This window comes from Hippoglossus stenolepis, chromosome 9 (assembly GCF_022539355.2).
Source record: "Hippoglossus stenolepis isolate QCI-W04-F060 chromosome 9, HSTE1.2, whole genome shotgun sequence".
Lineage (NCBI taxonomy): Eukaryota > Metazoa > Chordata > Actinopteri > Pleuronectiformes > Pleuronectidae > Hippoglossus > Hippoglossus stenolepis.
This window is the reverse complement of record NC_061491.1, coordinates 10,881,242-10,948,966: the sequence shown is the minus strand read 5'-3', so window position 1 is coordinate 10,948,966 and position 67,725 is coordinate 10,881,242. Positions and strand designations below refer to the sequence as shown.

Genomic DNA, 67,725 nt, shown 5'->3' with positions numbered 1-67,725 from the left:
TGTGCTGCACACTCTCATTGTATAACCAGAGACAGAAAAAAAAACTAAAAAGGGAACTAATAATAAGTAATCCATGTGAAAATCAAAAGCCCTCGTGGACTGGGAATAAGTTTATCTTCTCCTGTGGATACACGCTGACAAAACCAGCAAGGACGCTAAAAATATGCAAAAGACTTGTGGTGCAGTTTCCCAAGGCCAGAGAAGGGAAATAGACTGACAGTTTCTCCCTGACCCCTTAACTGCCCCCCTGTAACCTCCTAACAACCCCCACGGGGGATCCTGTCTCTATGTGTAAAACAGACAGTCAGAAAGCATCCTGGAAACTCTAGAGCCACAAAAACAAGAGGGCGTGAGGAAGTCCAATAAGCTTGTATGTAGAGGGCTCAGTCGGGAGATAATCTCGAGGCCACACAGACCAGGCGCCAAGCCTATAGAGCCTAAAAGCTCTGTGGCGCAGCCGAGCAGCGTGATCATTGTTGTCTTTGGAAAGTAAGCAGATTCAGTGAGGCCAGTGGTGAGAAAGCCACCTCTCTTCTTGAGTGTCTGCTCCAGACCCTGTTGTTGACATACTGGGCAGGTGCAGCTGCTCTCTACAACTGCATCAAGTAGAAGCCCCTTGACACACAAACACACACACAAACACACACATGCACTTGGAGCAAGAGCTTGGATGTCACAAGACAGGGTTATATGGACAAAGACAAATCTACCATTTTCTTTAATATCTCAGCAACAATCAGCGAGGCACTGCTGAGTTAACACAGGGCCCACAGAGATGAAAACAATGGCTGGATTCTTCTGGCTTGAAGATGGCTATGGGAAATGGCAGGGATGCCAGGGCTGATAAGTGACTGAGGGGCTCAAGTTACTTCCAGCTGTCTGCAGCCGTGCATGCCTCAGCGGAACGTACGGTTCACGCATAATGCAAACCATTTCATTTGCGTAATGCTCATAAAACAAAACCCCCCAAAAAAACTGCGGACATATTAAATAAGTCTACAGCCTCTCACTTGGGCAGGGTTTACATCACAGAAAAGAATCTCCAGTCCTCCGAGGAGCGGCGCAATGCGTCCTCAGCTGAGAAAACACAGACGGTTGAAGACTGTGACCTTGTGAGCATTAATGTTAACTGGATCAATAAAACCAGGCAACAGCAGAACGCCTGGATGCAGCATCTGGAAAGAGTCTGACTGATGCTTTGGGGACAGGAGTCAGCCACAGAGCCGTACACAGTAAACGGTGTCCATGAGGACCTGTTGGCATTGTTAGCTGTGCTTCTTTTTTCCCTTCCACCATAAAACACAGACTTCCATATAGACAGAGAAATAAAAAGTATATTAGTCTTCTTGTAATTAAAATAACGAGACATTAAAGTTAATATAAAATCAAGCCAGTAAAAGATTAACAGTGTTTAATACAGACTGTGTTTTTTTGTGCTGGACTACACTGAACACTAGTGCCACATTGCATTAGCATCACCTCAATACCAGTGAGGGCCCCTTCTTGTCCATTTGGAAAATATAAGTACATTTTCAAGCTGCACTCCAAAGGGAGAGTGCTTTTGGCAGGCTTTGAAGTTCACAGAAATAATGCTCCTTAAAAGCATCCTCTGCGATACAAAAAAACATGGACATGTATTTCAGTCAAGAGGCCTGAGTGAGTACTTCTTAACAAGGATGTAAATCCGCAGTGGAAGACTCAGACGTGTTTGATGTCTTTTAAGTCTCATAATGTTTTATCCTTTGCACAAGCAGCATTGATTGGCTTTATGGAGTAATATTCAGTCATTCCACGGAAACGTGTTAAGGCAGACCATATATCATTGAATTCATTTTTGTCACAATTTTAATTTGATCATTTAATTAAAAAAATGTAAAGATTTTTTTCTCCCCCTGCAGATGAACTCCTTCTTGTCACAAAACCTGCAGGACCCTTCTGGAAAAAGGATACGACAAACGCAAGAGAACACCAGAGAGAAGGAGAAAGGCAGGAATAAAACTTTGTAACCGTCTTTTATTTTCCCTTCTCTGCACAGTTTAGTGTTTCAGTTACACCCTTTAGGCAGTAAAAACTGTCATCTAATCATATCCTCACACAGTCTTAAATGCCACATACGCCCATACCAGCCTGGAAAGGGGACCTTTCTGCGGATTAAAACGGATATGAGGTTATTTTTGTGAGATCCACGATTGCGTGCGGCACTCCCATCCATACTTAGTGTGATGACTGAGGAGTTGAGGTAATATAGCAGAGTGGTGATGCAAACGAGTCGCGTGGGCTCGTCATCTGCATTGCATCCTGCTGTACGCTGCAAGAGACAAATGTTTTGTTTTTGATCTTTTGAATCTGTTGATCCTTCTGTGATGTCAGGGAGAAAGTTGACGCACGGGGAAATGCATCTTGGGATGTTTTAGAAAAATGTAGATGATGGATAGATGAAAGTAGAGGTGGGACCATATATTTTTCTATTTAAAAAGTGGATTGCTGTTTGTTTAATGGCTAAACCTTCGCCAAGGTCCAAAAGTCCACTTAAAATCAATGAAGCTGCATCAAATTTCACACACAAATCAGTTCCCTAAATATGCCAGATGTTTAGAAATAATAATAATACACTTTATTTGCATAGCACCTTTCATGAAACGCAGCTCAAAGTTATTTACATACATTATAGATCAAAATAAAAAATGTTAATAAAAATGTTTATAAATATAACAACGTGCAAATTTAATTATATAAGAAAAAAGATTTCTACGTAACAAGTAATTAACATGACATTCAAAAGAAAAGGAAATTCAAAAGAAAAAAAATTGAATTAAAAAATGCATAAAAACAGAAAAGAAAAAGAACAATAATTATAAAAGCGCAGGAGTGCTGGCAAGTTTAAAGTTGTTTACTGAACTAGCTTCTTTGAAATCTAGCAGCAGTCTGTTCCACAACTTTGGAGCGATTAAAGCTGCATTAAGATTTTCATCAAGATCCTGACTTATTCCTTGGGAAACTTAAAGAAGGTGAAAAAACATTCCTAGATCCGGATCCACACCAAAATTGTATAGGTTCTTCTCTGACCCATACCAAATCCTCCCAGCCTATTTTCGTGGAAATCAATTCTGTCGTTTTTTTGTAATTTTGTTCACAAACAAACAACACAAACCAATAAACAAATGGAAATAGGAGACAACATAACCTCCTTGGTGAAGCTAATGAAGCGTTTTATGTGAATAGGAGCATTGCAGATTTTGAGAAAGAGACACATCTGTTATAAATCATCCAGATATGTTTTGCCCAATTTCTTTTTGCTCCATCTTCCAAAATGTGAGAGGTGCAAAAACCAAATGGAGACGTTGTGGAGGGCTCTCTGGATTAATGAAGGAGCATGATCAGGGTACACTTCAAAGACAATCAAGTGATACCTAAATCTCCTGAAGTGAGATGGATGGAAGCAGCAGTAGCACATTGTGTGATCTGACATGTCCTCCACACACTTTAACAAGTATTATTAGAGAGCTTGACAGGGAGGGTTTGGCCTGGCAAGACATGTTGGAAGCACTGCAGCAGATCAGAGGGAAGACGAGGGAACTGCTTTAACACCTCGGAAACAGTGGGGCGAGGAACGTGATGAGGAGATGGGAATTACTGCTGAATTAAGCACCACTTTGATTGGAAACTGATTGACCGATGGTTGGCAAAACATGAAAGGATGACCTTGAATTCTCCAAAGCGAGTATGGATTGGCACGCAGCATCGCTCCCTCTCTCTCTCTCCTCCCTCGCCTGCTTTCTTTCCTCAACTCTCGCTTCCCGTCAGACACACACATATACACATACACACATGCACACACACGCGTGCACCCTGACAGGAACACACATCACATGCAGAGGCACACACATGTATATTGACACACAGTAGTGCTCCATCTCTGCTGGTTTTTTCCCCCCCTCTTATAGCGAGAGGGGAAAAATGAACACACAGGCACGTACGACAAGCCAGAGTTGAGAGAGCAACTTCAAAGTAAGGCAGATGCAGGGACAGCATCCTCTGAATAAATTTTCTGGCCACCAGTCGATCTGCCCCCGGGCTAAGATTGTGGCTGTTCGCATCTCTCCTGACCCCTCATCAACTCCCAGTTACAACCAATCCTGCTCTAACAAGGCAGTCATGGGGAGTATAGGGAGGGATACCAGCGGTACTGTAAATAAAAAAGGAGATACGTTTCTGTCGCAGGTGTTCAGAAATACATTTTCAACTTACATTTGATTGGGACATTTTCCACACACAAAAAAAACCCAGTGTGCTGCTGGCTTGATGAATAAATCAGTGTAAATAATACTAATAACAACATCTTTATTGAAAGAGCACCTTTCAAACACAGTTACAAGGTGCTTGACAAGTTAAAAATGTAGAATGAATGGCAAATAATAGAAAATAGTTAACAAACAATAAGAAATAATTAAAAGCAATTAGAAGCAAATAAAAATGAAACATTATAAAATAATTAGAATAGATTTGTACCAACATAAAAAATCTTACATATTAAATTTAGCAGTCAGAAAATGTATTTGTCAACGAAATAATTAGACTTTCCAATCAGAACTAAGAGTGACCATTTAATGTGGGGTTTTTTTAAAACTCTTTATTTATTTATTTTTTGCTCTTCTGTCTCATTTTACAATAAAACTCCTCAGGGACAGTTTCATTTTATTATTATTTATCACACAGGTGTTATATGTTACAGGTTACTGCGAACAAGACTCCGTCTGAATGCCAGTGGCGCTTCATGGCACACTGCAGAAAGTTAGGCATGTGTGAGAAACGTCAGTGTTTCCGTTCAGAAACTGCTTATGCATGTCATTATTATTTTTCCCTTGTTGACTTGTTTTAATATTTGATTTCTGTATTAATCTTTTATAAGGCTGTGCTGCATGAGCACAGAATGATTGTAATTGCACCTGCTGGGACATGCAGAGTCTATTACATGTGTGACATGTGATATATTATGGTGAAAATCTGTTGTATTTTCAAGGGTTTTGTGTTATTTAATTTAGGGTATGGAAAAATATGTTGGAGTTTGGAACCAAAGCAAAGGTTTGCATCATAAATGTGGATGAACCAAACAAACAAACTAGTCCGTGCATCTTTTGGGGGATGCACTGTTACATTCTCCGTATAGAGTAGCCCAGAAAAACAATGATGTGCAGCCCTGAGGGCAAATATTCACCTGTGTGTGTGTGTGTGTGTGTGTGTGTGTGTGTGTGTGTGTGTGTGTGTGTGTGTGTGTGTGTGTGTGTGTGTGTGTGTGTGCCTGTGTGTGTGTGTGCCTGTGTGTGTGTGTGTACGTGAGTGTGTGTGTGTATGCAAGTGCAAACAAGTATATTTATGTGTATAACAAAACCACCATTTTAACTACCCTGCATGCAGTTCATAGAAAATGGAATATGCAACTACAGTATATGTTGCTTTTAACAGAATACAAATACACACAATGTTGCGCACACACACACAAACACCTTGGAGGAGTGGGGATCTAATGAGGCCCGTGGAGACACTGCCGAATTGTCAGTCAACCCTCTGCTTGCTGACATGCAGTCGACAGCATCAGTGACTTCTTTTCTCGAGCCTGTCGACTTGCATCAGAAGTTAAGAGAAGTCTGAGGTCCGGTGGATTTGGACTGAGAGACGAAGACAGGATGAGGAAAGTAACTTTTCCAAAAGAATAAAAACTTCAGCAAACTTCTGTGTGGTACAACTTGGAAAACATTGCGAGACTCAATGTTAAAAATTTCTTTCAATGCATTTGAAAACATGCAGTGATTCAGATGTATGCGCAGGTTATTCCACAGAGAGAAAGAGAGAGAGAGAGAGAGAGAAAAAAGCTGCAACCACTTCCCTTGTTCTTCCAAGGCTGCTTGCAAAATCAGGCCTCCAATCCTGTTCCTCAAATCAACAATGGGGCCAGAGGCAGAGAGTGAGAGAGGGAGAGAGAGAGAGAGAGAGAGAGAGAGAGAGAGAGAGAGAGAGAGAGAGAAAAAGTGCAACGGGCTTGTCCTGGGTGTTCAGGGGCGTGTTGCCTCACTCTCTGTCATGCCTATAGTTGTGCCATAATAGGCCATGCTTATCCCAGGTGTTATTGAGCTTTATCTTTCCCAGCGTATTGTTTCACGACATGCAGACATGCAATTTACATGGCAGTGTATAATTAGGACTTTCTCACTGGCCTGTCATTTTCACACAGACAGAGGCAGTGTGGTCTCTGTGGCGCTCGACTTGACAGCACAAGAGATATTGGGCTGCTCTCACCACACGATCCATTTTTATCTCAATTTTAAATGTACTTAAAACATAATAAGGGACACACATAATTCGTGCATATTGTCATATGTTGATTTCAACATTTCAACATTGTGGCGTAGGCCATAAAGGGGCCACACTTTACACAGAAGGGGCAATCAAGCCCCTTTTCCTCTGGTCAAAAAACCCACAAACACCCATTTACATCTGGCTTTTGTCTGCAATGGGAATTGATTCAATCGGGATTCACTCCAGGTTCAAATGACTCTGCATTAGACAAATGTTTTTTACCGGCTCTGCCTCCGATCGGCAGTGAGGGAAACAAGACAAATGGGTGAATGCACTGATTTGGCAAGACAGCGACAAGAGAGTGTCTCTGTTGATGCTTCTGTGACGTCGAACAGACGCACCAGGGGAAAGTCAGAGGCAAACTCTACTGGCAATGAGGAAGGAGTTCATCGTCTTATTTTACCGGGTTGAAAAAATTGCATGTACACACAAATGTTGGTGTAAAAGCTGTAAGGTTCGCTTAGCTTTATAAATGCCACACATCTTTGAATACATTTAGAAAATGATTCCCTGTTGAAGCACATTTTGTACTTTTTTTGTAAAGATTTAAAATAAAAAATTCTGAAATAAATCTCACAGTAATTCTTGGAATTAGTAGATTATTCTAAGTAACAAGACTACTGACAAGACAGGGGGATGTAAGAGGGCCAATCAGAGTTCAACTGGGGCCAGTGCCCCCCTGGTCCTACCCATGGAACCGCCCCTGGATTCAATTATTTTTGATGAACATAACATGTAAATGAATAAAATATGTATTAATATTATTATTATCATTCTTATTATTACTTTTATAATTGTTTTTGTTGTTGTTGTTGTTGTAATGAATACTTAATAATAACTCTAGTGAAACGATAATAATAAAAAGATGTGGTGCGGGGGTTTGAGGGTTAAGACTGTGGCTGATCTCCACGCTGGTGAATGAAGTGTCGGTTTTCAGCTCTAACTCCTCCTCCTGTTCGGACGGGCTGCGCTTTTTCTTCCACTTGAACAACCAAGTAGTTTTTCAGGGCGCATTCCCCGGCAGCGATGTGGAGGGAGAGGGCGACCACGTTCAGCTGAAACATTTCACACTTACATATCGCATCGGCTTTTTGTTTATTAGTTGGTTTCTTCTTTTATCCACTTCACGAGCTTGTTGCAGGAAAAACAAACTTGTGGGAAGAAAACAAGCGCGAGAGAAGTGAAGACGACTGAGCTGCAGCCTGGCCGTTGGTTTTTTTTTTTTGTCCTCTTTCTGTTTTCTACTCGAGCCATTGTTTGGATATGAGGAGATGAAATCGGACGTGTTTCTTCTTCCTTGAGCAGGCGCTTGGACTTGAGTTGTATTTCTTGTGGTCTCTTGGATCCGTAAGGGGAGAGAGAAAGCCCCCCGCCCCTTCCCTCCATTCCTGAGCAGCAGCAGCAGCAGCAGCAGCAACAAACACGGGGGCCACAAGTTGTCCACAAGCTGCGGAGGAGGCGAAACTTTGCCAAGTTTGCGCTGCGCATCCGGCCACCGACGCCATAATTATCCATCGATATTTTTTCCCATCAGCGGCCGTGTCGCAACTTTAAACTGTGGATTACTGTTGTCGCGAGGCTCGCCATGGACCACGGAGCCGCGTTCAGGGGATGAAAAGGGAGTTTTGAAACATGAACAGCTCCTTGTAGTTTTGGTGCGACTCGCTCCGGTGGCACGTTTTGGACTACGCTCGCCTGAGAAGCTGTATACATATAATAGAAGTGAATAGCTGCTGAGCCGTTGCTGTTTCCCCCCTGTGCGATCCTTCACCCACTGCTGTGCCAACATGCCACAGCTGAACGGAGGCGGCGGGGACGACCTGGGGGCCAACGATGAGATGATATCGTTTAAAGACGAAGGGGAGCAGGAGGAGAAGATCTCCGAGAATGTGTCCGCGGAGAGGGACTTGGATGATGTGAAGTCCTCCCTGGTGAACGAGTCGGAAAACAACAGCAGCTCGTCAGACTCGGAGGTAAGAAGACCCCCCCCCCGTGCAACAGCATGCACAATGTTCTCCAAGCCTCCATCGCAAGGGGTGTGATTTTTTTGAATGCTGCTGCAAAGTTTCAATATAGTTTTTCTTCCCCTGCGCGTGTGTGTGTGTTTTCTCCTTGTCAGCAAGCAGAGAGGCGCCCCCAAACCAGAGTGGACTCAGACAGTTATGAGAAAACAAGAGACTACTTCAGTGAAGGTAAAAACAAATAAAAACACCTTCATATTTTCTGTGCTGGAGCTGGTGATTGTGCCACTTTTAGTGCCTGCATTAACCATGACTCTCCTTATTTTGTGTATACCCCTGCAGCACTGAGGAGGCAGCAAGATGGAGGCTTTTTTAAGAGTCCTCACTATCCTGGCTACCCGTTCCTCATGATCCCAGACCTCTCCAACCCCTACCTATCCAACGGCTCGCTGTCCCCCAGTGCCAGAACAGTAAGTGTGGCTGTGGATGTTTCTTTATCCTCTTTATATTGCACTCAGCGCGACGGGAGGAGAAAAAAAAGTTTGGCCGTGCGTAAAAGTTCCTTGCACACTGACACACCGCCATATTCCCTCCGAGTGGCCTCTCAAGGAGTACTAACTACTTCTTTGTTCTTTTTTTTTGGAGGGGGGATATAAATTTCTCTGTGCCACCCAGCCCTCCACCAGGGCCTGCATTTGACAACTTCTCATTCGGCTCAAAGTTCACACACATCAGTCATTCTAAAAGGATTAATGGCAATTTCTCAGTGAAAACACCCTGCGCTGCTCTCACTGGATCTCATAATTACAGTCGTTATTGTGACCTCGCCTTGCTAAAGCTCATTTTATCTCATGTGCTGACAGATATTTTGCTGGTGTTTTTGTGAAATGTCCATTAGAGGTGCAAGGTATTATTTTCAAGTTTCCCACTGTGATCCCTTTCCTAAAGTAGGTGTATTTCTTTACTTTGCAGCTTGGTGTATTTTTAGACTTTGTGCACACATTTTCTGCCAGAAATTTAAAAAACAAGACATTCATATCCTGCAGTAACATCAGTGTAATACCTCGCTTTGACTCATATGGGACGCATTTCACCACAGTATTAATGACAATGTATTGATGAGGCTGACAGTCCTATGTTAGTGTTGTTGATGCACAACTTGCTGCATGACCCCAGTTGTTCCTTTGGTTGTGAAAGAGCTCAAATACTGATCACATGCATGCTTTTTTTTTTGCTGCTGCCGCTGTGCAGTATGTTTTTTCCAGAGAAAGTGTTTTCTAGTTATAAATATCACGTTTAACATGGCTTACAGCTAGTGAAGAGCTGGGAGTGACCATAATTTCACACCAGTTAGCAATGATGCAAACATCCACAATGAAGTCGCACAAAAACGTTCATTGTGATAAAATCCCATACTATGGTCAAAGAACATGACAGAGGAAATGACGACGGATTCGGAGAAGAAGAAAAAAAACACAACACATTTTTAAACAATTCAACCCAACACTGCTTGGAAGCGTAGCCCATTCAGTACAGTTTAAATGGGACTGTGCAAACTTCCTTATAATAATCCCTGCTGGAGAGCAGAGTTCCTCCGAGCTCGTCCATCCCCCAATGCATGCCCCCAAAAAAAAAAACAAACAAAAAAAGTACTTTCGTTAAGGCCTGGGAGGCATCTGACTGAAAAGACCACCCCCTCCTATTTTTTCTGTCTCCTTTTCAGTGTTCCAGGCCCACTCCCCTCTCCTCCCTGTATCTTCCATTCAATTAGAAAGGCGTTAGTTGACCATTGTTATTCTGAGCAGCCTTGATGGCTTCATTGGAGGTCTCCATTGGAGCTCATTAACTAAATGGCCACTCTCCTCACACTAGGGGATAAATACCACCATGTGCATGCTTTCGAGTACTATTTTTTAGGAATAATATATTTTCCCCTCATTATATTTACTATATTTTTATTTCTGAAAATTTTGGTTGACATAATAAGGAAAAAAACCTAATAGTTAAACTATAAATTGCTGAACTATAAAGTTACTAACAAACCAATAGTATTATATTAGGTTTGTCTGGTAATTGAGTGGATTTTTATCAGTCTATTACCATGTCTCTGCTTTCTTTAGACTTGTATCAGTCCTATGGAACCCTCTTGTTACCTTGTGTTTCTTGTCCAGCAAAACAAAAGCTGCAAATCAAAACGGCTGTTCTGGTTCTTCGTGACAAAGTAGCAAATAATTGGAGAGGATTTAAAATTTGAAGGTATAATCCTCCATGTTATGGAAGAAGAAATGAGGTCAATGGGACAGAGTGAGCTGGCTGTGTCAATCATCGCCGTGGCAGAAAACAAGCAGGCAGACAATGGCTGGCATACTTAGCAGATGTCTGAAGGTCCCTACATTGCTCTGTGCTCGCGGCTTAGTGTGAATGCAGTGCATTTGATTGATGAGAGGATTGTTTCAGTGCCTGTTAAGGCGCAAAGTCAGGGGTTGGTTTGTTTACACCTGTGGATAAAGTTGAATACAGTCGGATATACTGGATGATATTTACAAGTGGCTTGCCCCCACGTCAGGCCAATGACTTAGTGTCACTAATGAGCTCGGCAGTTGATCATGCAGTATTGTTCTGTGGGATATATATGCTGATGGGCTTGTGAGATAAAACTTGCCCACAGGGTGAACTAATTAGTGTTGCCACCTCTCTCGGTCTTAAAATAAGATTTATTTGTCTTTGAAAGCCTTGCTGTTACTGACAGATTTGCTTTATAACTGGTGTGGATTGAGTTTGTACGCATGCTGTATAAGACAGTATATTCCAAATGACACATTTTTTTGATGATTAAATAGAATTTTAAATTTAGGATACTAAAAATAAGATAATACTGAAAGTTATGAAAGCTGAAATCAGGATCACAGCATGTCTGCAGGGACATATTAGTTGTGGCTAACCTTAGCAGTGCTAGCAGCAGTAGCCCTCTCAAATTTCAGGCGAACGTCAAGATGCAAATTAATTTGCATCTTTTTTGGCTCCTAAATGGTGGAATGAGCTCCCCATTGACATCCGGACATCAGAAAGTTTACACATATTCCATATTAAAAACACACCTCTTCCGACTATACCTTGAATAACATTTTTAAACTAACAATTTAGTAGCACTTAAATGGCACTTACTTATAGCACTTTGTAGTTTTGCTTTTTTTGAAGAAATTGTACTTTCTCTATTCTTGTTGTTCTGGGTTTGTACCCTCATGGTTGAATGCACTTATTGTAAGTCGCTTTGGATAAAAGCGTCAGCTAAATGAAATGTAATGTAATGTAATTTGACACAGCCTACACCCCACCTTATTTTCTTTTTCTAGATAAAAATACTTACTTACTGATGTAACGAGATGCCATCTTTCTTCAGTTTCTAACATGCTAGTTTTTATTATTCTAAATTGCGTGGGGAGAGAAGGGATTTTTGCAACTCCATCTAGTGGCAGGTGACTGCATAACATCTCAGACGCAACCGTGAGCTAGTTTTCTACGTTAATGAAATTTCAATTATAATTTAAACTGGCCAGTATTAGTACCGATCAGACAAATTAGTGAGCGTAGGAACAGTCAATCATTTAGCCAACAAAAAGTGTGCATCCCTACATGATGCACATTAAAATAACATCTCTCAATCACATTATGCGATGCTAGTCAACAGAGATAGATGTATAGATACTTTATTGATCCCGTGGGAAGTTTAGGAATCCATGGCTTTTATTTCCACATGTAGAACCTCAGTTTCATACTGTAGCTGTGAGGCCATGTTAGACCTAAATATTATTTGGTAATTGTAGATAGAACAGTGTGTGCTTTGTGTGTATTTTTACATTTCCTGCATGTATCTATTTACAACTCCCCCTTCTGGCCTGACAACGTAGTACTGTTGCGTAATGATAAAGCTATGAGGAGCAGTATAATGCTTACATACATAGCAGTATTTAAAAGAACACCCTGTTAAATAACAGATACAAGATGTTGCACAAGAGTCATCGTGCAGCAAATTTCACTCCGCAATGTGCTACATGAAGGATTTGAGGCCTGAACTTTTAAATTTGGATGTGGCAACCCTATCATGAGCAATGAGAGACAGGCCTACATGGGATCAGCTCAGAGTTCCCCTGGGGGCCAAGCATAACTGATTTAAAGCCTGCTCGGAGCTGACATTCCGCTGTAATCCACCGAGAGCTGAGGAGGAGGTTTTATGTTTGCAGAGATGTTCCACCAGACTTCTGCCTGCCATGGTCTGCGGAGCCAAAAGAGTTTTTTCCCCCTGCGAAGTCAACTCGACAAATCCAGCTCATTGTTTGTCGATTCATTGATGTGATTATCGCCACATTGTCCCCGCAGCAACCGACCAGTGCCAGATTTAACTACGCTTGACGCCATCTCTTGTCAGCTTCACCCGCACTCTGAGATAATTCTGCTAGTACATCATCATCGTCACTAAAGAGGGAAATGCCTCTTGTGTGTGAGAGGTGGCGAGTGAGTGAGAGCGAGGTTAGCCACTCAAATATATCTTCATCAAATCCTGCAGTGGGACACTCCATCTACCGGGCATGATTGTTGAATAGAAAATAGTTGGAGATTGAAATATGAATGGAGAGCTTGTATTAGTCTGAACATGTCAGGGGCTACGTTTGCATGCCTCTCTGACTTCTTTTTTTTTCTTCCCTTCCCATTCTTTCTGCTGCTTTTGGTGCTTAAAAATGTGCAGACAAAGAAAAGTCAACACAGACATTGTCCCGCTGAATAAAAGGGCCTCTCCCTGCATAAGCAAAGCCTGTTTGTGTTGAGGTGTCTTTTCATCAGGTGGCTCACTTGGAATTTTGCTCACCTTGCTGCGTGTGTGTGAATGTGCACACATGCATCCATGCGTGCTGCACGTTTGTGTGTGTGTAAAGTCTGTGGGGGAAGGGGGAGGGGGGCATTCAGGTGAGGCTATGTGGATACTCTTGCAACAGAGGGAACAGTGTGCCGGACTGGGCTCACTTTCAGACAACCCTCAGTGTTGTAGCCCTGAATGTTAGCGGACAAATATTTTTGCAACCAAGCGCTGTGTCAACAGAGCGAACATTTTTGACAGGGTTTATAGTTTTTGAAAGATTTTTTTCTTCAAAGTTAAACACATCGACATCATTTCAGCGGCCCTGTTCAATTAGGAACAGATCGCCAGTGACCGCAGAAATGCCATCGCTGGCTAAGAGCTCTTGCCGGGAGTGAATTATTTTGATAATGAACTCTTTGCTTGTGCCTGAAAACATTGAATTGAAAATGGCAAAAAAAACGTTTGGAAATATTAAATGGATGCAGTTTTGTTTGCGGGAGATGAGAAGATGCTTCGGATATAATTTGACATTTAAAAAATGGGGTATTTTGATTGATTACCCTTACATTTTTTTACGCATTTAAACAACTGTATATCTCAGCAACATTTATAGCACACAGGGGTTATCAAGGTCACGTGTAATTAGTGTAACACAAACCAAAGTAGAGGGTTGAGGTAATTTTATTGCCATAACATGTTTCTAATGTTCCACTTTACACATAAATCACTGGTGACGCAACCAACGAGCCACTTAAACTCTGCAGCTTGAGCAGCTTCTTGCAGAATCTTTCCTGTGGAGTTTTACAAGCAGTTTGCATTTTGTGCTCATGCTCACTTCATAACAGCACTCTTGTAGAACTATGTGAAATGGTGTCAGTCCTGGTCTGTATCCTTCCCTGTTTGGTCTCGGCGGAAAGTGTGAGCTGGCGTCAATTCCTCCTGCTACCCCATAGCCCGCTCGCTACCTAAACCCACCCGCCCACCCTTCCGCCTGACATTAGAAATTCTGTTTATAGCGCTCTCTGGCTCTCGAGCGTGGGGCCCGTCAGGAGCATCTCAGCACCCTTTGAGGAATGGATAACCAACATCTCCCCTCTCCAGCCGCAGACTCCCCATGTTCAGTGACATCAATGAATCCCTTTGATGTGCCAAGATGAATATGTGTGCAAATGTGTTTTTATCAATTTATGTGTTTTTCTCATTTGCTATGTTTGGCCAGAGCTGCTGCATAGTTTGGTGCGTTGCTTCTCCTCGCGAAAAATGTTGGGGCAAACTTGTGTTTGAGTTGAGAGACAGTTGGCCAGAGGTGAACACGTCTAACACACCTGAGCTCACACCAAGATTTCCACTTTTCTTACAGCGGTTTAAGTGTTTAAAGATGTCGACTGTGTCTGTTCAATATATGAACAAACAAACTCCTGTTGCAGACTTGGATATAAAAGCAAAGCGTCTACCTATTTGCGGAGGAAACTGCAGGTCATGTCCTAACACATTCAGTGGTGCAGGGTTAAGCTGGTACGAGACTCAGTGGCAGAGGAGTTGAGGTTGAAGGGAATTCAAACCTCACCGTCTCCATGCGGATAAAAATGATCAGAAAAAGTGACACAAAAGCTTTGACACATGTTGCATGATGGACGTAGAAACGTGTTTTATGTGAATCCCAGGTTATCGATGTCTGTTTAATGTCATTAACATGGAGTCTCTGTGTGGGGGAAGGGATCCTAGATTTGTCAAGAGCGGAGTCCGCCTTTCTCCCAGGTGACCGCAGTCCTGAATTTATCCCGTAAAAACAAACATGAGATCTTAGTCATTTCTATTCTCATATCTGTGTCATGTAATAAGCTGAATATATATTGATTTATTCTATGATAGTCAAACAAAATTACTGAGTTTAATTAGTTGATTATTTTCTCAGTGGTAGGAAGATAACTAGAAATTTGGAATCAAGTAGAAGTACTCTTTATTACTATATTTTACTCAAGTAGAATCTAAATTAATTTTAACTCAGATAACATTTTTAAAGTAAGTCAGTTTAATATCTACTCCATGCGTCACTTTTTATGGGGAAAAAAAATTGAGGTGTGAAATGTTATATGCTGATAATAATGATAAAAATAATGAAAATATTTGAAATCTAAGATTTTTTTTAATTCTCCCTGGTATGTCAACACCACGGCATGTCCATATATTTTCCATAGCAATATTAAACTACATAAATCAAATAGCTGCCGCATATTAATAAACTAGCGTCAGAATAAATGTAGAGATGTATAAAAACATAAACTCTGGTGTCTTCAGCCGACAAACACAAACAAAGCCCGAGCAGTTGTCAATGTAGAGGTACAGTTACATCTGTTTCACTCACCTGTCTGAACGTCACTCTGAGACCAATGCACTGCAAAGACATCCACAACATACTCAATGCAAACTATAATAAGAGATTATAGATATAGATAATATAAATATTCTCCACTGAGACGCTCTGTCTCCCTGCAGACTCCTACATTTTCAAACCCTGAACTGGATGAGCTCTGCAGGATTATAAAGGTAGCGCACACCTCAGTGATGGATCCACCTTCAGTGTTTTACCAGAGATCAGCGGCATCTTTTCTGCTGCAGCTGCTTATTTACCTTTTTTTTTATTTGCCGTGGTCTCACAAGTTACATCATAACTTCATCATGTGACTTTTATTTGTACTAGTATAGCAAAGTAAAATATACTAAAGTACAGATTTTAAAAATACACTATCAAGTTAAAGTACACAAAACCCCTTTGCCACTGTAATTAGAGTAAACGTTATTCGTTAAGCTGCGGGAAGAATTTTTGCTTAAAACATACTGAACCAATTGTTAATCAAAGAAGTACCAGATACATTTTCTGTTGATCAACACATCAGTTAATTGATTTCAGATCTAGAAGACAGAATTTAGACATTCTGGATGAACCGATAATGAACATAGTTCTTACTTGCAGCCGCACACTGTATAATAAATGTAAGTGATGAAACTGCAGGGGGAATGACAGTAAACTGTGCTGTGTGGACTGTCCCATAAACGTGCATGTGGGCCTTTTTCATACCTATAACCACTACTGTTTAGCTCACATAAAGAAATGTTTTCCCTCCATAATTGTGCCTTAAATGCTTCGCTCCATGCTAATAAAACGTGATTATACAGCAGGAAGAAAAAGAAAAATCTCCAAACAGGGTTTCATCAGTCTGGTATTCCAAGCAGCTGTTTTCAGTTTAAGCTCTGCAGGCAGCAGGAGAGGGAGAGCGAGCAGGCAGGAGGAGAGATTGTTGATGAGATGTGGTGGTGGGAGCATAAACTGGGGCAGATACGGGTCCTGCGATTCCTCTGCCTGTTATCCCGAGGTGGGCCGGCTTCCAGACCTTGAGGCAGTCGCAGCCCAATCAGCAAACAGCAGGAGTCTATCAGATCATGCACGTAGCATCAGTACTATAAGATTTGTATCAGGATTCGCTTCAGTTCACGTACAGGGCATAAAACTCTCCCTCCCTGCAGACGGTCTGTTAAAGGCCATGTCATACAGTATGTGTGTAGTATCAGTGAGGTTGTAGTGGTCATACTAAATTAAGAAGTGGATGGATATCCGTCGAGGATGAGGTTAGTTGACAGCGAGAAGTGCAGCTGTTTCTTCTTGTTGAAGTTATAAATCAGTCTGGCTGCTTCGCTCTGAGTCTGTAACCGAGCAGCAGGTTGGGTCTGCTGGTGTGGCTCAAGTCCACCGGCGGATAAATGTCACTTCAACATGTTGCACTTGCAATCACGTGTGGCCCACTGCACAGAGGCATTCACCAGTTCATTTGACTGGGTTAGTTTTTACTTCCCTAGATGATTATGACAATATAGCATTGTGCTTAAGTTGTAGCATGGACCTGTCTGACTCCATGACTGAAACGTACACATTCTATAAACTTACAGCTGTAACTGCTGAGAGGGACGTGCCATCTGTAATCCGATTTTACCTCTAAAAACACATGTAGTGGATCGTATGATTGGCTACAAAAATCTTAAAGAGAACCACAGGAAAGTTTCCATGTTGAAAACAGTACACGTGTCACACCGGGGAGATACATTTACTAAGATTCTCTTACATACAATGATGTATTTTAGGGGTTGAAGTTGAATTTTGCATATATAGTACATAATCATTAGTTTTACCAGTAGTTTTGAAGGTGGAACCAGTCAAAACTGATTTTATCGTAGTTATTTTAGCTGCTATTGTCAGCGTAAATGTATTCTCTAAACATAAATGTGTTTATTTGTACAGGATTTCCATGACCTATTTCATTTAATTTATATTGTTTTGGCTGGGCCGGCCACAGATGTCCATGAGTGATAGTTTCTGATCATGTTACACGATTTGTGGGCCAGCTGAGTTTTCCCATTGGCCTTTGCTCTTTAAAAATGACTTGGCCATACAGTTTCTATTATTGGACACCTTAATAAACCAAATCTAGAGACGTTTCGGACAAACCTGAGCCACTTTCCATAGAAGGCAGTCTCCAGGCACACCTCTCTCTATGTCTACTCTCCTCACAGAGGGGCAGAGAGGCGGAGCAGCAGTTTTTTACCCAGACGGAGGACGTGCACGCTGTGTGTGAGACAAAAGATGCCTTAACACATGCACTGCAACCCTGAACTTTTCTACATATTACCCTTAGGAGCTGTGTTTGTGTGAACGCAAAATGTCCGAATCAGCCAGAACGGACATTCAATGAAATTTATCCTGCCAGCTCCCAAGTAAAAAGTCCTTGCAGTGTGTCCAATAGAATGTGCACACAGATGAAGGTCTGATATTACGCAATGATGTCATGCATATGTTAATGTGGAATACTGCGGTTCCACAGGAACTCAGCTATGTCCACAATTTTTCACATAAATCATACACAGCCCAGACCTTGTATTGTTGAGTTATAGTGTGATACAGCTATTTTGCTATAGGAAGAGGTTAATACATATATAAGAACAATTTCCCCATGAGATGAGGCCACATATTGATAATAAGTTAACCACTGGGTGCCCCTTGCTTCCCCAGTTACACTCTTAAACCAATTGTACTTGTTAAGAAGTCACAATGTTCTGCAGAGCATCAAATTCGATTAAAGCTCAGCGAAGGCACAAGTCATCTAAAATGTGTAGCCTCCTTATCTCCGGCCAGACTTGTGGATCCTGTTAGAATAAACAGCAGAAGCAGCAGAAGCTTCTGATGGGCTGATATTTTTTACATCGGGCTTGGCCTCAGGATGCATCACTCTTTCCTGACCTTATCTACTCAATTTAAAATTATGAGCTAATGTTCTTGATTAGTTATGAGTAATGGCTGTGGTTAGGGGCCTTGTGCTCCTCAGACATAAGACACTCTTTAGCGATAGCACCATTTCCCCCTTGTGACTGCCTCAGATGATCAGCATGATTGGGTTTCTTTGTTCTGAGATTTGGGGATTCGATCATGTACTCAGGTTGATCTTTTGCGTCCTATCTTTTTGAGAATTGTTGATGATGGAGAGCGAGGCGGGTCTCGGAGTAGGCGACGGCGATGGATGGAGCAGGGTTGGATGGCAGCTCCGAGCCTCCTCTGACATAATCCCTACAAATGTGACTGACTTATTTGCTTCAAATTTAGAGTAGCTACATTAGAAAAAAAGATCTAATCAGCCCTATATGACATGGAGTAGGCCAAGGAGCCCTTTTGTTTGATTTGTACATGGGATGGAGGGGCTGGCTATTGGAAATCCCTGAAGCAGGCTTTAGGGGCAGGTCTGATTCTCGTGTGAATTGGGGAGGCTCTATAGCTCTCGGCTGACTTGACTGGGGCTGTATGGGTGTGTTGGCAGGGGGAGCGCCGGTCATGAATAGGGTCTTTGACTACCTCAGACTTGCCCTGAAAGGCAGGACAAAGACCCTAGGGCAACGGCTTAGAGCCTCACAGCTGAGCTACAGAATGCTTGGCCCAGTCTTCCTCCCTCCTTGCCTGATTTAAATACTACAGTGGCTTTCAGCATTCTGGCGACGGAGGCCCACATTCACCGAAGCACATTTACCATCAACTTTTCTGTCTGTTTGTGTTTACAGTGTGCTAATGCCGGGGCCTGTTTACGTAACCCATTGTATAGACTCCATCAGCGGCGCTGCTGAAAATGCATCAGTGACTCCTAAAACTGCCTGAAGATTACCTTCATGTTGCTCGTATTAAGGAGAATTTATTTTGCTCCACACTAACTGCTTGCATATGTGTTTGTCGCTGCTAAACACAACTCCTCTCTCATTATGGAGCATTCTTGTTTATCTCTGTTCAAGATGGCGATATTGCACAATAAACAAGATGTAACTCGGTGCACAAGTCTAACTGCTCGATTGTTTTTGACAGATTGGTGCGACTCTTCGGCTTTCGCGATTTGCAGGGGCAGAATAAAAAGCCATAAATCTTTTCTGCAGAGTTAATGGGGTTATTTGAGTCCTGTCCAGACACTCTCTCCCCACAGAGTGTCTAGTTTCAGATGTCACTCAGAGCTTTGTTTGCCTCCCAGGGTGAAGGGTTAGAGGTTAAGGTTCAGGGCCAGTTGGCTGAGTGGCCACAAAAGCCCAGGCTTCCCCTCAGCACATCCGATCTCTTCTTCCACACCAACGTGCGGTCTCAATGAAGGGATCAGTTTGCAACATTTGTCTCCTCTTATTATAACCTCAAATTAATTTTCACTAACACGTGTGTGATGGTTAAGGAATAGTTCACAGTTTCACAAGGAGCTTAGGTTCTGGGCTTTTAAACTGTAATTGTGTCTCAGTGGTAACTTGTGTAATTACTCAGTTACGGTTTTCGATTTGTTTAATTGCTTTTGTTGTGCAGCTACTGTGTCGTATTATTACATAAGAAAACACCTTTTAATTCATATTATTTGTAGAATTCAAGATTTTTTCCCCAAAAACATTTATCTTATCGTCCTCTGTCGACGTCAGTCACATTTCTAACAAAAAAACAAAAAACTTCTCCGTTTCTTTGTTCAAAACTTTGTGAGCCCATAGCCTCACCCTTGTCAGCCCCCACCCACAATCTCAACTTTTCTCCCTGCCCACCCCCTCCCACCCCCCACCCAAACATATCCTGAAGCCAGGTTTATTATGCCGTTTCACGCAGACCAAAATTGCAGCTGCATGGAGAACAATCTGGAGCACATTAGCTCAGGCGCTGTGATTTATAAATTGTTTCTCAGGCCATAAATCCCTGCTGTAATTGTGCACAAGCACCCCTCTCTCTCTCTTTCCCTCTTCGTTCTCTCTCTCCGTGCGTTTCTCCCTCTCTCTTGAGTAGCTTACAGTTCTTGGGTTAACACTTAATTGTTTGCAGAAGTGTGCAGTTTGCGTTGAGGAGACGTTTGTTGCATTGTGGCTCACTTTTTTGGGGGGCTCACCGAAAACAGAACTTCATGAAAGATCAACTTTCCTACTCGTTTTTTTTTTGTTGCTTATCCCTAAACCTTCTGTGTCAGGTGGTGCGAGCTGAACGTCCAAAACGGGGACGTGAGCATTCGTCTTCAGCTGCATGTTGCTTTGGTTCGTGCTCTGCATTCCTGAATCCTGTGTAATTGTAAGGGGCCTCTCCTAAACTCTGTCCCTGGGAATCTGATATTTACAGCAGCCCCTGATCGTAATCACCTTGCCGTTCTCATTATATTGTATTGAAACTGAAAGATAGCAGCAGCTGTACGTATTGTATTAAATAGCATGTCCAGCCTTGAGCTCTCTGTGGGTCTGGTTAATGTAGTGAAGACATTTTCTGACTCGGAAAACTGGAACAGCCGATATTAATCAATGTGAGTTTGTCAGTAACGAGTAATTCCTGTAATATCAACAGATGAGAAAATCTGACGTTCTCAAGTGTTTGCCTCATGTTTCAACTCCATTACTTTTGCTTCGCTTTCAAGAAACTTGATGTTCCTTGAAGAGGAAGGACCCAACCTCATGCTCCGAAGGCTTTTCCTCCAAACCATGAAAACCTATACGTTCTTTACTGGAAAATGTATTCTATGCAAAGCTCCAGACGCGTAAGACGAGCCCTCGGATGTGAGCGTGAATTGAATTTATGGCCGAACCCCATCTCTAGATCATGATATAGCACTCAATACAGCTACGAGCAGCATGATGAAAATGAAGCCTCTAGATTTCAGGGGGAATGACTTTTACAAATGTTTCAGGTATAAAACCGAATGCTTTGGCCACGTTCCAGACCTCCCTGCAGTCTGCTGACAATGCACATAACTAATCCTCGGGAATGTCATGGTAGTAACTTGTGCACTGTGTCGCACTTCGTAGGGGTTTAAAACGACCTATTAAAAATATTGTCTTATTCAGCGAGATCCAAGCATTGAGATTATTTCTGCTTCAGCATGTTTTGTTGTCTGATTTTGCCTGCTAGAAGATTAGTTTCTACCGGTTAATTCAACAGATTTTTTACAAAATTTTACATATTTACAGGTTTTATCATGTTGTTTTTGGTCATGTCCCTAAATGCTTCTAAAAGCATTAATACATGATAGGGGTTTTCATTTCTAACAGTCGGTGTCTGTGTCCATGTGTACGGCGGGACCCGGGCATACCTGTGGCTGGTGAATGTGTCTGTGTGTGTTTGAGTAGGACAGAGCCGGGGAGGGGAGGCGGGCGGCGGGGGTGAGGCGAGGAGGAGACGCAGAGAGAGTGAAGTGAGCGGGGTTAGCAGTGGGGTGATAGGGATGTCAGGTAGTAAAAACTGAGATGAGGCAGAGCCCAGAAGTCTGTGGGGCCTGGAGATTTGCGCCTGCACTCGGGAGAGCAAACACAGGAGGCATCTGCAGGCAGCTGTGTGTATGTGTGTGTGTGTGTGTGTGTGTGTGTGTGTGTGTGTGTGTGTGTGTGTGTGTGTGTGTGAGAGAACAGGGGGGGAGGGGCTGCCGCCGCTGCTCAGGACAGGGGGGTGGGGGTGTGGAGCTGGGTGGTGGTGAGGAGAGAGCAAGGAGGCGGGGGTGGAGTGAACACAATCAGCCCTCTGTTTTCATAAGACTTGTGGTATGTGAGAGCAGAAACAAATGTGTTTAATTTAGGCCCTTTTTTTCCTCCCTCTTGCCTTCTCCACCATACACCCACTTATGCCCACCTCCGTTTCTCAAAACTGACTTTTTCCCTTGGAGATGCCTCAGTGCCTCTCCTGCCCCCGTCAGCTGCACTCGGGAAGAAGTTTTTAAGAAAAGAGCCAAGAAAAGCAAAAAAAAAAGGGGGAAACAATCACCCACTGTGCCCTGTCAGGGAAAAAAAAGAAAAACTCGTAGCAAATGTATTCAAAGTTACTCTCGGAGAGTGGGGGTAAATATTTATCTGGAAAAAACCGAAGAGTAGTATTATTTTTATGTCTTCGCAGAGACTTGATTGCTGTGCTGTGGTATTTGCCCTGTTCAGTGTGTGCTGGACTTATTATTGCCTCCTAAATGCCTTGGCAGCAAACTCCGTATTATATTGGTCACCCATGCTGTCTCCACTCAATTTGTGTTTGGTCATAAATGAAAAATTCAGGTCTCACTCTGGTGTCATTGGCGTAGACTTGGACGCGCAAAACACACAAATGCTTGCACACACACATTTGATTTCTAAGTTGAGCCTTACTGTAAACATCCAGCCAGCCTCTGCTAACCACCTCGAGTTCTGGAGTTAATTATACAGACGTTTACGGCTGTGAATTTCAATGAAACGGGGCTACTCCCCAAACAATAAAAAAAGTAGTGTTCCTGTGCGACTGGACAAACAATGCCACGGGACATGGAAGAGGAGGACGTCTTTTGACATTCGAGGTGTAGCCCGTCTTGACATCAGATCACACTGACACTGAGCGGAGCACCTTCCGCGACAATTGGAAGCAGATCTCCCAGGTACGGGAAACCGCATAACTGACTTCACATAATTGACTTGAATAGCTACGCACTCTCCTCTCTTGTCTTTATGAGATGGCCTTGCTCTCACCAGATGCATAATTATTTTCCTGTGTTTCTAATTATACAGTGAGTTTTATATGACCTGCTGTTGTGCCGTGTAACAGAATTACTCACTTATTCCTAAATTCAGCCTCAGTTTAAGGACTTTCCTGGAACTCCTGTCTGATTAGCAGTACCTGAAAATCCTTGAGGCAGACGAGCAACAATGGCGGCTTCGTTTAAAAACTCGTACGAGCTCTATGATAACACTCTACAGGCAGGAAGCAATAACTTAGAATCTTGTCTTGCAAAAAGTAAGAAAGAAGAAAAATAAAGCCTGAAACAAATAATAGCTTGAGTTGCAAAAAAAATACAAACTCCTGCTGAAGTCGGAGCTCCCTCACTCACAGGGATAGAATGTTAAAGAAGCTTTTAAAGAGGGGGGGGGGGGGTTATCTTGGCCCTGTTCTCTGTTAATGCTGTTTTATTACTGAAACAGCAGTAAATTCACTCCCTGGACTTTTCAAATAAACCCAGCCTGGCCTTGTGCAGAATATGTATGAGGCACTCGACTGCTCTGTGAGAATTTCTGTGTTGAATCTTGGAAATCTTTTGTTCACAATGTGGACTACAATTTATATGCAGCATAGCACCGCTGCAAGAATAATATTGTGTTAATTTTGGAATAAAAAAAATCACCAGACCTACAACAGATTCTACCGTGCGTCCTCTAAACCCCTAGAAGGGACCACTAGAAACTATACGTGTGCTTCATATAGACGTAGGTGCAGCTTCGGGCCAAGTGTGGAACCATCTTGGAAAAACCTTGCCGCTGTGTTGTCGGGACCTCCCTCATGCTGCCTCCCCTCTCCTGCTCTTCTCTCTCCCTCTTTGCACTAATAGTTCTTTTGTGTACAAGGGCATGTTAAGAGGCCAATGAGCCTGGCCTTAATAGGGCCACGTTGCCATAGAAACCCCAGCACTCTGGATGTCTGACCTTTGACCCAGTTTTTTTTTACTGGCTGTGAAAAAGGGAGCAGGATGACCAACCAGGTCACAATAGACGCCCGGCGAATTGAGGGAGTAACCCTGTCATAGTCACTTAACTTCATTCCTCTATGGGCTAATGGACACTTCAAATGTGGTAGCCATTAGCAGAACGCTATTCCCACCGTAGCACCACCGGCTTGTCAGGGTTAATATCATGTAAACCAAGAGAATAGGGCGAGGATCCGAAAATGGGATAACAGTGGTTCTTATCGTTATTTAATGGGTGTCTGATTAATAGTACTGCTGATCTACAGAAAACCAAAAATGATCCATGGTCAGAAAACCTTAACTCTGCTCAGCACCACAATGTTTTTATGTCTTGGTCTTTTAAGATAGTTTAATTAATAACTTCCTCCGTGACTAATCTGCTTACTTCATATTGAACCGGATAATAGGACACGGTCCCCATTCAGCGGCCCAGTAGTGCATCGCGGGTCTGACCAGCTGAGCCGCTTGTCGTTTCCCCATCAATTACACACTAATTAGCACAATGACTGCCGAGGTTTGCTTGAGAATTGTCAGTGCAATTGCTGCTAATGTTGGCAAACAATGAGCCTTACTGCAAACTCTAAGTCGAGGCGGGAGCTACTTATCACGCAGCCTTTGTCCTGAAAAGCTTTTAATTGTGTTTCATGCATAGATCAGGTTGAGGTGTCAATGGCCCCGCATGAGCAGCAGATATCAGCAGAGAAAACCAGGGAGGGACTGTTGTGTCGGGGCCTGACTGGGCTATTGTATGGGGCTGTTGTTCATATGGGCAGGGGACAGTAATTAACACCTCGGCCAAACAGCAAGCTGTGTGGCCCATTTGTTTTCTGTTGGGGGGTAAAAGAAAACAATGGGGAGGGGTTCTCCACACAGTAGGTGATTGACATTATCTGCTGGAGCGATCCGCGGAGGCATTCCTGCTGCTCCGCTATTCACCACAAGTTGGGCGAAGCCATTTCACGAGCGTCAGGCCTCGTCTGAGCTGCCACTTTATACAGAGGCGCTCTTTTATTTGTTTAGTTGTTAGTCTGATTGTTTGCTCTTGATTGATTGAGTTAATCCAATCCAGCACACATGTCTAGACATATATCTGTTTTAGGTAGCCTTAATTATTAGGCTTTTCCCAAAGTCAGTCTATGTTTTTGAATTATTATTTCTATTTAACAAATATAAGAAAAGTCTTATATATTTCCATTATTTTGTGGATTTAGTGGGATTATCACTTCAGCTCTGAAGGCGGCAGATAGAAGCTAGAAAAGTTTGGGATTTTTCTCTGTCCTTTTGGCAGCGGGTCTGACTTAGTTTGACAGCAAATGTCCAGACATCTGTCTCTGCTCCATGCTCTGATGTTGGCCTGCAGTATGGCACCACACACTTCAGAGATGACAAAGACTCTTGGCTTGGTTTTCCTCCGCTCTGTGAGAGCGATGTAACAATTAGAACCCAGCTCTGGCAGGCCACATGCCCCAGAGCATATGTTGTATTCTCTCTGTACGAAAAACCAAAGGGCTCCAGTGCAGCTTCTTTGGAAAATTTCAGTGGCATCGCTGCCACCTTTGTCGCATCTGGGTCCTGTAAAAGTAGCACATTCTACTGATGTCTATTCTGAGTGTTGGAGGCAGCAGGGAAGCCTGGAAGACAATTAGAGAGCTACAGAAATGGATCAGCTAAACTTCACTTTAGCTGCACATTTCTTTCAGTTCTCCGTCCGAGTCTATTTACCACAGCTCCCATGCTGAAACAGACATTGCTAGGAGTCCCGGCCATATGTGTGTATTTGTTTCTAATAAGATAAGGGCCTGTGTAAAGCATTACTAAATGTCTTGCAGTTAAATTAGTTTTAGTTTTATGTTTCAATCTTTTACAGTATTTAAATCCAGTCGTTATAAATCCTGTAGCTCTGTTCTAACTTTTCTCTCACACTTCCCTTTTTCTTGTCAACCTAACACTGAGAAAGTTTTCGCTGTGCAGCACAGCCTGCAATTCCTCGCCTTTTGTTTCCTGAAACAACTCGTAGACCCACACACCCTCCCTCCCTCTCTGTCTCATGTGTTAGTGAGCGGTGCGCTCGCTGCTCTGGTTTGGACTGAAGCTAATGTGACAGTGTGCGGCTGGCATTACCTGGCTGGATGTTTCAGGGAGTGTGTGAACCGTTGCTCCACAGGGCACACTGGCAATTAAAAGAAAAGTAGACGCTCAGAAAAAAAAGTGCCTGGGGGCATGTTCCTCAGTCCTGGCAGAAGCTGTCAAATAAGGGATGGATTGGGTGGGAGAGCAGGGGTGGGCACGGCTGGGCTCGACCAAACGCTCACAATAGCACTTGTTTCATTTGTGGAAGGACTCATGATTGACATAGATTAGACAGAGAAAACTGCATTGTTTTGGATTTTCTCTCTGGAGAGTAGCATTCATTAGGCACCCTGCACACAGCGGAGTAAAGTTTCAATAGGGAGCTTGCAGCCTCTAAAAGCAACTGCCTCCTGACAGTTGTATGGACTTGGGCCCATTAGTTGGAACCTACGATTCAGCCTTGAGCAGTATAGTGAAAATGAAGAGGGCTGATGTCAACTCTAAGAATTCCCCCCTTTTTTCGAAGGGAAAAAGGGTCCCCTTCCCCCTGCCTCAGAGCGCTGTTGGACCCCAGCTGTCAGGAAACAATACCCTCTGCCTGCTCCGACAAACTCATTCCTGAAAATGTTTTTTTTCTCCCTCCTCTCCCTTTTCCTCCCTCCTGCCATAATGTCTTTTCCATTTTTAACCCACAGCCATCCAAGCTTCCTTCCTCCTTACAAATCCTGAGTGATGAATGAACTTTTAAAAATCAAATCCTGAATGCATGACTCCACCGGTTTACTTGTTTGTCATCATTTATCCTGCAGTGACTTTTGAAAAGTGGACAAAGCTTTGCATGTGTCCTTTAAGAGGGTTTGCCACTAATATGTGTGTCAGATACCGTTTCTTGTCTTTCCATTCGTCAGATGTTTGCTTTGGGTGGACGCCAAACTGTTTGTGCACAGGAATTTATAAGCGCAATGCTATGTAAATGACAGGGATAGTAAACACTGCAAAATGAATGCAGTGGACGCTGGGTGAGATTGTGCAACCACCTCATATACTCAGAATTCACTGCTCGTGACAAACTTTCATGCCCAAAAGGCAACATGAATAATAAACCGTGGTACTTTTATTTGTCTAGAATAAACAGAGTTGAATGAGCAAAGCATTACCTACAATAGGAAACCCATTTAATTAATTTGAAATTGTACCAGGGAGAAAATCCACATGCATGACAAGCTGCTGTATCCGGTATTTAAAGTGATTCATAAACCAGATGGTTGAGCCGTGCTTTTGGAGCTCCGGCTTCATGCTATCTTCATCGCTGGAGAATGAAAAAAAAAGAGAGAGGAAGAAAAAAAAAGTTCAGCTTCTTGTATCGAGCTGTAAATCACAAAAACCTAGCTCCGACGCCATGTCACGGCAGCGGCAAATATGCAGGCAGCAGCAATAATGAGACCAACTGTGGTGGAAATCTTTGTGACAAGTTTGAAAAAAAGAGAGGGAAGGCAAACACTTTCACAACATCTTATGATAACTTTGATACATGTGTGAAATACAGTAATACTGACAGGAGGAGGAACGGTGTCCGGGGTCAAATGGCCCACCCGATTGAGTCGGACAGACAGGTGTTACCTTCGAGGCCACAGCGCAACCTTTTTCGCGGCTGCTGCGTAGATGGGGCTTCCTTCCAGCTGTCTCTTCCCACCCCCTCAGCGATGGGCGCCCACAGCTGGCCTCCTGTTTTTCCTTGACAAACGGCAATTTCACAGTCTACCAGTCCGATGTGTTCACATCGTTCTCCCTGCTCTCCCCCGTGCCAGAAATGACTGTCTGACTCCAGCAGCAATGTGGCTCTCATACAGGTGTCTGCTGGAGCTCTCTGCGGGTTTGACACCATTCATAGCACTTTTCCACGCTCTATGAAAAGATGCAATCCCTGTGGTCCAGTAATTTTTAAATTTTAAGGAGTGATTTTCTGCACTTTTGACTCTTTTGGCCGTTGGTTTTAATATCGTTCCTATTTTCCCCCCAGATTTTATTACTGTGCATGTTTTCCCTGCAGTGTGTCTGGTTTTGTTGTTTAACTCTGCTCCTTTCCTCTCACCCGCAGTACCTGCAGATGAAGTGGCCTCTTTTGGACGTTCCCGGATCTGTAGGACTAAAAGACTCCCGCTCCCCAACACCAGGACATTTAGTAAGAGGACATTTTTTGATTATGACAAGATCAAGTCCCAAAAAATACATAAACTACTGCAGGTTAAGCAGGATTTTTTGTCGGAGTTAAGATCAAGTTTCTTGTGTGGTTTTGATTCAGTGCACGCATCAGAAAGATTGTGTGTTGAGTAAGTTGCACAAAGTGGGTTTGGCGAAAGAGAAACATGGCTGGTTGGAGGAAATTCCCATAATTTCCACATTAAAATTTCACACACCAAATAACTGAACCATGGTGGTCAAAAACTTTATGAATCGGAACACCAGCAAAATCTCACTGTTTAGCTTTCCCTCATTTTGTGGCACTAATAAAACGGGCTACTTGCATCGGGACGTTAATCCAATTATCAAACAAATCATGTCAACTTATTGGGAGGAATCCATTTACTGTAAACCATATCAATTCTGTAATCAAACTATCACCATAATGCGGTTACTCGCAATAATTAAGTTGTAGTGTGCATGTAAATGTGCTGGTTCCCACCCATGCACCGTTACAGCACCCGCAGGCCAACTGCTGAACAGTCTGTCTGTCTCTGCCACATTAACTCCACCATAAATCTCTCAAGTGTGAACCTCCCTGCCTGAACTTCCCCACGCAGGTGTGAACTAGTCATCACGGTGTCTCACTCCAGTCAGACAATGCAGGGCCTCAGCAGACCTGTTTGGTTAGTTGCCCTGCTGAGGGACGTGTGTTTGGGATTCAAAAACATCAGATAACACGACGCATCTATCTCAACATCTCACTGGCTCGATTGTATCAGGGCGTTTTTCTTGTTCGGGGAGTCATGTCAAACGGTGCGTGGAGCCGAAAGCCACCATCACTACACTTCAGTAATAAGAAACGTTGCGGCTCAGCCCCTTGACCTAACATACCCTGGCTAGACGCGCTCGCCGAGCTTGTGGTTGAATCCCTGCATCTGCAGCGATGCACATGACAAAGTCCTCATTCAGCGCAGTCAATAGGATCTTGTTGTGATGGGGACAAAGTTTGCTCATGGGAATCCGGGACAGACTTAAGTCTCAATGGAAACCAATTAAAGATATTTAATTAGAATAACTGCTGACCTTCCAGTGACACTGTTGATTTTTCCCGGAGAAACAGTCAAGTCAATTTTATTTACATAGCGACAATTCATAACAGAAGTTGTCTCAGGGCACGAAGCGCAGGTCTAGACCATACATACAGCGTTAAACCAGATTTTGAAATATAAGAATCGACATTGTCGGGAGATATAGAATCAAGATATAGAATAAGAAGTCTAAAAAAGTGAGTATGGTAATAACAAGTGAATTTGAAGGAAATGAAAGCACAGCAATGACTGAGTTGTCTGCTGGATTGTTTCTCTTTACTTTTCATGTGGCTCTGTGTTTCTTTTCTTCGTTTCTTTTTTGGCCTTCATCTCTGCGAACGTCACTGAACCAGAAAAATCAATACAGATAGAAACATTGTTGAGGACTGTAGAAAACAGTTTTCTGAATAATAAGTAGCCTTCACTTTGTGCACATAAATACAGAAACAGACAAGATTGGAGCAGTTGTTCTTTTGCTTCTTGCATGTATATTGAAAAATGCTTGTACATGGGAAGTAATATATTCTTAAACAGGATCTAAGACATCATAAGGAGGCGTCTTCGTATCTTTGATTTTAACACTGTTAAAGTTAATACTTTAACTTTTAACGTGTCATTTATTATAACGATTTTACAGATTTTATCGCAGTTTGATGAGACAGCTTTAATGGGCAGCCTGAGGCAGAGAAATATGAGATAACATCATTGTCTTAAAACTAAGGCTACACTGTAAATTAAAAGCAGTACAAAATGTGAGGACGTTCACTGAAAGTGTAACAGTTTCCATAATGTGAACTAAAAGAAGGAAGTCCCCATGCTTGATCTGCTGACCTGTTAGCAGAGGGTCATTTGATGTGTTGTGGGAAAGGATAATACTGGGGTACAGAGGGTAGAGAGTGAAGCACCCCGGCTCTGCCCTTACCCCCCACTCTGGGCCAGGAGCCCACATGCCCCTCTGGTGTGCGGCTGCCGCTGACAGGGAGCCAGGCTGATTATGTGCTCATTACTCCAGCCGAGGAGAGAGAGAGAGGGAGATGTGGGAGGGGAGCAGCAGGCTGGCTCCCCAGGCCTCCAGTCTCCCCAGGCCCCAACACTGCACTAATGAGAGCAGAGGGAGCGGATGGGCACACGTTGGGGGCCAGGGATTACTGCCCAGGGCCAAGAGGAGCCGGAGAGAGAGACCTGGGGAGAGGCGGTGAGGAGACACCAGCAGGGACTCCTGAAGCAGACCTGTTCTCCTGCAGTCGTTCTGCGAGCACGGGTTCAATCTGATGTTGTGTTTTAATGACAGACGGACATGGTTTGGTATATCTTGTCGAGGGACATATTTTGTTTGCCAGTTTGTGTTGCATAATGATAGCTCACTGAGAAGGGCAGTCAAATTCATAAATCTCAGACAATGCTGATATTAGATTTTTTTTGTGAATGGTATCATCTCACATATGTCCGTGGAGATCAATTGAATTATTGTTGCTTAATTTAAATTGATTTCTGCTAATTCTGGCAAATATATAACAAGAGAAGACAATGTAAAAATGGAGAGCGGAGCATTCGGTGTGGACGAAGAGTCCAGGGAAGGAATGTCCTGTCACTGTGCAGATTGGCTCCATAAGGCCTGTATGCTAATCGGAGCCTGCTCCGGCCTGAGATCCTCAATTATTCAACAGACAGGTTTGTTTAGCATTCACTTGGTATTGCTTTTGGTAGTAATGCTGCTGGTGGTGGTGTTAGTGTGGTAGGGTGGGAGGACTGGGAAAAAGCTTTGCTATGAATCACAACACACCCCACCGTGCAGGCACACACACATGCATTCACGCACACATGTGTCCAGCACCCCCAAAACCCCCCATATCAGCTCCTGTGTTCAGAGGGCTGCCTTCTAATGAATAATATATCAAAGGTGCTGCAGGGCTCGGTGATGCAGTATGAGGAACTTGTCAGCCCATCAGTAGTGGCCGAGCTCGGCCTGGGAGCAGAGGAGAGTAGAGGAGGAAGCAGAGGTGGTGCGGCTGTCCAAAATATCCGCCTCTCCTCCTCATCTTTCACAACGTACCCGATTCACAGTCATTAACCGTCTGCTGATAATGATGTCTGATCTGCGTGTACTCCCCTCACTGAAGTCATTCAGTCGATCACAGTAATCTGTCCACAAGACCCTTTCTCCGTGTCATTACCGACTACACTGACTGCTACTGTTGCGCCAGATCCGAAGGAGCTGTGACTCTTTAATGAGGCAGAAATGACCCGAGTGCCAGTCTCTCTCTCTCACCTATCAGATCACGACGCGCTCAAATATGTGCTGATCTTCACTTGACAGGGACACAAGAATCCCCCCCTTTGTTTCAGCGGTGTCCAGAGTAAGAAAGCCAACGAGGGACCTGGTCCTGTCAGCATGTCATAAGTCACTTAGTCACCGAATTGTTTAAGTGAATGGAAGTGACAAGGCCGAGAGCAGCATTCCATGGATGCCTTTTGTTCCCGGCATGTGTCTGGTGCAGTCGTCTGCTCTCATCAGGGCTGCAGGACAGTTTAAGTCCAGATATTAACTGAAAAAGATGCATTTTCCCCCCCTTCTCTCAAAGCGATACATACACTTGCTTTCGACCTATATCCATTCGGTTAGACTTTTGACTGGGAGTCTGGTGAGATTTTCTCGTTTTGCATTAGGCAGCGAACAACCGGGATCCATCATGAAATCAAAGGCTTTGGGAGGACTGAACTGAATACTGATCTGAGGCCTGCAGCCCTGCTGGGCCACTGCAGAGACAAGATCCTCTTCAGAGATGGAATAAGGAGCCAGTGCTTTGATTCCATCCAGCCAAACTCAGAAATGAACAAATCTGGGATCGCAGCGCCAGTGAAATTGCAGAGACGCTGTTTATTTGCAGCAGAAAATAATGTTTCAAAAATATTTATTAGCACAGTAGATCCCAGTGAGATTAGTTTGTGTTTGTGTCCATATTCGCTGTGCGGATTTTCTTAACCCTCTCAATTGATTTAATGACCATTGGGGATATTCACAGCAGTAATATGACGCCGCTCCACTCTGTATTATTCTAACCTAGAATATTCCTGCCACTGACCTTTTCGGAGGCGATGACCAGACGCCGAGCCCACGTTGTCAGTGATGAATGACATAGTTGGGTATGGTTGATTTTAAAGACATACGACACGGTCTGTCCCCTCTCACGTCCGCTTCCTGTTGGCGTTGACAAACAAGGCTTGGATTTCTCAGCATGCCAGGCATTCTTTTCACCCTGTCTTTCCTGGAGTTTTGAAAGGCCTCTGAGCCTCCCACCCAGAATCGCCGAGCATAAAGCCACACAAAGCTGCGGGGTTATTCAGTTTGTTCTAAGCTCTCTTCCCCATCGGCTGTTTGCCTAGTAATTCAATTCAGATGTGCAGGATCCAAAAACATGTTTGCTTGAATGAAATCCACCCCTCCACCCACATTGACCAAGGACTGTGCTTTTCTTAGCGCCATTCCAAGTTGGACAGCCAAATGAGGTACTGCCACCTCGGCCTTTTTAGCATCGAACCCTCTTAAGAGACAGACATCTTTTCTCTGCATCGGCTCAGCAACTTTTAGCCGTGTGTGTTTTTTTCTTCTTTTAAACATTCCTGTTACTATGTCCAGTGGCTCTAAGACTTGTTCTGTGTGTTTTTACTCGCTGGCTGTGAGGTATGCGCCACTGCAGACATGTTTGCAACAAGCGCGTCTGTGTAAAGGGCATGATTTCTGTCTGTCGATGCAGATACCATCTGGTTCCAGGTTGGGCTTTATCCCTCCTATCACGTCGATGTTGTTTATATTTAAAACACGGCTCATGTTCCTTGTGGTTTCCTTATTACACTTTGCTAGTGGGTCATGAAACCAGACGTATGAAGCTGTCATGGGGTGGAGGAATATTACCTCTATGCATAAGGCAAGTGAAAGAAGCCATTGATACATAAGTGTTTAGGTTTAAGTCACGATTGAGCCATTAGTCTAGTTCTTCAGTTTTACTAAACCATATCTTATGCTCTCAGAGCTCCGGAGAAGTAGATTTATTCAAATTTGTTTTTGAAATTATCCAAATTTTGATTTATTTAATTAAAAATTATGAAATGTTTGATATGGCCTTTATTTCTCAGAAACAAACAAGTAGGGTAAAAGTCAGAATAGTTTTTCCCTCCACACTTTGTCGTGCTGCTGAAGTGAAATAGCAGCCCAGAGTTGAAACTAGTGCCTGCAAACTTAGACACATGTTACAAGCACACGATTGGTGTATTCCAGGATATGAATAATGAATGGACATCATTTCAAATTCTCACAGAACTGCTTCCCAAAATGTGTTGGCACCCAGGTCTAGAGGTCTCGAACAGCGCTCACAATATAGGGAAAAAGCAGGCGTATTGTACATGAAGTGGAACAACAAAGCACAACTTAAATATACATGACATGTGGGACCTGGGATTTCAACACTATCTCTGCCACGAAGCTTTATCAAAGCCTTTTTCTGTGTTGTGTGAAACCACCGTTATGTGACCTCATATGATCTAAAGGCCAATTTATACATTTGTATTAAAGAGCCAGGTATTCTACAATGTAGCCTCACATGCACCTCTGTAGGCTACATCCATATTAAACTCTGCAGCAGTGATAATGCCCGTCCATTCTAACAAACCTGAAAATATGTATCACATGACCGTGTTGGTTGCTTAAGAAAGGAAGAAAGCAGAAAATACTAAGAATGATAAAAAAAAACAATGGTGAAAAGTAAGATTGGGGATTCATTCTCTTGGACCGATGATGAGGTGGAACTGTCACTGACAGTAAGTGTTTTTGACTGATAAGAACCAGGAAGAACCAGGAAGCGAATACAGACGACTGCATTACTGTTTCCAATCATCTTTGTTTCTGCTCATCCATACTACAACACAGCCAAGTTTTGGGACCTGTAGTGTTTCCAAACTTTTTCTGCGCTCGAAAACTCCGGCGTAAACAGCAAGAGTGATGCGTTTTAAAACTACCATTAGTGTGGATGAAGCCTTAGAAATGTAACTGAACCTCGAACTCAAAAACTAAATCCCCCCAATGCTCGCACACACCTTCTCATCTCCTTGTCCTTATCTCTTTCAGTAATTTCACTAAAAGTAACTTTTAATAGTTATTATGTTATGTTATTTAAGTATATAATAGCCCCAACTCAATCATGATCTGCTCAGTTTGAAGTGCACACATAGAAGACATAGAAACCTCGTCGCACACCAGTGTTCTGGTGGTGTAGCTGACAAAGGTGTAGGCCGCTTGCTTAGTCGACGGCGTTGATCCAGTGCAGAAGCATAAAGCAGGCTTAAGTCTGGAGAAGCCAACAAAGAAAAACAACTACTCCTGAGCAAAGTGTTCTTAATATAGCCATGTGTAACACCGGTAAATATTTTCTTCACTCCAACTGGAATTACCAGAATCAAAGCGTGCTTTAGACATGGGAGAAACCAAGTGAGTAAAAGATTTAAAAGGAGGAAAAGGTTGGACCCAAAAAAAAGTGGAATGAAAAAAAAAAGCTACACTTTGGAACAATTCTGAGCAGCGTGAGGCAGGAGAGTGTACAGACGTCTCAATGCGAACCTTGTTCCCGAGCAGACCACGTTGGGGAGAAACGAGAGGTTGGGAAGGGGGTGGGGGAGGGATGTTGAAGAAAGGTTAGCTTGGAGGAACAAGACTCCTTTCTCCCCCACCACACCCCCCCGCCCCAGCCCCCACCCGTTGACCCTCCCATGTGACAAGTTGAGCCAACAAGTGCTCCATTCAGCCAGGCAGCGAGAGGAAATGACTGCGAGGCTGAGCGCTGCCTAATGAAAGTAGAGACGCTGGTTATTATTATTGTCTTCATCATCTTTGTCCCAGTTTTATTGCTGGTTGGACGTCGACCAGGATCCGAACTTATTTCAGAAAGTGTTGTTGAACTGTGTAAAAGATCCACACAGAGTTTCATCTATCTACTCTCTGGTCTTCACCTCTTATCTGCAGTTACACAGGATTTTTAGTGTTTTTATAAGACTTGGGTCGCCTGTGGTATAACGTTGCGGTGCGATCCACCCATGGGTGTCTGCTTATTTCCGTCGAGAGGCTGCTGTGAGACTGAGTGGGAGATGATGTCTCCACTTGTTTATGGGTATTCAGTTTACCTTCGCCTGATTGTGTTTGTTTGTGGCCTGCTGGTGTGACTTCTGGACTCTGTGGCACCGTTGTTTTTCTTGCTGGACTGAACAAACAGTTTGCTCCTCAGCTAAATAACTGTAATGCTCTTGGCATGTGTCTGTAAGGCTTTTGAGTGTTCCTTGGTGCTGGTCCAGATTGCATCACAGGGCTGGTCACACGCACAGACTGTGATGTTTACCATGGTGGGCACACACACACACACACACACACACACACACACACACACACACACACACACACACACACACACACACACACACACACACACACACACACACACACACACACACACACACACACACACACACACACACACACGTGATGACCTATTTACTTCATACGTCTCTTTTGGACAATGGTCACCAGAAATCATGTGCAGTATGAGATAATAATGTACTTGTTTCAGCAAAGTAACTCTGTTCACTCTGTTTTGAGTGTCGTGTCCGACTCTGGCGCTTATTAACTGTCTGTTCTCCTCTTCCTCAACAGTCCAACAAAGTCCCAGTGGTGCAGCACGCCCACCACGTCCACCCACTGACGCCGCTCATCACCTACAGCAATGAACACTTCTCCCCCGGCACGCCGCCGTCACACCTCTCCCCAGAGATCCTCGACCCAAAGACAGGTGACGTCTCATCGATTCACTTGCCTCCACACGGAAAATCTTAAAGTGACAATTAAACTTGACTTGAAATGTGGCTGTAAAAATGTTAGTTTCTTTTTTCTCAGAGGCTTAAGCTCTTTTCAGTTACCATGACTTCAGATAGTGATGAAAAGACACAGCAGACAAAAGCATTGAATCATCGACAGAAAACTGCATTGAGTTGAAACTAAAGTGAACTAACGAGCCTGACAGGGTCATGGAGCAGGTTTCTGTGGACAGTCGGTTGCTTTTCCTCCACCTTGAAATCACCATAGAGAATTCACCACATCGCCTGTGGAGGATGAAACTACAAATCTTATACAAATACATTTCAAGCCTGTGCTCAAATGACAAATTACAGAGGGTTTTGAAAAGATTTTTATTTGATGATTAAAAAAAAAGAGCTTGCATTCTAAAAGCAGTTTTTTCTGTCTGTATCACCTGCAGGTATCCCCCGGACACCTCACCCATCAGAGCTCTCTCCATACTACCCCCTGTCTCCTGGTGCTGTCGGTTCCATCGCTCACCCTCTGGGTTGGCTCATGTCACAGTAAGTCCCATATCCTGTCAGCTGATGTGTTATGTTCCCTAAAAGTGTGAGAACTTGTTTTTTTCCTTTTCAGTAACTATATTGACTTGTCATGATGTTACTTAAAAATATTAATAGTGAATAGGTTGGTCAGACTTTTTTAAATCAGTTTTTTCACTTGATATGACATCACTCCACAGTTAATGTTGATGATACTGATGTTGTCTACATAAAAAAATATAGGAAAGCCCAGCAAATTTTTAATAAAGTTAAGTCAAGCATGAAGAAAAACATACAAAAGGCACATTTTGGTAAAGTTTTTAAAGAAAAATATCTAAGTTTTATCCATCATAGTGTAAGTGCAGGTGAATCATATCAGCACAATAGTAAATGAAAACATCCAAGTTCACCAGGAGGAATTTATGAACATTTATGGGTTTTTCTATGGGTCTCATAATCAATTGCAACGGTGGTGTTCCACAAGTGGGGGATTTGAGTTGATGAGTAAAGGATTAGTGCTGGTGGGTTTGCAGTCAGCTGTGTTTGATCCACCTCTCGCTGCAGCTTTCACTCACTCTGTCCCCCTCTCTGTCTCTCAGGCAGGGCCAGTCCATGTACTCCATCCCTCCGGGGGGATTCCGTCACCCCTACCCAGCGCTAGCGATGAATGCCTCCATGTCCAGGTGAGCAGATCATGTTCCGCAACACCCCCTACACCCTCTACAAACATGCTGTAATCACGTCCATCCCCTGCCCCCTTTGCAAGCCTTTTTAGACAGGGGTAAATAAATGGCTGGTGTGCACCTAAAGTTCCCATTGTTAAGCTGTGAAGGTAACATTTTATTGAAATCTCACAAATCTTGTTTTGAATGGTGTCTGCAGAATTGAAAAAGTTACTTTAAAAAAAAACAAAAAAAACTGTCGGATCACGGACAGCCAGCGGCGTCAGGACTACAAAGGGATGTGAGGTCTAAGTCTATCACAGACAAGTTCAGCTTCCTAAATAGAGCGGACGCGTTATTGGCATTCAGTACCCCTCTGCTGTCTTTTCTCTCAGAGCTAAACTTCTGTGGTCAGACCAGTGCTCTGAGCCATAACACACACACACACACACACACACACACACACACACACACACACACACACACACACACGTAGCGGAGAGATGAAAGGGCTGAGAATCGATCAGGACAAATCAAAGCTCATCTGAACCTACACGTCCCATCAGACTAAACTCTCTGACCCTCTGTCAAAATTGGAAAGATTTGTAGCGGGCCTTCCGGTGTTGGTTTGAGATGAAATATTCAGAGAGGTGTGTCTGTGATCGATAGCATGTGCAGCTCCATCCTGAGGTGAACCCACCGCGATCAGATCCTCACATACCTCACACACATTTCAAGACTATCTACTGTGTCGGATTCAGTGCATTCCAAACATTGCACCGATCCCCACACACACACACACACACACACACACACACACACACACACACACACACACACACACACACACACACACACACACACACACACACACATAAACAAAAACACACACCAGTCAATCATGACATGAACCTTAATTGGAGCATTTTTTTAAATGTGTATCTTGACTGCTTGCCGTCACTTGCAGCAGCTGCAGCCGAGTGATTCACTGGAGACTTAGCAGGATGTTTACAGACACAGTCAGTATAGGTTTATTACCAGGGGAACGATATGGCACCTCCTTGTTTATACAGTATAAATTATTAAATACATCACAGAAAATAGGAAGCAAAATATCAACTCCTGATTAAGACGGTTTACTTTATAGAGGCAGTGATAGTGAACATTGACTGAGTGAAAACAAGCCTTTTACCATCTTCCTGTGTGAGCTCTCGTTACCTTCAGTGCAGTTTATTGTTGTTCTTGATGGATAGAAACAGATAAAGAGCTTCAGCACAAGTTCAGTGTGGGTTGATCCACACTTTTCACCTCATGAAAGTGCATGGCCACACTGTGCATTGTCTGGTGTAACATGTTGAGAGGCTTAAATAGAGGAATTTCAACACTATAGAACTGTAACTATAGTATGATAGAGCGGTTGGGAGCTTTGTCCATTACAATGCTCCATTGTATTAACAATTGGAAAGTGGGAGAGCCACTTTGTAAAAGGTGATCTGTGTGGACGGCTGTCAGAAAGCTCTCCATGGTCTGGAACGTGGTAAGGAAAGTGGTTTCAGGTGTCATGGCCATGCTGTCACCATGGTAACAACACACTTCACTTTCTCCAGCCATCGCAGAATAAAGGGGCTTTTGAAAAAGTCTTTATTTGAACAAAAAGCAAGCATGTAACTCTTTGTGCATATGAATTTAGTCTAGACAGATGCAGTAGGCGCAGTGGATTTTTTTTTTCCACAGGGTAAGGCAGGGCAGAAACATGCCAAGTTAGTCGGGCCTGCTCAGAAACGTGCTGTCAAACCCGACCGTTAACATGTCGCCTCCCTTCGTCTTCTCAGCTTGGTGTCCAGCCGTTTCTCCCCTCACATGGTGACTCCGCCCCCGCACGGCCTCCACCAGACGGGCATCCCCCACCCTGCCATCGTCTCCCCGGCCATCAAGCAAGAGCCAGGCGGTGACCACATCGGCTCCTCGATGCATGGGTAAGGACAATTTGTTTCGTCATCCAAAACTGCTTTTGTCTTTACCCGTGTTGGCCATCTTGTACCAGAGCCTCTCGTTCCCCTTCACGGTTTATTAACTGCATCTTTTTAATGTTTCGGATAAGCAGGAAATCCCCTGTTCCCCCCAAGAAAGAAGAGGACAAGAAGCCTCATATCAAGAAGCCCCTGAATGCTTTCATGCTGTATATGAAGGAGATGAGAGCCAAAGTGGTGGCAGAGTGCACTCTGAAAGAGAGCGCTGCCATCAACCAGATCCTTGGAAGACGGGTAAGTGGCACGGACAGAGGCGTGCATGTGAGTTCATAATGCTGTGTGTGTGTGTGTGTGTGTGTGTGTGTGTGTGTGTGTGTGTGTGTGTGTGTGTGTGTGTGTGTGTGTGTGTGTGTGTGTGTGTGTGTGTGTGTGTGTGTGTGTGTGTGTGTGTGTGTGTGTGTGTGTGTGTGTGTGTGTGTGTGTGTGTGTGTCAGTTCTTTGAAATATTTTGTCTCCTTCCACAGTGGCATTCCCTGTCGAGAGAGGAGCAAGCCAAATATTACGAGCTGGCCAGAAAGGAGAGGCAACTCCACTCCCAGCTCTATCCAGGATGGTCAGCACGGGATAACTATGTGAGTGACACACGTCACACATCAGCTCTTAAATTAATATGTAGAGAAATAAATGTTTGTTATTTTTCACTTGTTTCAGTCAAATATAATATGCATAATTATAGAAACCACACTTTTTTCCCTCGCTGAGGTGGTTTAGTTTCACTATGAAAAATAACGTTGTTTTATCTGCGCAGGGAAAGAGGAAAAAGAGGAAGAGAGACAATAAACCAGACTCAAAACCAGAAGGTAAGAGGCCCTAACTTCCTGAAAGTCACTATTTGTTTTTGTTCTCTTAACATACTTGTGTGTGAAAGAACAGTGAGAGGTTTATTTTTCTTGTGAAGCTTGAGTGCAACCTGGGACACTGCATGTTTATCCTGTTATTTTTATCCACCTCTTTTCTGCACGGAGTCTTTTCTTCACTAACACTTACTAACTTCTTTCCCTGCTTCTGTGCTTTGACAAGCAGCTTATGAGGTTCAGTGCTAATAGTGGCAGGTATGTCGGCTGTTGTGCAACTTAATGACAACTGCAATTCCTTCAGAATAACATTCAAATGTGGGCTGAAGTACACATTTGTAGTGTGTCATGTTCATAAGTCGTACACCATCTAAATATGTTGAACATCCCGTTTCACTGTCCCGATTGTGACGTGTTGTCAAGTCTATTTGAACATGTCAGAACTTTCAGCGCCATTATCGTCACTGTCACTCCTTCACTGCTGTCGTCGGCAGTGTTCAGGGACTTGAACCAGATTCACAGCCAGCAGCAGATCCATAATTCAGCCTCTTCGTTTCTCCTTTGTTTTCCTCCCAGACTTCTCCATAAGAAGCAAGAAGCAGTGTGTGCAGTACCTGCCCTCGGAGAAGATGTGTGACAGCCCGGCGTCATCCCACGGCAGCATGTTGGACTCACCAGCCACTCCCTCTGCGTCCTTGGCCTCCCCCGCCGCGCCTGCCGCCACTCACTCCGAGCAGGCGCAGCCGCTCTCGCTCACCACCAAACCAGAGGGACGCATGCACCACCACCACTTCTCCCTAGCCGGCAAGGCCTCTGGATCCACATCCTCTTCTTCCTCCTCCTCTTCTTCCTGCTCATCCCAACCCGCCATTTCCATCCCAATGGGTGGTTCAGGTAGCCGTTCGACTACACCCATCCTTTCTCGGCCAATCCCCTTCACCTCCCTGCACCACTCCATGCTCTCCCCACCTTCCCCTTTCCATCAGGCAGCCCTTCACTCCCATCATGCCCTGTTCCAGTCGCAGCCCCTCTCCTTGGTAACCAAACCAACTGAATAAATCCGCAATGGCAATTTCTCTCCCATTTATTGTGCTGTATATTGCTTTTCTTTAAAATAGATATTAGAACAACTTTTTTTCTAAATGATGAAAAGGAAGAATTGTTATTGGTCAATATTTGACTGCCTCCTTTTCTACATCTCTCAATGAAACAAAGTGTATTTTTTGTAAAGTTTACTGCAGAACTGGTTTCTTTTTTTTTGATGCATTTATCCAATGAACCTCTTGTATAAAAGAACCAATGTACATAAAGTTTCTTTATAAAAACAAAAAGGAACAAAAACATGTTTTCTTTTTAGCCAAAACCTGATTAATGTTAGTATTAAGTTTAAGTCATAGTACTGGCCAATAATTGCAGCCCCCCCCCCCCTTTTCAATTCACGAGCGTGTGCCCCTTCTTTGACATGTTAAATAAACATTTGAAATTGTTTCGTAAAAAAAGAAATGCCTCGCTGTGTCTTTTCACGTGCATTCAAAATGTGTTCTTGTCATTTAATAAGGAGAGAAGTCTTTAACAAGGTAATGTGGTCTGGGTTAATATTCTCATAATAGTGACCATGGTGCATAAGAAGTTGATCACTGTCTTTGTGTAGGTGTTGGGAATAAAGATTTAATGAGCAGCGTTATGTTATAACAGCCACAATGAAAACGAATGTAAGTCCATAACACACCTGTCATTTTTTAGAGTTGTGTGATGTGTTAGTTCTGAACAGGGAACGTCTTCAATCCTCACTGACGGTGGTTAAATGTTTAATAAAGCAGAATTAGGCCAACCACACTGGAAAATGAGTCCCTGAACCAGGCTAACAAAAAAACATCCAAGCCCAAAAATAAATACAAATAAAAAAATAATAGACGACTGCTCCTACTCGGAATACAGTGTCCTGCAAAAACAATGACAAAACAGCAGGTCAGCTCCGTCCCAGCGCTGGGATCCCCTGCCCGGGCTCCCCGTTCCTTTTTGCACTTTTCACTGCATCTTTATTCACCGTTTGGCATGCTGCTTAGGCTTTAATTAACTCAGAGGTAATGGGATGGAGCCCCTGGGACCTCATTAGGCATTTCAATTAGCGAAAAAATACACAAGGTAGGTTACAGTTTTTGGTGGCCTTGGAGATGAGGAGTAGTGCCAGGGATGGACCAATTATGTCAGAGCGGGAGGGGGGCGGTGGATCTGGGGTACTGGCCTGGTTGAGCCCACTGGCACATGGTATACATTGCACCATTAAAAAGATGCCTTTCCAGATAGTAGACAGCACCAGCAGATATAATGCACCGACGCTTTAATTGATTTTCAGCAATCAGATGCTACATAAATGATCTTGATGTTGCAGATCCATAGGAGTCAAAGCCATTTATTAATGCTGATTTTATTCATAATCCGTGCACTAATAATTGTCTGTCAAGGACTCAGATGGTAGAGCCATGAAACAAATGTACTCCTAGTTATAGACAGCGCTCCATAAAAAAAAACAGGTGGACTGAGGATGTGTTTCCATCCCTGGCAACAAACTGTCAAGTCCCCCGCCCCGGCTCTGTTTTAAGCCATCGTTAGCTGTAATAAGTCTTTGCTTGTTTGCTGCTCTATCTTACATCATTCCGAGCAGAAATCACACAGTGCCACGGCTGCCTGTACTCGCAGCCACTTCACCAGTCTGTCAGGGATATTACAGGTAATGAGTTGTCAAAACAGCCGGCAAATCTGTCTCCTCAAGGCCAAACATCTCGTGCAATGTTCAAGACAGTAGCCTTATTATCAAACTCAAAGTGTCCAAGTGAATGATTTCAAACGTGCTGGTGATTTGCAGGTATTTTTCTGGTAAACATATCTCCTTACTTCTGCCTGTTTTTCTTTCTTTTTAAACATTTATTTATTTATTGAAGGGAATCTGTTAAAACATGATTATTACAATTTGAAAATTTGAGTACTGTGGGCTCTTAACAGGTCTAAAAAAGTCTCAAATTAATCATCTGAATTTTAGGCCATGAAAAGTCTTCAAGACTTTTAGGGATGTCTTAATTTTGTAAATATTCATTCGTTCATTTAAGGCTACTTCCATCGCAGTTTAAAGTTTTTATCATTATTAGTTTGTACTGTTGAACTGTTTCTCATTGATGCACAGATTAGCACGCTGTAATAAAACTACAAACAAGACCAACGTGGACCTGATAACTGATGTCTACAAATACTTCAGAAAATCCACTGGACTTGGCTGAGAGAAAGACTCCGGACACCTACTGTCTCTGCCAGTTTCCGGGCTTATTCTCTACGAGGCTACTTCAAATTAAACGAAATAACATTTTATTTGTACAGCCCATATTCACAAATTGCATTTTGCTTCAACTTTATTTCAATTTCGGAGTACTGCAAGTAATTCTGGGATGCTAATATTCCTTCATATTGTGCTTGACATAGATCCTAAATTTCATTCATTGTGATCTTAAAAAGTAAAAAATTGTAATTGTTGAAACCTGCAGAAACCCTTTACATAGCAGATAAACAAATAGGACTTTTTATACACGTTCATATTTTTGAAATTGAATATAAGATGTGTTTTCTGTAAGCCCCCACGATCCACTCAGAATGTAACATGCCGCTGTTTATCTCTGATAATAACAGATCTGGTTCACATCCACTCAACATCTGCCATGTAAGCACGAGGTCAGATTTAATACATGTTAATTTTTGCTCATTAAATTCTTCCAATCTCTTGCCAAGGTTCTTTTTTTTGGGGCCTTCTTTTGATCTTGAATTTATTCCAGGTTAACCATGTTATAGTTCACGTAATATTGCACCCAGAACGGTCATTTCACAAAAAAAGAAGAAAGACAATTGCATCAGCATCATTAGGTCTAAATCCACACAATAACACATCTTGACACTATTGTGACCGTCGACTCCCTGACCTTATATTCCCGTTAATAACAGGATGCTGTGTTTGCTTCACGTGTGGTTTCCCAAAGTGTTATTAATTGATTGTTTCTGTAACATTCACAGAGCTTAGGAAGACTCAGCTGGTGCCTTTGTGGAGCCAGGTATGGCTGGCTGTGAGCTTAAGAACCTCCTTAATGTTTTATTCATACCCATTTGACCTTAAAGATGGAAATGCAAATGTGTGTCAAGAATGAGAGGGATCATTGGACTTTTCAAATGTCAAAGAGGCTGCAACAATTAAGACATATTCATTACATGGACCCACAGGTCCCCCACACCCAGCTGAGATGTAAAACACCTACAATTAACATTTGGATCATTATCTCACCTCTCCAAAGCTGCAGCACAGGCTCAACTGTGATTCCTACAATGTTGTAACAGCAACTGGTGCTCAGCTACAAAGTTTATTGAATTTGAAGTTAATCATTTTTACTTTATTGGTTATTTTTGCACAACAAATATGTGATATTTTAAAGTCCCACAACCACATGTAGATAAAGTAATCTCTCGGGGTTTTTTTTTTCAAAATTTACACTGCATATCAATACTGCCATCTGCTGATAAGGTCAAACACTGACACACCCATCTCTTCTGGAGTAAATACCCCTGTCCTGTCAGCATCTAACCAGAGGGTGGCAGCACCAACACAAATGTTAATGTGCGGTTCTTTAAGAGAAAAAAAATATATTTTATTATAACGGATTCAAATAATGGCAATACATCATTTCCCTTTTTACCTCTACAAGTCCATATCAGCTGTGTACAGTGGGGGTGTAAACAATAGGAGGATGTCAGCCTCACATTCAGAAGCAACTACAGTATATCTGAATCTAAATATTTATTCTCCCTTTGTTTCAACATGTGCCATTCAAATTAATATAAATAATGTGGTGATGATGTCGTCCAGCTGGATTCACACACATAAATAAGTCGAGTGGGTCGAATGTGCAAACATGCATTGTTTCACTATGTGCAGGCTTTGTGCAGCGTATGTGTGCAGCAAGAGGGACTTTACATCGTCTCTGTTAGAAGGATTAAACACCATCACGTGGCGACAGCTGCAAGATGTGTGGCTTGTTCCGGGAGAAGCTGAAGTGTAAAAGGATTTCTTGTCGCCAAACTGGTGGATCTGGATTTTCAGGTTAGGGGGCGGTGGGTGGGAGAGAAGTAGATTGTGAAAGTCAATGTTGGCATTAGAAACCTGAAACTGTGACTTGTTTTGTTGGTTTCGGTTTTGCAGTTCTTTTAATAGTAAATTTGAACTTTGAATGAAATCAGTTTAAAGAGAGAGGGGATAGAATGGGGATCATCCCTCTGTGTTGTGTTAGGCAGCATGGGAACATTTGATATTGAAGTTTGATGGAAAGAAGAAAAATAAGCTTAATTTATTGGCAAACTAGAACTACTTAGTAGAGAGAGTGCATATCTCCATCAATCTTCTCTTAATTACACCCACTAATAAATATCACTCTCCTAAATAAGCCTATTTTTTCATCAATATGAATAATTCTCTGAGGAACCAACGAAAATGTTAAAAAATGTCCTATCTCACAGTGATAAAGAAAGTGGGGGGAAAAAGCAGATTCGCAGCAGAATTTATTGGTTTCTTCCCTGACTCGTACCAAATCCTTCCGAAGTTTCCAGATGATCCACCCGGTAGTTTTTGCATGATTCTGTTGCTGATGGTAATAAACAAATATAACAAATATAAATGTAAATTTACAAACTAAACAAAAATCTTTGAAGGAAAAGGAGTGATAACCTACATATCAACAATTTCTTCCACACAAGAGAAAAACTAAAACATGTAAAAACTATTATCGCTTTTAACGTTTGTAGGTTACATTTATTTTTCGCTATATTAACGCTATTAACCTTAAATTAATTTTTAACTTTTTTATTTCATGTTAGATATGCTCCTTTATATATATATATATATATATATTCTGTCGGTATTTTATTGCCAGTGATTTTTCTGTGTGTTTGTGTCTCCATGTCGTGCCGTGTAAAACGTGTGGTTCTTGTTATGGCTCCACTCCGCCTGGTGGCAGCAGAGCCTCACGTGCGTGTTTTGAGCAGCAGAAGAAGAGCGGGCTGGCTTGTACACGGAAGCAGGAACAGGACTTGAGTTGTCAAATCCTTCAACCTGTCGAGCCGGATTTGTCAACGCGGATTGTGTCGTGTGGAGCTCGAAGCAGAGACACACTGGGACACACTGGACCGTGTGTGTTTTATCTGGTGACACGATGAAGACGCTTTTCCTGCTCCTCACGATATCTCTGTGTTTCTGCTCGTTCTCAGGTGAGTGGAGTTTGTTTTCTTCCTCTTTCAGACTCACTGTCAGAGAAATGTTGGTTTAATCACCCACGTTAGCTAATGAAGCTAATGTCGGACAGCAGCATCCTAACACTACGCAGACTGTGTCAGGTTAAACTAACCACAGAGGCCACTTTCATCATCAATGAATAGTTGAGTTAACGCAAAATCAATTCATTTGACAGTTTCCCTGAATGGAAACACCAGGAGGTCCCCCTTACTCTCTGTTTAAACCGCATCCGCTTGTATTTCCTGTTACAAAACTACAAATACAACAGTAAATAGAACGATCCACACAGTAAAAAATGCAAAACATGTCTAAACAAATCCAAATAAATGATCTTATTAAAATCATTTCTAGTTTCAGGGCTAGGGAATCAAACTGCCAACCACAATCTTACTTCTATTGTTCAACATACAGTCTTCATAAAACCTGTCACCTCCAAGTTCCTATTAATTACACCTCAGCTTAACTATATGCCAGGACTCTTATTGTGAAATCTACCCGGCCTTACCTTTTAATTGGAGTGATTTATTTGTGATAATTAGGCTGAACCTAATTGTAGGTGGGGATATGTGCAGCAGGCAGTGTGGGGACAACGTATGTTTAAATAATGAATCCTCTAAAACTAGAATTTGACCCTCACCAAGATGTGGTGAATAATGCATGTACGCACCTCAGTTGACAATGTGCTTTTCCTGCCAAATTTTCACAGGACACTTCTGTGATTTGCCTGGTTACTATCCAACGTTTGATCAGTGGTGTATGAACCTTGGGTAATCGATTTAGTGTGTTACATGGGTAGACCCACACTGTCGTATTCAGGGTACATGTACACCAGTGGTCACCAGCCTTTTCGAGCCCAAGATCACTTTTTAATTCCAAACTTAATCCGAGATCTACCATTACATTACATTTAGCTGACGCTTTTATCCAAAGCGACTTATAATAAGTGCATTCAACCATGAGGGTACAAACCCAGAACAACAAGAATCAAGAAAGTACCATTTCTTCAAGAAAGCCAAACTACAAAGTGCTGTAAGTAAGTGCCATTTAAGTGCTACTAAATTGTTAGTTTAAACTTTTATTCAAGGTATACTCGGAAGAGGTGTGTTTTTAGTTTGCGGCGGAAGATGTGTAGACTTTCTGCTGTCCTGATGTCATTGGGGAGCTCATTCAACCATTTAGGAGCCAGGACAGCAAATGTCGTGATTTTGTTGATATCTTCCAAAAATGCACTTAGGGGGGTCATACTTATTATTTTTTGCAATTTCTGTTAAAGACTGAATGTACAAGAAATAAATATACACAAAGAAGGGCAGTTGTGCAACTTTTTCTATTCAATGCACAATATTCAAATTAATATCAATTCATATTTACAATGAAAAATATGTAGCTTCTCAGTTCCACAACATGTTCTGCAGAGGAGCTGCTACTGCAGCACAATGTTTTTACATATAGACTTTGATTTGAATATGGCCACAAATATGATTATTGCCCTGTATGAAAGAAGTCCCTTGTACTCAAATAAATACCAGTACTACACAGTATCAAGCCGTGCATCTTCCGCTCCTGCAAATATTTCACAATAATAACCCCTTTTTAAACAGGGGAATGGATTCTATCAACAGAAACGCTGGAGTGCTTTTATTTTGGGCGATCGACGGGTTGGGACCACTGATGTACACTCTTGTGCAATCCAATACAGTACACTGCCATACATTTATTACATTTTCAAAGCTCAGTTTTATCAAAATGTCTGCTGTCCCGCTCTGCCCTCATCGTGCATGCGATTGTCACAAAGCAGCCGAGAATGCAATGTCTCTCTCCTCTAATCACCTGTCTTTTTTTAATTAATTATCATAAATGGCCAAAATAATGATGATGAATATACAATATTTTTTTATAATGTAATTTGCACTCGTTTATCCTGTATACAAACTACATAAATTGGTGACAAATTAAAGGAACAACACACAATTGTCTTAATAAAGTGTTGGAACACAACATGCTGCCAGAACAGCATCAGTGCTTCTTGATGTTATACCTTCAAGTCTGTGGAACAGTGCTGGAGGGATGAATGATAGTGGTGTCCAAGGGGATGGTTCAAAAATCTCCACAGGTCTGTGTAAAAAATCTTGTGATCACAAAGGCCGACGCATATAATTCAAATCATTTTCATACTCTTCATGCCATTTAGTGACTCCTCGTTCCTATGGAACCTGTCTGGAGTTGTCATATTTCCACGCTTTTTTGCAGCGTGCAGAGGCTGACTCCTTTGCACTGATGTCATGGCCATCATATGCTTATTACCGCATATAATCCAGTCAGATAATCTAATAATCCAAAATAATTTGATAAAATGGGGGAAGCTAACAAGAACAAGATAACTGAGGACATTAATAACAAGATGGGACAAATATTCAAAAGGTTACAGTTGGAAATTAGGTATAGTAGTGAAAGCCAAGCAAACAGAAAATGGCAGCCTGCATTGCTTTTATTATAAGATGACTTTATTGTCAGTTGTTTTAGTTTTGTTCTGTGTTCTAATGTCAATGTTAAAATCTTCTTTGATTTACTTACAGGGGCTCAAGCACAAAAAGATGTGGATCCACCTTCAAACCAAATGAAACAAAGCCATCCTGGTCAGGCAAAGAGCACTGACAAGTTAGTCAAGACGGAGAAACCTGGAGAGACGTCTGCAAACAAAACTCAGTCCCAGACCGAAATAAAACATGAGGAAACCCAGGAAACACTACAAAGTCAGGGTAGCAAAGACCCAGTGAAAATGGTTCCGCCTGTTTTGACAAATGTTCCACAAAATAATGATAACAAAAATAAACAGCAAAGCATCACCAAGATGGTGGAGCCAAAATCGGATGTCAACAAGACAAAAACTGAGGAAGAAGCAACTGAGAAAAAAACCGAGGAAAAAGCAACTGAGAAAAAAACCGAGGAAAAAGCAACTGAGAAAAAAACCGAGAAAGAAGCAACTGAGAAAAAAACCGAGGAAGAAGCAACTGAGAAAAAAAAAGAGGAAGAAGCAACTGTGAAAAAAACCGAGGAAGAAGCAACTGAGAAAAAAACCGAGGAAGAAGCAACTCAGAAAAAAACCGAGGAAGAAGCAACTCAGAAAAAAACCGAGGAAGAAGCAACTCAGAAAAAAACCGAGGAAGAAGCAACTGAGAAAAAAACCGAGGAAGAAGCAACTGAGAAAAAAACCGAGGAAGAAGCAACTGAGAAAAAAACAGAAGAAGGGACCAAGAAGGAAAGTCCAGACGGGGAAGAAGATGGAAATAATGGAAACACAAAAGATAGACTTCCGTTAAACTTACCTGGAATGAGGGAGGAGACAGAGAGCAGTCATTTCTTTGCCTACCTTGTCTCTACAGCTGCACTGGTGGCAGTGCTTTACATCGCTTACCACAACAAGCGCAAGGTACTTTGCCCCTACATCTTTGGTTCCCACTCAGACCACTTTGAAGTTACTAATACTAATTTGGGTCAACCATTGTGGTCTGTGTATTGTTTTTTCAACATCGGTAGATGTAAAAGAATGAAACTCAAAAATGTGAGCACTAGCTCTGTCACAGATCTTTGTTCTATTTTCACTCAGGTATCCACCATATGTAATGGAAATCATTGTAACTCATGGTAGTGTCTAATGCAGAAAAAAATAAATAAATGTCAACGAAATATTTAGCACATCTGGTCAGCTTTAGGCTAAGTAAAGATCACTTGGTGCTAATGGTAGCTTCATATTGATTTGACTCTTATGAGAGTACAAAATTAGCACCTAATTTTTTGCAAGAATGAATATGCAAATTTACTAACATGTCCAACTATCTCTGTCAGCCGCTAATACTCTGTTTTTTTTTTCTTTTTATAATTGCTAAATAGCGTGTGAAGCATATTGCTGTAATTTTTTTAAATGGATATTTTCCCCTTTTGTTTAAAAAAAAATCATTGTCCATACAATCTTCCTTTGACAAATATCTTATAAATATATTTACATATATCTCGTGCAGACGAGAACACAAACAAACATACTGGCCCAATAGGTGGCGATAAAGTCTTTATCAACGATCCATCAAATACCAGAGAAAGAAAAACATTGTGGTCCAAGTAAAATAAGTCAAGGCATATACTTGTGATCCTGGTAATGTGGTACCGTAATGATTTATTTAGCTGCAAACTTGTAATTAGACCCCAGCAGTGTCCACCAAACAGACGGAAAAAACGGTATATAGCCGCCGCTATATATTGTCGTTTCTGATTCATGCTCATTACACTAAGGAACATTGGGCATACAGGAAGTACGCTGTGATGTCATCGTTTGCTAAACGCTCCATTTTACATGAATCACAGATGCACAGAAACTTTTCAAAATCTGCACATTGGAAGGCATTTGTAAAAATCGCAACGATAGTCTCAAATGCAGATATATATATATATATTTTTTTTTTTCTTCACATTTTCTTTGAAGACTAGGCTAGCAAATTGAAACAGACAATATTGAAGCAAATTTTTTTCTTTCTCTGTTTTTTAGATTATCGCCTTTCTTCTGGAGGGAAAGAGATCCAGATCCACGCGTCGACATAATTCAACAGAATACCACAAGCTGGAACAGGAGGTAAGTTGATGATATACCCTACCCACACTTTTCACTCTACCTTTCTAATCTACTGTCATCAACTAAGTTGTGATTTATGAATTTTCGGCATTGTCTTTCAGCTGTGACCTGAAGTCATTCTTATGAAGCTATTACCTGGAGCAGCTGTTTGCACTATGGGTATTGTGAGAAGTGGGCGAGCGGACATCGGCGTTACATATTTTCTCGGGTGTTCTCCACGTTGATTTCACCTTGTGTTAATTGCTCTATTTTGTACGTTTTTTTTTTTTAGATGCTTATTGCATGACTATGCAGATTACATTGTTGCCTTATTGAGGGAATTAGTGAAATGCAGTGAAGGTTTAAAAAAAGAAAAAGCATGTTGTTTTTGCACTTGCGTCGCTATTCCACTTTTGAGGCAATCATATAATTTGACCCGACTCAGGTTATTTCTGTAGCAGATAAAAAATGAGCTGTTTGGAATCCAGCCTTCTTTGTATAGTACATTAGTGATTGCACTGTGTACGTAACTAAGCCATTTCAATCTTTGTAAAGTATCAGGTGTGTAAACTTTCTGTGCAAATGTTTTCGATGTCTCTTAGATAAAATGTATTGAGGTTCACTTTAGATGTACAGAAGTACCACAATGGGATTTCTGCTCACAGCCCGATGGTGTTGGCCAGATGAATGTAAAAGCAACCTTTATTTTCAGATGCTTGCACAGTTTTCTTCCACTTCAGCTTCTTAAAGGCTGATTTGCAAACATGCCGACAGATAAAGATAGAAAAAAAATGTATCTTTAAAAAAATGCTCATTTGCTTTTTTGCTGAAGGTGGGATAAAAAGATCAACACCTCTCTCATAGCTTCCTGGTAAATATAGCTCTAATACAGCTAAGCTTAGCATAAAGACTGAATTTCTGTGAGAGAAGGTAACAAAATCTACCCTCCAGTTCACTTGGTATTTTTGTTTTGTTTACTCCAAACAAAAACTTATGTGTCAAGTGTTGCAGTTTTACAAGGTTCTTTGTGTCAAGACCGATTGAGAAGTAGGGGGATTTATGCTAAGGTAAGCTAGCCCTCTGCTGGTTTGAGCTTCATCTTTAGTGAACAGGCATGAGTGGTATCAATGTTCTCGTCTCAATCTTCAGAGGAAAATGGTCAAGCAAAATTTCCAAAAATGTTGAGCCGGTGGATTTAAATGCAGGGAAGGAACTTAAGTTTTAACTGCTGTCAGGGTGGTGGGTTTTAATCAAAACGGTGAATTGGAAGAGGAAACTGGCAAACAGCTGCATTGTTTTGACCGTTGTGCACTTTGGACAGAAAAGGGTCTCTGGGAATAAATAGATTGACCACTAATTCATTATATTTAAACTCTCCTCTCGAGTAGATGTGTGTGTTGATGTTTAAAGCTGACTTGTGCCAAATTATGATTTAATGTGAATCAGTGTGTGACTCTTGTAATGTGCCTGTTTCATAAATTAATGCTGTGTTTTTTTTTACTGGGTCATAATCTATGGAAGGGCTGCTGTGTTGAAAGGATACATTGTCAGTTTTATCTTAGCAGAATCAAAGTATGTCCCAGAAATATATTTTTATTGTGAAATCTGCAAAGCTGTAGTTTGAATATGAGTCATTCTTCCATACAGTTTGGCCAAAACCTAAAATGTTTAATGACCTTTATACAGCTAAATAGTTTAAGGCTAAGGTTTATTTCATTTTGTTCGAAAATGGCTGTCCATAAAAACGCTATCCTTCAAATTTGTCATTACTCATCCAACTAAAAAGCCTCTAAAATAAATGCTATTTGTACTTTCGGGTCTCAGATGAGTTGGATTCCTGAACTGCCTTCACAGCTGCTTTACTAATTCACGTTCTGACTATATGTTTTAAGATATTTATTTGAATATAAGTACCAATGCAATGATATATAAAGGTATCCAGTACAAGCCAACATTCCTGTGTATATGGAAAAATATTACAATCATTTATATTTGTGGTATAAAAGTACAATTTGTCATCCACAGGGTATCAAGAAAAAAGAGGTTGTGAGATGATTGATTGGGTCGGAAAGAAGAAACATATTTCACTAGGGATGGGAAATAAAATAATTATCGCAATAGAAATTATCAATAGAAATTGTACTTAAGTTCATAGTATAAAGATTTATTGATTATTCATTGTGCACAACAGGTTGTAATGATCTACCTCAGATTTGTAGAATGTTTTGCTGCTTAAAACCACAACTTTCACTCAGGAGCAAAAATCTGTTTTTAAACTTAAAAGAATTCATAATTATCAGTGTTGACTTACGATCTTTTTATGTTGGTGGAACATTTTTGGTCATTTTTGTCCAGCTGTAAATAACAATTAATTTTTTCAAAGATTTATACATTATTTCTATTATATAGTTAAGTATTAAAATTAAATCATATTTTTCTTTCTTTGGTCCTAAAACTGGTTTAATGAAGAAAACTTTAGAAGGGAATTCTCTGCTAACTGAAAACTCAGACATCCAAAATGTACTAAGTGTCCCCAATTACTTTTCAGGGGTCAAAAAGCAAGAGGCAAGAAACCACTGGTCTTTTTACGAGTATGTGTTGGTTTTAATAGAACATCATTCTGAAAGTTGTAAAACATTGTTTATGTGCTGTGTTTTTTTTCCACACACACACACACCCACACAAACACACACACACACCCACACAGTATATGTACAGATTTTTACACACACAATAGGTCCTCACAGTGCCGTCATATTCCTGGACTCTTCTTCGTAAATGTCTGGTATCTCTCCGATGGACGAGGGCACCATTCGGACGGAGTTGCACCCACGAAGCACCATCTCATAGCGGATGAGCTGCTTCCAGAAGCCCATGTTCGGCCTCACCATGGGTCTGGAGGTCCTCACGGTGCCGTGGGCCTCCAGGAGAGAGAGGCCGCCGTGTCGCATCAGGAAGGCGATGCACAGCGCGGAGGAGCGGCTCACACCCGCGTTACAGTGCACCAGCGTGCGGCCCCCGCCCTCTGCAGTCCGCTGGATGATGTCCGACACCCGGTCGAAGTGATCGATGAGAGGGGACCCCGGGGAGTCGGACAGCGGGATGTGGATGTGCTCCACCCCGGCGGCAGGAGGACAGCTCCACCTCGTCTCTGTAACACTGATGATACAAGAGATTTTACAGCGACTGACCTGAGCGGCGTCTCGGGCCGCTCGGCCATTACTGAGGTAGAGATGCTCGGTGACCTGACACAGGCCGGACAGACCTGCAGGACCAGACGGACTCATACACACAGATCCACCGCATGGGATCCACCCACACAGTCTATTGTAGACGGTCTGTAGATCCACCGACGCTCTGGTGAAACTGCGCGGGACGGCCTGGCACTGGTAGGGCAAGTCAGGACGGACAAACCTTGTGTATGCGCACACGTTGTCGCCCCCTGCTGGATGATTTTTTATTTTAATCATAAACAAAAAGACATTAGTGATTCATACATTGACCTAGTTACATTTGAGATGTTCAGTATGACTGATTTTTATTGATGCTTTGCCAAGCTATGATTAAAAACTATGCTAATATCTTACAAAAAAATATACATATATTTAAATAAAGGGAGCTCAATAATGATTAAGAACAACCATTCACACCCGGCAGCCAAAAACTCCACTACACTTGGCCTGTATCATTTTATTTTCCTCCAAACAAGCTTTTTATTACCCTTTAAAAGAATTTCCTGATTCTCTTCCGTCCACATTGCCTCACTTTGGCAGGTGGAACATCACCAGCTGACCTGCGGCCATTATTGGTCATTTGTAAAAGATGAGCTTTGCAGATTGGAAGCTACCTGTGACACAGAGGTTGAATGTCATCCAATGGCATCTCTTCTGAGGTAGAGAAGGACACGTCAACATCTAGTACCAAACCCATAATGCAAACATTAGTTTCCCTCTGACTGCCTCACACAGCATTATATTCTCTGACTTCTAAGAAGAGGAAGAAAGAAGAAAGGAGACATACAATTAAATTAAGCCTACTTGATCATCTGGCTGAGTATAATACTTCCAATACTTATTGATATATTGATTAAAGCCACGTAGTCTTTCCCTGTTGTGTTTTTCGTCGTATCTCACTGAGAGACAGTGGCTTCACAAGTCACTCTGTGGACATTTAATAAAGATTCCTGTTCAGCATTTGACACACTGCAATGCATGTCTATTGTCTTCAAACCTCTAAAAAGACGGGAATCAGAGTGTTCACAGATTCATGCAATTTGATCTGTGAAGAGAATAGATGTTGCGTAACATGGGTGCAGTAAGCGACATAACCTGTTATTGTGTTTAACTCAATGAAATAAATTTGAGCAAGAGTATGTGAAAGACTCTGTTTCTAAAACTAAACTACATCTCTTTACCAGACTCTTGCATCCACTTCCATGTCAGAGGCCTCACCCAGTCCCAAATGAACTCTGTGTCCGTTGAGAAAAGGGCGTTGTTGTTGGTGCAGCCCATGGTGCAGCCTTTTGCAGCCTGCTTTGTGGTGATGTGTTTCCACAGTAGGATGGCATGTAGCCCACAGTATATGATGCTGTGTTCTTGTTGTTGAGGAATTTTTGACCATCCTCACACACCTGTATGTGCCACTATATATTATGTATATAATGTATATTGTATATTACACATATCTGTACCGGAGAATAGTGCCTGTCTAAATTCCACAGATACTCCATTCTCTCTCTAAGCAGTACCAAAGGTTAGGTTATAGATAAAGGACCAACCAACGGTACATTGTAGGGTCTACATTGAGGGACTTTCATATCTAACTCAGATGTCCCAGACAGAGAGGCACCAACTTCAACTCTCACCAACTTCAACTCTTTTTTGCGTATTTCACCAGTGGCAAGACGTAAGGACACAATGTGATTTAGGAATGCACGTTTTAGGCTTAACTATCCAATAGGAAGCGAACACCTACATGTAACATAGAGAGTGACAGCAATGGATGTGCAGTTGGAATGGGGGATGCAAGTAGAGGAAGATATATGAGGAGGCTGTGGAAGACATCTTCAGACTTGGGGGTGACAATTGCTCATGTTACTCTGTTAGCGTTTGCATATTGTTCCACCTTCTGGTCTCAGAAGTATCAGCTGCTGCTGCCTGAGTTCTCCTGTTTCCAGCTTCCAGAAAAATACATAACACTTGTCATTGTGCATCACAAACTTATTTAATTCCGTTGTATTTTGACATTATTTCTTTCAAAATATTTAATTATTTCAGAGGTCAGTTTTCCTCACACGGATTTGATGTGGACCACAACTGTCTTACAGTTTATTTGTTTAGTTCATTCCATTGTTCTGATGTTCCACATATGATAACAGCACAGTATCATGATTTACTCATACACAAGATATCCCCAAATCCCCTGGAATATCTCACTTTAATGTCCTTTCCTCTAGCACCACCCTTTGGCCAAAGAACACCACACAAACCTCCAAGCTCTTGTAAACCCTTTTGATTAAATGTAGAATTGAAAATATTATATATTATATTTTAATATATATATATATATATATATGGTATATATATAAATATATATATATGACAAAATCCATCACATGTGCATTACATAAATTAAATCTCAAAACAAATTACTTCTTCTTTTTCTTCTTCTTCTTCTTCTTATTGTGATTATTATTATTATTATGATTATTGTTATTATTACTATTATTATTAAAAGCCTCTATACAACACTTTCAAGTGCTTCACTTACAACATGAGGAGCATCATTAAGTCCCAATGAAACTGTGATTAAATATGAACCACACAATAAACCGGTGTGTGTGTGTGTGTGTGTGTGTGTGTGTGTGTGTGTGTGTGTGTGTGTGTGTGTGTGTGTGTGTGTATGTGTGCAGAAACCAGTGGATAATGAAGTTAAAAGGAGTTATGTCACAGTGTGGCTCAGTAGAAGTGCAGCAGCAGCAGCAGCACAGTGGTGTTGTTTGGTTTGAGGTGGATGCTGCTGGTGTTGGTGGCTGCAGGCGGTCGCTGCTCTGTTGCCCTGGAAACACAGATGGTGGATGAAGGGCGCGCATACAAAAGAGAGTAAAACCTGTGGCGGCGGCGGCGGCAGCAGCTGGAGAGCGAGAGAGCACCGGCTCATTCAGTCCTGTGCTCTCTCTCTCCGTGGTGGAGGACGTCTCTCTCTCCCTCCCTCCCTCTCTCTCTCTCTCTCTCTAACACCTTCCATCCATTTCCTTTGTCTCGGGGGTTTTCCGTCTCCACTTGTCCCTGTTTACCCAGGACTGGACCATCCCGTCAGTCAGTGCGCAGCTGTTGTTGGCACTCCCACATCTGCTGCTGTCGGCTCCACAGCCATATAGACGACGCTCGGCCGCGGAACATGTTCGTGTGTGTCTGCGGAGAGCCGCCTTTCACTGCACACACACACACACACACACACACACACACACACACACACACACACACACACACACACACACACACACACACACACACACACACACACACACACACACACAGAGGTTTGCGTGTGTTTGCTTGCAGCACTGCTTTTTTTGCCAGGATGGAAAAAAGAAGCAGAGAAGGAAGATGTGGTTTCTGTTTCACCGCGATGCTGCAGGACAGGTGCGTGATGAATGTGGAAATCAGGTAGGAGAATGAAAATAATCCCTTAGTTCATTTTATTCTCTTCTTCTTTTACATTCACCCTTTTTTTTTTTTACTGTGCTTAATATCAAACTATATCACATTGGGGGATTTCAGTCCCCTGATTGGATAAACATTCACTCATTTACCATCCTGCAGCAGAGGGCCTGGTGTGAGCAGAATGTCTTGCCTCAATGTGACACCCTTGGGGGGTTTATGAATATCAAATTATGTTTATTTATGGAAAAACAATCTCTGGTGGAATCATGCCATGTTTAGATATACGATCTGTTTAATCTTGTTGCTGTAGGCAGTCGTAGGCTAAAGCAAAGCCTATACATGGGCTTTCATCAGATAGATAGTTATAGCATATAGCATGGACTGCAGCTGCTGTAACCTATTGTTGTACCTTATAGACATAGTCTAAAGTTCTTATCTTATGTGAAAATATGTAATTATTTAGTTTCTGGGTCAATATAAGGCAATGTCGGTCATTAAATGTGATGTAAAAGCATAGAAGCTAAACTACAGATGTCTATGATCAGCTTCATATATTCTATACATTGATTCTTTATGCTTTTATCTATTTAGGTAATCTTGTGGACACTGCTGCACGGACATGACGCTGTACTTATCTACGGAGCTGCTGACAGGTCACCTTTCAGGACGCCAGGAGGATCCACATGGGAACCAACAGCATGACAGGTTATGTGTATTGGCTGGATTATCTTTATTCACATCATGACAGGAGTTAATCACAGGCACATTCACAGGAGACTTTAATGGCAACTCTGTCAAGCCAGTAAGATAAATTACATCAATTAAGCCTATTTCATGTGATACATCTTTTCGCATTGGGTGTATTTCATCCCTGTTGTCTCTAAATAAAAAGGAGAAATGAGAGAAGAGCCATTCCCTGGGGTTACATGGGAAGACAGTTGGGTTGCGTCCCACTTTTCTGCTGCTTTGTGTTGTGTGTTCCTCTCCAGTTACACTGAAGAAAGAGCAGATCTGGGCTCGCCCTGGACCTCATTGTAAACCTGGCGACATTGCACCACCACCCCCCCTCCGCTGTGCTGCAAACCAAAAAGACTGGTAAATGATCTCCGGGTATATTTACACCACCCTGACTTTTATTTCCCTCATGTTCACTTTACAGCGTGACTTGTTATATAAGGGTTTTGGATGAATATAAACCGCAGAGCCCATTTCTATGGAATCTTATCTTGGTTTTGCCCACATACAGTGTGTGTGTCCCTCCCTGTGTATATATGTGTGTTAAGCCCCTGTGCTGGCTGAGAGTGCAGATAAATGGGGAACAGATGGAATATGAGAGATTAGTTATGTGTTAAATCGCTGCCATATTTTCTGCTATATGCCACTCTCCTTTCCAGGATTATGGTTCAGAGGGGAGATAAACCAACCTAAAAGAGTAGACCGTGACCAAATCAGATTAGCATAATCTACTTTTCAGATTCGTTTATTCGACATTATGCAGGATTATCCTGTTAAAAAAAAGTGTTTGCATATTTGTTAGACTGCGACAGAAACATGTCTTTAAAAGCATGTCTTGTAGGAGTAGTCAACAGGAATGTGAAGCTCATCATTGTTCACTTTCTTCCTTTTTCTTTATTTCATTGTGACTGTAACTGTTGTTAAATGTCATTTTTCCCACAGTGATCGATGCACGATGCCACCACTGCTCTCCTGCACCTTTCAGACGGAGAGGATCCATGTTGGAGTGTTCCCCCACTGACAGATGATCTCTGCTGCCTTTGTGCGTCAGTGAACGCAGCTTTGAAGAGTTAAAAAACCCACCGCTCCCTAGTATAGTCAGTGTGAGCATGATCAGATTAAGCAGGAATGTATTTCATATGAAAAAGTTTTTGCTGGAGCGTTGAGGTTTTTTTTTTTGTCACCCCTCAAACGTCTGTATTTCTCCCCCCCCTCATCCCCTGCTGTGATTAATACCAAATACAGCTTCATCCGCCCCCGCTCTCACTTTTGGCTGATCAAAAACACTGACACTGCAGCCATCGAACGCGTCACGCTCGCTTTCTTCAGCTGCCGTGTGCAGTGACCTCTTCCCGCTGTTACCTTGGTTACTCTGTCTAACGCTGTAGTCACTTCTCGCCCATGTAGGAGAGACACTTTTAACAACAGTGTTTTCTTGTGTATTAACTTCTCGACAAAGCAAGCATGTATCTGTGCCAGGACCAGAATACATTTTAATATATTAAGTGTGTGAGGATGGTTTCCACACATTTTACAAAGTGTGATTAAGACAGTATGTCTTTGTCTGTCTTGAATCCTCTTAATTTGAGTTACTTTATACAGAATTTTTTTTTTACTGTCAGTGTGGGTGTGTTTGTGTGTCTGTGTGAGTGCACTTGTGTGTATGCATGTGCTCTAATCAGGTTTGTGTGTGTTCATCCTCGTAACTGTGCATGTGTATTTGTCTGTCTGATATTTGTACTGGGCCTGAAACTATAAACTGCTTAACTGTGATTTCTCCATAGCTGAAAACCTTCTTTAAAAAAAACGCCACTGGATGTAACAGAGAAGGGATAAAAAAAATATTTACATATGATTCTTAGCATTTGTTACGACCTCATTGAAGAACCAGTTGGGTGATTGTCACAAGAATGCTGCTGGAAATTAATGGTGTGTAGTTTTCTAAACGACGCCTGCTGGCATTAATTACACTGCTCGGTTGCTCGCAGCCTCGTCATCTGATACTTAAGCAAATGACATCAAATGCTAATAATTATGTGCAAATAGCTTTTTACCCAGGTCTGGATCGTACTACTAACAGTATCTCACTAATATCTAACAGTACTAATGTGTGCTAATGATGATTACTAACCTGTCCTCTGAATGCTGATGGCTGGCCTGGTTCCTCTCTAACCCACTGACTAACCCTCTGCTTTATACGTACACACTCCTCTCTCATGACCCTGCAATCCTTCTACCGATGGCCACCGTCAGATTAATTATTAATCACAAAGAAAAATCTAAAATTTTTTAAAGTGAGCGCGTCAAGAAGGGTTTCAGGACATGGGAAGGGAAATGTTATTAACCACCAAATGAAAAGAGGAGCAGACGCAGCTGCTGGTATAAAGATGGGTTGACCACGCACCTAACAGAAGCTGACTCTCATCTGATTCCACATGATTCTTACAGTTTATTCCCTCGCCGAAGGCTGAATTCAAATATTCGGAGAGCAGCTTTGTGTCTGTGTCTGTGCACTGTGTGGTCAACCTGTGCAGGTGAGTGCCTGGCTTGTTGTGCAGTGACACACACAAGCCAAGCAAACCTCAGCTCCACTACTAACTCCTTCTGGTGTCGATACTAACAATGGCGAGGGTGTAAAGACCCGCCTGTCGCTCTTACTAACATCTCTGTTCTCCCTGACTGAAACACTTTCAGTCCTGATGTCTCCTTCTTAATTTCTTTGATCAGATCAGATCTATACTAGCACCAGTGATGTTCATTAAATCACATTGCATGGAAACCTTTATCCTAAATATCCTCTATAGTGTCATGAGTAAGTGCAGTGAGCCGTACGACTAAAAACAACACGAGTCCTGATGACTGAGCTCAGCAACTACTAACATCACCTGAAGTGAACAGTTACTAACCCGAAGAGCGTTTGAACAGCTCTCTGCAAACTAACAAACTAACCCACTAATAAACTAATAATCTAACAAAAACAACCACTAAATTTACTAACTCACTTTGTGATGAGACTTAGTGAAGCAGCCTGATTTTGAGGAGTTGCATTATTTATTGAATGTACTAACAGAGTTAATATTTTATGAATTCATGACAGGATTGGATGTGCCTGTGTGTGTGTGTGTGCGTGTGTGTGTGTGTGTGTGTGTCAGAGAGAGCACAGAAGAGCATGTGAGTGTGTTTGCGCAGAATGTGACATGTGACCATGTTCATCGGAGCCAAATGTTTCCACTATTACTCTTTCCAACGAAATGAGCATTAAGATGCCTCTAAATCTCAGTTATAACAATCAGCCTGTGCATGTGAATGCATCATGGCATGTAAAGAAAAATGAGTTCAATGTATACAACTATTTTTATACCTTATTGCTAATTCATCAGTTGTCTTTTACGATAAACTTTTGTAATAAACATATATAAACAAAACGTGTTTTCTGTCTCTCTATTATAACAGCTAACAAACAAGTGTAATGCAAAAGGTCCCGTGCAGCCACATATTCGACCAGAACATCTTCACTCTCCTGACTGTTGTTATCATACTCGCACATCATTACTGCCAACACACACACACAAATTCAACAGTAATACTCTCATACTGATAACGGTGATTGTGTCATTTAAAAAATGATAAATAAAAAGTGTTTCATTCGTCTGTATCTGAATTTGATCTCTGAACCACTTGGGTCTTGGGTTTAATTTTTCCAGGGAAAAAGTTCTGTCTTTTGTGACATGCACATATATCTGGACACATTTATTTTTTGAATGAACTAAGTTACAAGTGCTCAATCTGTGTGGAGGGAGTTTCATGTTTACAAGTGACGCAGTTACATGTATCAACGCCGAATTAATCTATTTAAACTTTTAAAAATAATATTTTCCTGGTACACATGGCTACACATCAGTAGGATTTTAGATTTGTCATGGGTGCATTGTGACAGCAGGGGGCAGCAACTCATCACGATTTGATATTGTTTTGGTGCAATATGAGCTCTTCTACTTGCTTATTGGATTTTCTGCAGATGCTGGAAAAAGGTTTGCACTGGTGTAACGATGTCAAACTGTTTACTATTCATTTTGATAAAATTTCACGTTGATGGTTAAAACTACCCGTTTCTGAATTTGTTTAAACCACATGTTCTATTATGTGATTGTACTAGGCGACTTTCAAAATAAAAGTGTGACACATGTGGTTGTTGATTCCCATCCCTTGTCTGTTGAGATAAAAGGGTCAAAGGTCACAAGCAATGGAGACAGCATCAGTGTCCAATAACATTAGATCCACCAAAGTGTCCCCTGGTTTGTACAGCCATGACCAATTAAACCTCTTGATGTATAAGTACTTTTTTCTCTTTCTAATAAATACTTATTTTTCTGGTTGTTATACTCCAACTAAATGTCAATCATTTAGTTGGAGTATAACACACACACACACACACACACACACACACACACACACACACACACACACACACACACACACACACACACCCCAGTGAACCTTCATTCCAGCGTCCTCCTCCTTCGCTTGTGTCAGACAGACGAGGGTCTACTCTGCTCTGCCCCTCATTTTAGCTCGATGTGATCCAGATGAGGGGGGGTTTCCAAAGGCAGGAGCAGCGCGGGGCCTGGGGTCTTCATGGGTCAGCTGTAATTCACCACAGAGCTCAGAGAGCAGAGTCTTAACACCCACAAAACCCCTCACAGTACAGTGCGGCTCCACTTAACGTCTTAAATATCACACAAACTCCAGTTCAAAGGGATGTATGTTGGGATGAAAAACATTAATCGGCTTAATGATGTTCTCCGGTGGATGGTTAGTTTTAAAAACACACTAATGCTCTACAGGGACGAGGATGCCACAGAGATATTTGTGGCCCATAGAGAGAGAGAGAGAGAGTGACTCGAAGAGACGAAAAAATGTGACAAGAAATAACTCCACAATTAGGCTTTCGTCTCAGAATTTCACCACTTATTTATTTCCATTTTAGTCCGTCCTTGATTGAAAAGAGGAATCTCTGAGCACAGTGCACGTGTGTGTGTGTGTGTGTGTGTGTGTGTGTGTGTGTGTGTGTGTGTGTGTGTGTGTGTGTGTGTGTGTGTGTGTGTGTTTATATGTGCGATCCAGCTCTGTGTAAACAGAGCCTCCATTACAGGGAGGATGTCTACTGGAATAGTAGCTCACTGCCTCCAGTGGAATTTGTCTGTAAGCTGTAAAAGATGGCGAAGGAGAAGAAGAAAAAAGTGAACCTTCATGGGAAGTATTTCTCTCTGCAGCGGTGTCGGCAGATGTTATTCATTTGAAGAGAATCACATTTATTTACATGCACTGAATGTGTTTGTGAACGGGTGAATGGCAAAACTGCAGTGTAAAGAGCTTTGGGTGGTCATCAAGACCAGAAAAGTACTACATAAATACAAACTATTTACAATGATTTTGTTTTCATTCTTTTTTTATACTGGCAACTTTGAACCTCCTCGAGTGTTTCCTTCTGAAATCACAGAATTACATGAAAAGAAACGTCATGTAAAAACTGCACTCACAGTCCACCAGGAAGTGCATGACAAGCTAATCATATATCCTGCTCATATGAAAAACTGCAAAACATGAAAAAGAAAACACATTTATTTAGTTGTGCTGTCCTAACCACATTGACTAATATTCAGTGGCCTTCTGCAGCTTTCTTGTCCGTCCAGAGTCTTTGTTATTCTTGTAATAAACAGAACATGCAGTATAGGCACAGTTAGACCGTTGCATTAGGGGAAAGGCTACTCAAGTACTCCAATACTTTTAGTACTTTAAGTACATTTAAAAGCAAGTACTTACTTTTACTGAAGTAGAAACGTTAATGTCACACTTATAATTCTTCTTGAGTACATTTTTGTCAATGTATTTTAATTTGAATTAAGTGAAATGTTCGAGTGCCTTATCCACTGCTGGATATATTTGTCCACTGTGATGTGGTGAGATGGTAATACTCCCTTTTGCACATCTCATCAGCCTTGTCTCCCTGATGCGTCCGCTAGTAAGGATAAGTATTTCTGCTTAAGACGTCAGCGTCTCCAGAAAAAAACTTCATTCCTTCACCCTGCAAGACAGAGCCATGTGTCTATATTCAGAAAGACACACACTTCAGCAGCGCCCGGCCCTGCTGAGTTTAAAATAGTAAATCCCCTCAAAGGCAGTTCAAGGCCTAAATAGAGATTTCTCTCCCCGCAGGTGTGTGTGTTTATATCTGCGTCTCTGCCTCGTAGTTAGAATGAAGGCGAGAGACTATGTCATGGTTGAGATTCTCTACTTTTAGGTGGCATGTGTTATTATGGCCTGCTGCATGCTCAGTGCTGTTAAAATTATCTAACGAGCCAAAAAAGAGAAGTATTGGTTTTATTATTATTATTATTTTTATTATTATTCTTATTTATTTATTGTATTTATTATGCAAATACGGCTTTGCAAAATATCTACTGTAAGCACCTTTACAAACTCCAGTGAAACAACCCCCCTCACAGAGCAGGTAAATAATAAAATGCCATGCAATGTATTCTACTAAAAGTTATATGTCACCTCTATAGGACTGCATAATGTTGAAAATTTAGGAATGTTGATTTCCTAAAAATGTCTTCTTAGAACGAAACAAAGTCTCTTTCATTTTCATTAAAGAAGATGTTGCATATTTCTTCATGTATCATAAAATTAGCTCTCGCAGTCCACGACATAACAAATGCACACAGGGCTTGGAGCTCGTGGCCGGTTCTCATATTATTTTGGGCCCCACTACAAGTATGGGAGAGCAGGAAGGAAAGTGGAGAGCAGCAGAATTTGGGTCAAGGGTTGCAGCTCTTTAAATGTACAATAGGGGCTTTAAACATGAGGGCAGGGGGAGTTCAAGAAAATGGTTTGCAGACTTTTAAAACATTGAAAGAAGTGGGAAACGTGGCTAATCTCTATGAACAGGACGATCTTTGTATTCACGAAGGTGCAGGTTCTTCAGGCTGACAAAAGATCCCTGGACTGACCTGACGCTATAGCAACACAATGTGCATGGTGTATTTTGGAAAATCTGACAGCACAGGTTTTTCTTCTGCGTTATGCTGATGAAAAATGACCTTCAAACTTGCAGTAGAGTTTTGTGGAATATTTTACTACAGCTATTTTCTTCTCCCCTGTTTCTCGCCTCACATCCTTCCCCCTTTTTCTGCTTCTAAACTTTTAAATCATCTTCTATTAAACTATTCAACACATGATCGGCTTCCATTAAACTATTTGACACATGATCCACTTGGTCACACCATTTCCTCCTCGCTTCCGTGCCATTCTTCCAAACACTGAGTCCTTGTTAATGGTGTGAAAATTGTGATATTAAGTCAGAGACCCCGTGCTTCCTAAATGTCTTTCTTTTCCCCGCCTGCAGCCAACATCCAGAGAGCAGATAAGCAGACAGTCGGAGAGGGCCAATCTGTCCTGCTGGACGGTAAATGATGGACAGTAATTAAAAGTTAGCTAATAACCTCTTCACACCTGACATTTCAACAGGGAGGTCTTGGACACCATTATCTACATATAGATTAAACAATATAATTGGCAGGGAGATAGGGTTAGGAGGATCGCGAGAGGAAAAGGAGCGAGAGAGAGAGAGAGAGAGAGAGAGAGAGAGAGAGCGAAAAAGGCCAGGCCATCGCCAAACCATTAAGCAGAATATCTGAGTGACACTCTGATTTTTCTCCTCTTGCTAATGCGACAGGAATTGAGCTGAACTAAAATGCTAAATGAATGAAGCCTATCTCGGCGTGGTTATTACCAGGGCAAACATCGGCCATGGAAAATAGCTTTAATTTCATAATAATTGCTGGATGGACGTGACTCGTTAGAGACACAATGTGAGAGTGAAAAGTGAGGGAGAGAGGGAGAGAGGGGGGAGGAGGATGGGAGAGACTCTTTTGAGGATGAATGCTGTTAGTTGAGCTGCATCATTTCTGCTCCCACACACTGCAATTTACACAAACTCATTGATAAATTACACAGTGGACTGAGAAATTAGTCGACCAGCCATTACGATTGTGGAAATACAACATTTAGAACAAACATGCTCAAACAGTTTAACACTTTCATGTTTCCCACAGGTTTGTACCCAACAATAATGTGGCATGTAATGAAAAAACTAAAGAAAAAAAACCAAATGTACATTTTTAAGTCCCCAGATGCAACTGCAGAACCTTGGGGTGCTTTTTCTTTTTAAACCTAGCCAAACATTACTGTCTCCATCATTCCAGTTTTAAAATCCTGAGTCAAGCGCCAAAAATAACTGAAGCCATGCCAATGAGTTGGTCATCTAGCGTAAAAACCTTTTCATTTTCAAACTGCTGAAAATGTTCTTTGAAAGATAAACATGTTTTAATCCTGAATTACTTATCATATAATTTTCTCTTTGTTTGGACTCTTTCACTCACTGGATTTGCATGACATGCTCAACGTTGATCTCGGTTGTGAATTATAATGATTTTTATTTGTTTTACAAAGTGCTTTTTATTTCAGAAACCTATATTGAAATGCTGCATTGCACTCGTCCTGATGTTTTCTGTGTAAAGAGTTTTCTTTGTACTATTGATGCATTTCTGATACAAAAATACAAAAATCCTGGTGGCTTCACTGATGAACGTGTAGTTTAAGAACCGCTCACTCTCCCAGATCAGTGGAAACTGCTGTCGTGATGAGATTGATACCGCACTGTCAAGCTGAAACCGGCAGTCAGTTAGCCTAGCTTAGCTCAAACACTGGAAGGAAAGGGAAACAGCTAGCCTGCCTGGGTCTGTCAAAACATAACACCACGTCTAACCAGATCACTGCTGCCCTTCAAAACAGAGAAATCTAGAATGTCACTCAGGAGTTCACAGCCCCCTTATGAAACCACATTTAAATTCACTAGATCCAGATTTTCATTCTGATCTGCACTAAATTGCACACACTCATAAATATCAGTCCTCTGCAAATACCAGATTTTTTCATCAAGATCCATGAATTATTCCCTGAGAAATCA

The 67,725-nt window shown here is 42.0% G+C and overlaps 3 protein-coding genes and 1 long non-coding RNA gene across 5 annotated transcripts; 3 read left to right on the top strand and 1 right to left on the bottom strand.

Moving 5' to 3' along the window:
- Positions 1 to 7,332: 7,332 nt before the first annotated feature.
- tcf7l1b (transcription factor 7 like 1b) lies at positions 7,333 to 42,900 on the top strand. The gene is made up of 12 exons (XM_035165582.2): positions 7,333 to 8,327; positions 8,474 to 8,546; positions 8,658 to 8,785; positions 28,336 to 28,419; positions 36,204 to 36,339; positions 36,805 to 36,907; positions 37,486 to 37,569; positions 39,381 to 39,524; positions 39,653 to 39,812; positions 40,043 to 40,150; positions 40,327 to 40,378; positions 40,949 to 42,900. The coding sequence occupies exons 1-12, from the start codon at positions 8,142 to 8,144 to the stop codon at positions 41,428 to 41,430; spliced, it is 1,740 nt and encodes a 579-aa protein (XP_035021473.1). The 5' UTR covers positions 7,333 to 8,141; the 3' UTR covers positions 41,431 to 42,900.
- Positions 42,901 to 46,446: 3,546 nt separating this feature from the next.
- On the top strand, positions 46,447 to 53,117 carry tgoln2 (trans-golgi network protein 2). The gene is made up of 4 exons (XM_035166028.2): positions 46,447 to 46,666; positions 49,268 to 50,121; positions 51,232 to 51,315; positions 51,417 to 53,117. Exons 1-4 carry the CDS (start codon positions 46,612 to 46,614, stop codon positions 51,420 to 51,422), a joined length of 999 nt encoding a protein of 332 aa, XP_035021919.1. The 5' UTR covers positions 46,447 to 46,611; the 3' UTR covers positions 51,423 to 53,117.
- Positions 53,118 to 53,874: 757 nt separating this feature from the next.
- Positions 53,875 to 54,710, bottom strand: LOC118115085 (dual specificity protein phosphatase 18). 2 transcript variants are annotated; one of them, XM_035166030.1, is made up of 2 exons: positions 54,560 to 54,708; positions 53,875 to 54,453 (listed from the first exon to the last, which is right to left on the bottom strand). In XM_035166030.1, the coding sequence occupies exons 1-2, from the start codon at positions 54,598 to 54,600 to the stop codon at positions 54,036 to 54,038; spliced, it is 459 nt and encodes a 152-aa protein (XP_035021921.1). In that variant the 5' UTR covers positions 54,601 to 54,708; the 3' UTR covers positions 53,875 to 54,035. The 2 variants fall into 2 exon arrangements, with proteins under 2 accessions (XP_035021921.1, XP_035021920.1); XM_035166029.1 differs by having other exon boundaries at positions 53,875 to 54,710.
- Positions 54,711 to 57,399: 2,689 nt separating this feature from the next.
- Positions 57,400 to 62,119, top strand: LOC118114573. Its single transcript, XR_004697471.2, has 3 exons — positions 57,400 to 57,962; positions 58,551 to 59,054; positions 59,637 to 62,119. It is a non-coding gene; the product is annotated as an uncharacterized LOC118114573 (long non-coding RNA).
- Positions 62,120 to 67,725: the final 5,606 nt, after the last annotated feature.

What these genes read in the sequence shown, in the direction of transcription:
- LOC118115085 (XM_035166029.1), bottom strand. Translation starts at nt 54,581, where the DNA reads ATGAGTCCGTCTGGTCCTGCAGGTCTGTCCGGCCTGTGTCAGGTCACC.
- tcf7l1b (XM_035165582.2), top strand. Translation starts at nt 8,142, where the DNA reads ATGCCACAGCTGAACGGAGGCGGCGGGGACGACCTGGGGGCCAACGAT. An exon ending in AAGAGACTACTTCAGTGAAG is followed by an intron (nt 8,547 to 8,657) that starts GTAAAAACAAAT and finishes ATACCCCTGCAG; the next exon opens with CACTGAGGAGGCAGCAAGAT. An exon ending in ATGAATGCCTCCATGTCCAG is followed by an intron (nt 37,570 to 39,380) that starts GTGAGCAGATCA and finishes TCGTCTTCTCAG; the next exon opens with CTTGGTGTCCAGCCGTTTCT.
- tgoln2 (XM_035166028.2), top strand. Translation starts at nt 46,612, where the DNA reads ATGAAGACGCTTTTCCTGCTCCTCACGATATCTCTGTGTTTCTGCTCG. An exon ending in GTGTTTCTGCTCGTTCTCAG is followed by an intron (nt 46,667 to 49,267) that starts GTGAGTGGAGTT and finishes ATTTACTTACAG; the next exon opens with GGGCTCAAGCACAAAAAGAT. An exon ending in CTTACCACAACAAGCGCAAG is followed by an intron (nt 50,122 to 51,231) that starts GTACTTTGCCCC and finishes TCTGTTTTTTAG; the next exon opens with ATTATCGCCTTTCTTCTGGA.